Below are 72,089 nucleotides of genomic sequence, written 5' to 3'. Positions count from 1 at the left end.
AAGTCTGGAGAAATAAAACGGTAACTAACACAGGCTGTAAACTGCATGAAAGCATCATCAGAATCAATAGAAGCTGATGTGCATCAATTTTACTAATAATGTCCCAGGGACTGTGTTCTGAGATTCTCAGAGAGTAAAAGTTAATGTGAAGGCATACACATTGAAGTTTATCCTAGCAGTTATGGGACTTCTATTCCAATCTTAAAGATATGAGGCAGGCTGCACTAGCTTCGACGACATTACATTTATCCAAGCGAACACGTACACTGGCACAGACTTTGAAGAAAATGGCTTACTTGCATATTCTGCAAGATTTTTTTTTAAATTTAAACTTTTTGGCTTAAATATTTTTATTTATCTATTTGAGAGAGAGCGAGAGAACATGAGTGAGGTAAGGGGCAGAGGGAAGAGCCGACTTCCCACTGAACAGGGAGCCCGACGACGACGCAGGGCTGGATCCCGAGATGACAAGGATTATGAGCTGAGCCAGTCAGACGATTAACCAACCGAGCCCCCCCAGGTGCCTCTAACCCTTTTGGTTTAATAACTATGTGTTAGCAACTGATTGGAGGTTTATCTTCCACAGCAATGTTGGAAGAAATTCTTCTCAGAAAGCAGCTTCGTTTTGCATATGCCCCAAAGAACAGGGGTATAAACTTCAAATATATGCCATACACGGCAAGTACACCGTCCCTTTGGATACTTTAAACTTTTAAATCATGTTAAAATATACTTACTTCTACATATTTCATTTTTTAAAAAAAATGGCTTTTACTTTTTAGAGGGGTATTACATTCACAACAAAACTAAGTAGGAAGTACAGAGACTTGACATATACTCCCCACCCTCCATATCTAACTTTAATATATTACTTTATTCTGATTAGAGGTAACAAAATGGGTGAAGAAAGAGGATTCTAGAAATGTGGCAGCTAAATTCATCGTACTTTTCTCTTCGTTCTCAGTGTCGAAGTAAATTATCTTTTCTGCATCTGCCAGTCAGACAGGCTGAGGGAGCTGGAGAAAAAGCCATCACAAGGATTTCACCCTCTGAACTGTCAAGAATCATTAGGGAACAATACATGCATCATTCTGGAGGTGGAGTTTAAATCCTAGAGAAAATCTTCTCCCAAAAACAAATCACTAAGATTAACATAAGATGGATCAATTACTGTAAAAATAAATATAAAAATATCTAAAAGGTATCAACATGGATTCACAGCTAAATTTTACTAGCTTTTAAGAGGCAGGCATTAAAATATTATATACATTATGCCATATTATGGAAAAAGTATAAAATTTTATGAGAGGACATAAAAATATGAGCAATAAAATGCCGAGACGTTTGGGAAGGAACTTGTAATTAGAATCACAATGGAGCTTAGTTTTTTGCAGCTAAGACACCTAAGACAAATACACATTTCTCAAGGAAGAATGGCTGTCTAAGAACAGCCAAGTAAAAATAAAAAAGATTACCAGGGTGGAATTTGCTTTAAAAAATAGTCTATATTAAAAAAATAGATCATATAGTTGTGGTATACAGATAAAAAGAGATTGATGAAGCAGAATTGAGATTCTACAAACTGCAGAATATATGAAAATTTAATTTATGACATAGGCAGTATCAATTCAGTGGGGGAAAATGTGGTTTATTTGATAAACATATCTGGGTATTATTTCAGGGTGAAACTAAGTTGAAGACCCAGTTTACATCATATGCAAAATACATTTCAGATGTACTAAGGAAGAGCAGTTTTAGAAGTAAACCTTGGAGACTACGTGCAAAAGCCAAGGATGGAAAAGTCTCTTAAACAAAAACAGAAGTGAGTACACTATTTTAGAAAAAGAGACTTTTGCTACAAAATTTATAGTAAGAATGGTAGTTGAAGGTTAAAAGTCAATAAAAAATTGTTAAATTGACAAGAAGGCAAAATGTAATCAAAATTTGGACTGGAAAAAAACATGGACAATCAGCTCACACTAGAGAAAATCCAAAGGCCAATTAATATAAAAGATACAAAATTCATAATTGGTGAGGGTAATGTGCATGAAAGTTACCATTAAATACCATTTCATACCTATGAGACTGGCAGAAATATTTATAGCTAATGAGGATATTGAGAAAAATATATTCTCAATTCTTGTTCATAGAAATGTACACAGTTTACATTGTATACATTACATTATATAACATATATATGTTATATATATACATATCTGTAAATGTTTGTGTGTGTGTGTGTGTGTGTGTGTGTGTGTGTGTAGGAGAGGAATCTAGCTCTATTTCAATTTAAAAGATCCATATCCTTAGATCTGGCAAAGCCACTCCTGTAAATCTATCCCATAGCAACTGAGGCACCAATTCATTAGGCTCAATGTCCAGGAATATTTACCGTATGATCATAAAAAGAACACCACAGAGGAATAGTTGGATAAATTATGGCACAGCAACAACATGAGTGAATTAGCATAGTTGACTTGGAGAGTCCCATGAAATGGTAAACAATAAAATTAAGATGTAAATAAGCATATATACTATTGTATTTTTAAAAAGCAAATGAAACCCCTTGTAAATATGAATAATTATACAAGTTGATTTTGACTGATTACTATCTGGGAGTAGGAATGGAATACTTGGAGGCTTACAGACCTGAGTGAGACAATGTTAAAAAAGATAGTAATAATAAACCCACTTGACACTTCAGTTTGGCAAAATCATACCTATGTAAATGAGACATGCTTGATGAAATTCAAATAAAAATATGGAATTAGTTTTCTTTGTCAGATGATCATGATATTCTGTTAGATGAAAAAAGAGAATTGGAATTTTGTGTCATTCAAATCAATTTAATAAATATATACCATGAGGCAGACATTTCGCTGTGTTTAGAAAACAGTGGTGAACATTTTAGACCCATGCCTTACTTTAAGAGCTCATAGTCTTGCAGGGAAAACAGATTTTTAAATTATAAATATGTATTGCAGAAAGTACAATAAAAGGATGTTGCAAAAAAAATGGACTAATCAAATGGATGAGGGATGATCACCCTAAAAAAAGTTTTTCAAACTTATTTGGAACTCTCTGGAGGAGGGAGAGGATGACTGGTTTAAATGTGTCTGTGTAATTTAAAGTGCCTCTGTGACTTCTATGTGGAGATGTTAGCAGACAATTACACATATATTTTGAGATCAGAAGAGAGGTCTTAACTAAAAATATTAATGTACTGATCACGAGAATAAAATTTGTTTAAAAGGGAGATGTTAAAGATGATGCTGTCTGGAATTCAGTAAAGTGTCAGGCTAGAAAATCAATGCACAGAAATCAGTTGCATTTCTTTACACCAACAAGACAGAAGAAAGAGAAATTAAGGAGTCAATCCCATTTACAATTGCACCCAAAGCCATAAGATACCTAGGAATAAACCTAACCAAAGAGGCAAAGAATCTGTACTCAGAAAACTATAAAGTACTCATGAAAGAAATTGAGGAAGACACAAAGAAATGGAAAAACGTTCCATGCTCATGGTTGGAAGAACAAATATTGTGAAAATGTCTGTGCTACCTAAAGCAATCTACACTTTTAATGCTATCCCGATCAAAGTACCATCATTTTTTTTCAAAGAAATGGAACAAATAATTCTAAAATTTGTATGGAACCAAAAAAGACCTCAAATAGCCAGAGGAATATGGAAAAAGAAAGCCAAAGTTGGTGGCATCACAATTCTGGACTTCAAGCTCTATTACAAAGCTGTCAACATCAAGACAGTATGGTACTGGCACAAAAACAGACACATAGATCAATGGAACAGAATAGAGAGCCCAGAAATAGACCCTCAACTCTATGGTCAAGTAATCTTCGACAAAGCAGGAAAGAATGTCCAATGGAATAAAGACAGTCTCTTCAACAAATGGTGTTGGGAAAATTGGACAGCCACATGCAGAAAAACGAAACTGGACCATTTCCTTACACCACACATGAAAATAGACTCAAAATGGATAAAGGACCTCAATGTGAGAAAGGAATCTATCAAAATCCTTGAGGAGAACACAGGCAGCAACCTCTTCGACCTCAGCCACAGCAACTTCTTCCTAGGAACATCGCCAAAGGCAAGGGAAGCAAGGGCAAAAATGAACTATTGGGACTTCGTCAAGATCAAAAGCTTTTGCACAGCAAAGGTAACAGTTAACAAAACCAAAAGACAACTGACAGAATGGGAGAAGATATTCACAAATGACATATCAGATAAAGGGCTAGTATCCAAAATCTATAAAGAACTTATCAAACTCAACACCCAAAGAACAAATAATCCAACCAAGAAAAGGGCAGAGGACATGAACAGACATTTCTGCAAAGGAGACATCCAGACGGCCAACAGACACATGAAAAAGTGCTCCACATCACTCGGCATCAGGGAAATACAAATCAAAACCACAATGAGATACCACCTCACACCAGTCAGAATGGCTAAAATTAACAAGTCAGGAAATGACAGATGCTGACGAGGATGCGCAGAAAGGGGAACCCTCCTACACTGTTGGTGGGAATGCAAGCTGGTGCAACCACTCTGGAAAACAGCATGGAAGTTCCCCAAAAAGTTGAAAATAGAGCTACCCTATGACCCAGCAATTGCACTACTGGGTATTTACCCTAAAGATACAAATGTAGTGATCCGAAGGGGCACGTGCACCTGAATGTTTATAGCAGCAATGTCCACAAGAGCCAAACTATGGAAAGAACCTAGATGTCCATCGACAGATGAATGGATAAAGAAGAGGTGGTATATACATACAATGGAATACTATGTAGCCATCAAAAAATGAAATCTTGCCATTGACAATGATGTGGATGGAACTAGAGGGTAGTATGCAAAGTGAAATTAAGTCAATCAGAGAAAGACAATTATCATATGATCCTTGTGATATGAGGAATTTGAGAGGCAGGGCGGGGGGTCATGGGGGCTAGGGAGGGAAAAAATGAAACAAGATGGGATTGGGAAGGAGAAAAACCATAAGAGACCCTTAATCTCATGACACAAACTGAGGGTTGCTTGGCTGGGGGGAGGAGGGATAAGGTGGCTGGGTTATAGACATTGGGGAGGGTATGTGCTATGGTGAGTGCTGTGAAGTGTGTAGCCTGATGATTCACAGACCTGTACCCTTTGGGTAAATAATACATTATACGTTTAAAAAAAATCACTTAATTCCAAAACACAGAAATGCTTAACATCATTTAAAAAATTTTTCTTCTAGGGCACCTGGGTGGCTCAGTTGGTTAAGCAACTGCCTTCGGCTCGGGTCACGGTCCCGGAGTCCCGGGATCGAGTCCCGCATCGGGCTCCCAGCTCCATGGGGAGTCTGCTTCTCCCTCTGACCTTCTCGCCTCTCATGCTCTCTCTCACTGTCTCTCTCTCAAATAAATAAATAAAATCTTAAAAAAAATTTTTTTTTCTTCTAGTATTTTTTCTGTTCTTGTATATAATTCAGTTTATAGACAAAATTTGTATATACCATTTTGCATTTTTAAGGTTTATATATTTTTCTTTATACTTTATGTTTAGTAAAATACTGTGCTTTTGTATCACTAATCTTTGCAAATATTTCTCATACTGATACTTAATTTGATGACTGTATCATAATTTATTGATTTGTTAAAACATTTTCTCATTTTTAAACATTTGGATTATTTGTTTTTGTACTTCCAAACATCTCCTTGTACCTAATATCTGCTTTAAAAAGTCTTAGAGGGTGGTGGGGAAATGGACATTGGGGAGGGTATGTGCTATGATGAGTGCTGTGAAATGTGTAAACCTGGCGATTCACAGACCTGTACCCCTGGGGATAAAAATACATTATATGTTTAATAAAATAAAAAAAATAAAAAAGTCTTCTATATATGTTACTTGAAACTCCAAGTTTCTATAAAGCTTAATAACTTAAAACACTAAAATAAAATAAATTTTATTTCTTTTTTTAAAAGACTTTACTTATTTATTTAAAGGAGGGAGGGCCAGAGGCAGAGAATCTCAAGCAAACTCTCCACTGAGCACAGAGCCTGACACGGGCTTGATCCCATGACCCTGAAATCATGACTTGAGTGGAAACCAAAACAAATGTACCTTAAACAAATGTACCACCCAGGTACCCCAAACACATTTTATTTCTTGAAGATTTCCCAAGAACTTCTGCTCATGCCTCATTCCTGGCTATTTTTCCCCCCCCTTCTCCTAAAATTAGATGTTGATTAGATTGAGAAAGAATCTCTATTCCCATTCAGATTACATGTGTATTCTCTCTTCTCGAAAACAAAGAATCTTTGAATGTTTACTATTCAAAACAAAAAGGACTCAACACATTGCAGTAACTTATGAAACATCTTTGATTTCATATGATTTTTTCCTAAGTATAAATTTCTGGAAGTGGAATTCTTCAGTCCAAACTCTAGGTACTTGATATTTAAGGTACTTGATATTTAAGGTACTTGATACTGTCAAGTAGAACTATAGCAAATTTGTACCAAATCTTTGTTAATTTAAAAACCTAAACCCCAAAATGCATTTCATTAATCTTTAAATTTATATTTCTTTTGAATGAAGTTGTACATTTTCATGATAAATAATCATTTGTATATTTTATTTAATGAATTTTATAGTCATTTTTTCCTCCATTTTGGATTTGGATGTTTGTGTGTATATGTGTTACCTACCTTAGAAAAGAATAATACACTCAGGGTGTTTGGGTGGCTCAGTTATTTAAGCATCCTACTCTTGATTTCGGCTCAGGTGATGATCTCTAGGGTCATGATCTCAGGGTGGTGATATTGAACCATGCACTGGGCTCCATGACGAGCGGGGAGTCTGCTTGAGATTTTCTCTCTCCCTCTGCCTTTCCCCCTTGCTCTCTCTCAAATAAATTAATTTAAAAAAAGGAATAATACACCTATCTGGAAAAAATGGACATTTCTGAATACAATGACCATGTGATTATTTTACTTTCAATTAAAGCAAATTAATGCGGTAATTAGCCACAAAATGACATTTCACTGTCTGCTAGAAAATTCCTATAAGACTCCTATAAAATTAAACCCTAGTGTCAAAAACTTGGAATTTCTATTTCAAAAGTTATAAATTATCTTATGCAGTTAAGATACAATTACATTCTTATCCATGAGGAATTTTTCTTAAATCAGGAAGATTTTCATTCAAACTTTATGCTCAAGAGGAGTCTGTATAGTATCTTCTTCCCAGTTAGAGGTTGGAAGACAGCATTCAGACATGACAATAAAGTCAGATTTATAATTAAAAAACAACCACAAATAGGAGTGCTAACTATGTTGCTATCTAGCTGGGTGATTTGGAAAAGTCATTTAATTTTTCATGAGCCTATTTTTCTCATTTATTAAGTTATAATTTATGAAGGTGGCATTCTCTCTCACTTATCCTGCTTTGTCCTCATCCCAACTTCAGGTAACTCACTGTATGTTTATTTGACTATAGTGATGGTCTGTTTCCTCCCCCGCCTTGGAATGTCAAACCCCAGGAATGAGGGTTTTCAGTTACTGCTTAGCCCAGCACCTAGAAGAGTGCAGGTACACTGTTAGTGCTCCGTCAACAACAGTCAAAACGGGCACCTGGGTGGCTCAGTTGTTTTAAGTGTCTGCCTTTCCCTCTGGTCATGATCCCTCCCCCTCCTTGTGCCTCTCTCTCTGACAAATAAATAAATAAAATCTTAAAAAAAAAAAACCAAAAACTGTCAGAACAACTGGTGCCCTGTTATGTGCTAAGTGCTAGGGAAAACTTGATAATGAATAAAACCCATGCTGGCAAGGAATTTATAATCCAGTGGATGAGTTTGAGTGAAAATGCCGAAATAATGAGAGGAGAATATATTCCATCTCTAAATAAGAAATTAGGACTTAAAAATGGGAAATACATAACATATACAATGTCCAAATCATCTGACAAATATATTCGCTTAAATCAGATAATGAGAACTTGAGGAATGCATGGCAACAGATTTTTTTTTCCTTTTCTCTTTTTTTTTGTAAATAGAACTTATGCCAGGCCTTGCCTTTGTTTGAGAAAGAAAGTCAGATAGGGAAGGGGCAGCAGTAAGCTTATGTGATATCGCTAAATGTATTGCATTTGGTCACAAGGTACTTCAAAGGATACAATGTCAACATCAAACAGACCTATAAAGTACACATGGGAAGAACACAGTTCACATTTAATATTTTAGGATGAAAATATAAAATTTTCGAGAAATAATACCATAAACAGAATCCAGCTAAACATATTAATGAGTTACATATGTAGGTTACCTCAAGAAGTTAAAATAATTTTAGCTGTATTATTGATACCACTAACATAAGCAAAAAGAGGGGCACCTGAGTAGCTCAGTGGGTTAAAGCCTCTGCCTTCGGCTCAGGTCATGATCTCAGGGTCCTGGGACTGAGCCCCAGATGAGGCTCTCTGCTCAGTGGGGAGCCTGCGTCCCTCTCACTCTCTGCCTGCCTCTCTGCCTACTTGTGATCTCTGTCAAATAAATAAATAAACTCTTAAAAAAAAGATTTTACAAGTTATCTTCACTTTTGATTTAATAATACTTTTATTTCTGAGATTGTTCTTGAGTGAATATAAGTAAATCACTACTTGCAGGAAACTTCTGGCATTGTTCCAGATGCACACGTGGAAATACAATCTCAGGGGCTGCAATTATACAGGTCCCCCTGAATAATGGAGTCTGCCAGCCATGCTTCAGAGCTAAAGGGTCATGAAAATTTGTCTGAACTTGGAAACCTTGATCATGACCCTCAGGTTTACTAAGACCCAACTACAGCATCTATACAGCATGTCCTTTCAATCTTGTAGTTGAATGTGTGCCTGTTATTGTATGGTTCTTAGAGGAATATTTTGGCTTTTAAAAATTACTTGACTATGGTCTCTGGTAGAGGGAAATAAAAACTTTAGAGCCATCACATATACAGTAATATTTCATTACGATTTCTCTGAATTTAATAACATAGATGTTGCCATTATTTTACAGTTTATTTCCAGGAAACTATTTTACTGATACAAAATCCTAGGTATTTGAAATTCTGTTATAGCTCAAATGATGTTTTATAACTCATTTCAATGTATTGGGTCTCTTTATAAAAGTTATTGTTTTGGGGGCACCTGGTCAGCTCAGTGGGTTAAGCCTCTGCCTTCAGCTCAGGTCATGGTCTCAGGGTTCTGGGATTGAGCTCCGCATTGGGCTCTCTGCTCAGCGGGGAGCCTGCCTTCCCCCCTCCCCCCACTTATGATCTCTCTATCTCTGTCAAATAAATAAAATCTTAAAAAAAAAAGTTATTGTTTTGGATTGTTGAGTTGTTAATATTAAAATATTCTTTGACTTCCAGAAGAGTGAGTATATAAGGTAATCTTAGTAGTAATGAAGAGATGCTTTTATAATCCAATCAAATTTTAATTTTTAAAAGGAGAAAAAAAAAAAAGTGACCAGGAGTGAGGTATGAGCAGCAGTCCTTGGGAAATCTTCAAAACATGAAATTTATTTCATTTTAGTTTTTTAGGTTATTGAGTTTCATAGAAGTCCAGAATTCCAAATAATATAGAAAAAATCATTTCCTTTAAATTAGTGGTTATACTCACCTGAGTTCTCAACTCCCCTTGTATTCTCATGTATTTGTTATAACAGTTAATGGAATAGTGGATTAATATTTTAGTTCATCTCTGCCCCCCTTTCAAAAAATGCAATTATAAGTGAAGAAGAGTTTTCATTGCCAGTATAATCAAAAGGATTGATTAATGATGGGGATTTCAAGGACTAAGGCAAACCTAGAGAAATATCCTATTTTTAATTTTATTTATTTATTTATCACGGAAGGACGCTTTCAAACCCACTCAGATTTTAGCATGCATCAGGTCAGTTACTCTACTTTAGACACAGGCTAGGTCCTTTCTAGAATTTCTCATTGAAGAGACTCTTGGATTTTAAAAGTGTGGAGTTGTCCCAATTGTTTCCTTTTTTTTTTTTTTTTTTTAAGATTTTATTTATTTGAGAGAGAAAAAGAGAGAGCACACCAGCAGGGGGAGCAGCAGAGGCAGAGGTGGAAGCAGGATCCCCACTGAACAGGGAGCTCAAGACAGTGATCCCAATAGCGATCATGACCTAAGTGGAAGGCAGCCGCTTAACTGACTGAGTCACCTGGTGTCTCTGTTTCCTCTTCTTATATATTATTTCCATAATGTGTGTGTATAGTTCAAATTGTTCTCATTTCAGTCCATTATTGAGTGATATTGCAACAATTTAACCTAAAACTCTTCAACTACACAATACCAAAAGGCAATCACAGCAATAAAAAGGAATAACCAATTGAAATACAGTAATATGAATGATCTCAAGACATTATGTTGAGTGAATAAAGCCAATCTTAAAACTTCACATACTACCTGAGTCCATTTATAGAACCTTTTCAAAATGACAAGATTATAGAGATGGAAAACATACTAGTGGTGATCAGGAGCTAGGAATTGTGGGAGAATGTGGGGGTAGTATGAGGGGAAAACTCTGGTGTTGGAACAGTTCTGTATCCTGTTTGTTACGGTGGTTACACAAATCTACACATTCGATAAAATGGCATAGAAATTTGTAAATGTATTTTACCAAAACTAGTTTCCTGATTTTGATAATGTATTTTAGTTATGTAAAATGTAGGGTGAAGTGTACCAGGGACCCCCTTTGTTCTATTTGGCAACTGCTTGTGACTTTACTGCTGATTTCAAAATAAATTTTTAAGGACCATGGTTATTAGCAAATAAGGTCTTTTAATCAATTGAAACTTTTATATTTTTAAGATCATAGATTATATTGAAACTTATATATTTTTAAGATCAGTTTCATAATATCCTGTCATATATTACAGATACCAAATAAACCCAAATTTGAAGTCTTGAAGTCTGTCTTTCATATAACAAAAAAGTCTTCTGTGTTCAATTACCTCCCCTGCATATTATATTTTAGTAACATATTAAAACTTTCAAAATGTAAAGGCAAGAATCAAAACTCAAAAATACTGGTTCTAATAAATGTACCAGCCAAAATTGTGTGGGAAGTCTCAGAGTGAGCCGGGACAAAAGATTACAAAGTAGTTTTATGGATTTTTACTAGGTTTTTATGCACGAACTTCTAAAAATTTCCTTGGTATCAATAAAAAGGGCCACAGCTATTTATCTTCTGTATTAAATTCCCTATATAGATTGAGAATTTAAATGATGCATGTGACATTACACCTTCTACAGAGTAATGTGATAGAAACAGTGTGGGTTTGGGACCAGCAGAAACTGTGTTCAACTTCTGGCTGTGTGATTTGCTAGCTTGGTTATTTCACTGGTTAGAATAAAGGGATAGGGAAAAGTCACTTTGAAGTGGGTTCAGTGGTAAATGGAAAAAAAAAAAAAAAAAAAAGAACGGAGTCAGAGGGATAGTTAAACGCTTGTTTATTGGGCAGGGGTGAAAAGGATTCAAGAATAACTGGGTAGTCAATCTAAAGAGCCAAACATCAGTCTCCAGCCAAACCACTTTGAACACACCCAATCTTGTCTGAAGAGCCAAACATCTAATGAGTTCAAACAGTATGAAGATCAGAGCATCTGATGCTCAGAGGCAGATGCTTGCCCACGGCAACTGTGATAAAAGCAGTTTGAGTTTAGTGCTAATAATAGTTGAGGAATAAATAAAAGATGAAAAAATGGAAAATATCACATGAAATCAATCTCAGGACTAGAGATGCCAAGGAAAGGAGAGAGATGGGCAGTAATTAGAAACAAATATGCCATGGACACAAAGTGAGCGGAATCATACGCGTGAGAAAGGATCATGGAGAGAGATTGAAGATAGAGGGACATGGCGGGTAGAGAACTAGACAGAGAGACACTTCAGGTCTCTGAAGTTGTGGGGAGGTATGGAATACAGAAGAAAGGGAAAATATTTATCCTGGCTCTTACAGGGTTCCCCTTCCATTGAGAGGAGATAGAAAATTATAGGTTTGGTGTTTTGATTAGTAGTGGGGGTTTCCTCATCCCCAGCTAACCCCCATCCGTAACATCTCTCTTCCTGAATGGGTCAGTTCCCATCAGGAATTATTATATTATTAAGTTTCTTTTTGAGTGGGCTTTTTTGGAGGCTCCAATCTGGTTTCTTTCCAGAGATCTCAAAATAAATACCTTTGCTTTCTGAAAGAAATCAACAATCACAGTTATTATTTCCAGATAGTATTCTCACAGATAAAATGAATTCTAGAAAAATATGAAGCAAATAGAAATATGGCACAGTTGTTTTTGATAAAAGATAAAAAGATTCTTCAACCACGACATAGTAATAACAACATTTTATCTGCCTTAACTCAAGGGAGGAGGTGAACACATTCAATGTAACTTAATCCAGGGTAATTGGTTAAGTACCATTTATTTAAAAAATATGTTGTATTACCAAAAGAGAGTATGAGGTAAGAATTTAGAAAATTGTGAGCCAATGTATAATATGCTTTCAAATAATCTAATAATTATTTATTAAGATGCATTTGAAGTCTTTAAGATTCATTTTTAACACTTTTAAGATACATTTATTATTTTTCTGACCAAAGTGCAATGTTTTTTAAATATCCTTAAACAAGTCACTGAAAAAAAGTATTCAAGAAACACAGATGGGAAATTTAACTTTTAGATTTCTTTATTTCATACCCGCCCTGTATTTAGTCTAAGGAAAAAAAAAAAAACCTCTTAATAAAGTGTTATTAAAACACTCACCAAATCATTTTAAAATAAACCCAGTACATGCATTACAAGATTCCACCGCTAGAAATTTTGTTAAGATTTGTTTAATAATTAGTAACACTATGGAAGACAGCACAGGAACGCATGTCATTAGATGTGATCCTTGCCTCTTACCCTCAGATTTATGTCAGAATAAAGCTGACAGTTCTCCTAGGCTCTGAACCCCCAGTGATTGCATCCCAATCCCCAGAAGCAAGGAAGATGTTCTGTCACACAACTTAGTATAAGTTGTAATAAAACAAAGCCCAAGTTTTCTTACCTTTCTATAGGAAATGGTCAGTTATTTGATAAATACTAGAACACATTTTTTTTTTAAACATTTACTTATTTATTTATTTGAGAGAAAGCGAGAGCACAAGCAGGGGGAGGGGCAGAGGGAGAGGGAGATGCAGACTGTCCATTGAGCAGGGAGTGGGAGGCAGGGGCTTGATCCCAGGACCCGGAGATCATGACCTGAGCTGAAGGCAGCCACTTAACCCACTGAGTCACCCAGAAGCCCCTGTATTAACACACTTCTAGGAATTCACTTTATGACTTTGTTTACCAAATGCATTTTTTAAGAACTGACTACACAAAAGGTTCCTTTGGTATTTGGTCCACAAATTCACTTCACAGGCTGGAAACTTAAAACCTACAAGAAAATGAGGAAGTAGGGAATCCCTAATCCTAATGTGCTGTAATTACTAAAGGGATATACACACATGCTAGAATTTTGCTCACAGAATGCACAAACTATAAAAGAATACGCTTTTTGAGTAAAAGCAAAGAACTAGCTGATCTCTTTGCTTTGTCTACATCATAGCTAAGATTAAGTTAGACTTGAACTCGCTGTCTACAACTGTGACCAAAAAAAAATTGAAGATAAAAATTTTAATTTGTCTTACTATATAATTTCCAGCCATTAACTGAGGTGTAATTACGAAAGGTTAAAATTGCCTTAAAAAGGGGTTGTCATAGAAGCTATCAAGGCAATATTCAAGCATGATTTCAAGGATGCTTTCAGGTTTAGAGTTTATCTTCTTTGTAAAAAAATCTTTGCAACTTCAAAAACTTCAATGACAGATTTAGAGGCATCTATTTTCTTGACTTTCCCCATTTCTTCATATAAGCCAATAATTGGCTATATTGACTGAAGATACATTCAAATTCTCTTTTCCAAGCCCTCTTTGTTGTTATCCCTCTTATTTTACTTTTTCCCCCTTAAGACATAGTTCAATACAGATCTCATTATTACAGTCAAAAAACAGAATGAAAGATAAATCTGCCTTTCCATCCATGGTCTTGTTCCAACCTTGAAGGTTGTCTTGATTTCTTGGAAACCCATCCATGAAGAATTCATCCTTTTGAGCTTTGGGAGCCATTGTCTGATCCATTTCCCTCTTTATTTTTAAGATTTTATGCATTTATTTGAGAGAGAAAGCATGAGCAAGAGAACACAAGCAGGGGGAGCAGAGAGAGAGAGGGAGAAGCAGAATCCCCACTGAGCAGGGAGCCTGATATAGGGTTTCATCACAGGATCCTGGGATCATGACCTGAGCTGAAGACAGCTGCTTAACCACCTGGGCCACCCAGGTGCCCCTAATCCATTTCCCTCTTTAACTAACTGATGGTTTTCTCAACTGGCACAATCTTTGCACATCTTTAATGTATTTTTCAATGATTCATCATACTATGAGTCTGGATTGCTCCTTTCATCATGAAGAACTTCTCTTGCAGATAGGTGTGCGTGTCATATTTTAGATCACCAGTTTACAATGAAGAGAATGTAACTCAGGAACATTCAACTAGATGCATAGCATGAGGGTACAGGGCTTCTATGCCCTCTCCAGGCAAGTGTCTTCCCTCGAATCTCTCATCTATTTCTACTATTAAATCATGGAGAATGTTCCCTATTTTTCTCTATGGAGAATTCATTATCCTCACTTCCAGGAAGAACACCTGATTTTCTTTAGGGAACTATTCCTCTTTACTCCGGCAAGGCTAGACATATATTCTTAGCTTCTAGACTGTGAACATGCCTCACATTGGCTAATCAAAAAATTGCAATGATGGTCAATCTCAGTACTTTTGCTGGAACTCCCGGGAAACAGGTTTTCTATTCTGTTGGTATTGCTAGGCTAACAAACGATAAACCTAGAATTACTATGACTATTTCTATAAAGACAATGAAGGTTTGTTAATGAAGCTACCAGAGGAAAGCAGAATTGAGAATATGGAGAAAAACCGAGCCTTTTTTGTGTGTGACCTTGAACCTACAGTCTGTTAAGTCGTGTGGGTCAAATTATTTTTTTTAAGATTTATTTATTTGAGAGAGAGAGCAAGTGAGGGAGAACAAGCAGAGGGAGAAGGGAGGGAGAGGGAGAAGCAGGTTCTCTGCTGAGCAGGGAGTCTGATACAGGACTCAATCCCAGGACCTTGATATCAAGACCTGAGCTAAAGGCAGATGCTTAACCGAAGGAGCCACCCAGGTGTCCCAGTCAATTTTTTTTTTATTAACAAATTCTTTATCAACAGAAGACAGTTTGATTGGATTGCTAATATTGCAACTAAAAAAAGGTGCTAAAATAAAAAATACAAGAAACAGCAAGTGTTGATGAGGATGTGGAGAAAAAGGAATCCTCATACATTGTTGGGAATGCAAATTGGAGTAGCCACTGTGGAAAACACTACGGATGCTCTTCAAAAACTTAACAATAGAATTACCATAAGATCCAGTAATGCCACCACTGGGTAATTACCCAAAGAAAACAAAAGCACTAATTCGAAAAGATATATTCATCCCTATGCTTACTGTAGCATTATTTACAACAGCTAAGATATGGAAGCAACGCAGGTATCCATCAGTAGACAAATAAAGAGGTGCTATATTTGTACACACATACGATGGAATATTACTCAGGCATAAAAAATAAAATCTTACCATTTGAGACAGCATGCATTGAACTAGAGGGCACAATGCTAAGTGAAATAAGTCAGTCAGGGTGCCTGGGTGTCTCAGTGAGTTAAAGCCTCTGCCTTCAGCTCAGATCATGATCCCAGGGTCCTGGGATTGAGTCCCGCATTAGGCTCCCTGCTTGGCAGGAAGCCTGCTTTTCCCTCTCCCACTCCCCCTGATTGTGTTCCCTCTCTCACTGTGTCTCTCGCTCTCAAATAAATAAATGAAATCTTAGAAAAAAAAAGAAATAACTCAGAGAAAGACAAACGCCATATGATTTCACCCATATGTGAAATTCAAGGAAAAAAATGCAAACTAACAAAAAGGAGAAAAAAATAAGACACTAAAAAACCCAGACTCTTAAATATAAACAAACTTGTGGTTACCAGAGGGGAGGTAGGTGGGGAATGGGTGAAATAGATAAAGGGGTTTAAGAATACACTTCTCTTGTTGAGGAATGTATAGAATTGTTGAATCATTATATTGTATGCTGAAACTAATATAACACTCTATGTTAATTACACTTTAGGTAAAAAAAAATTGTCTAAAGAGTAAAAAAAAAAGGTGCTATTTATGCATTGATATTAATTGTATGAAATGCTTTCCCTATAATCTATCAAGTATTATTTTGTTGTAATGATACTATATTAATAATTCAAAGTTAAACATCATCAACAATAATTTATAATTATAGAACTAAGGGTAGGAATGAGTAGATACTGGAGTTCAAAATGATCATGAATTACTTGTATACAGTACTGTTAGCTTCTCAGAGATGGGGGCATTACAAATACAATTTGGAATTATAATTTGATAGGCTATATTATCATACCAATAAATATCAGTCCTTAATAAGTTGGAAACTTATTAAATTTAAAGTATTAAGGAATTCTGAAAAAAAATAAAGCATTAGGGAATTCTGTAACTTCATCTTAATTTGACACTTACTGAATATTTCTATTATCCAAAACAAATGACTCGTTTGGAGAAAAAATATACCACTTGTGGATACCAAAATTTTTTTCCAAATAAAAGTTGAATGACTTAATATGAAAAACAAATAAAATCTTCTGAGAAACTGTTATTTACTAGGACACACTGTTGTGTGAGTCAGCACAAAAAATCCCCCAAAACTAAAAGAGGAAATGGCCTTCCTCCTATTAAAATCATCTCAATGGGATAGACAATCTTTTTGCTAATGCTACTTTTATGAGTGCATTGAGTGAACTCACAATCTTAGTTCTCTGTGGTAACAACAGAATTACTGCAATTACTGCTTTCTTCCTGAAGATGTGAGCCGGTTGCACAGAACCACAAGGATTTCCAAAAGAAGCTAAGCACTAGTATGGAATCCATCTGACCCAGTGGGCAGTATATCCACTGGTGGACAATGAATGTGGACTGCTCTGCTGATAGTGAGGGGAATGAAAGACTTTCCTTTTCTGCTGGGTAGAATCCTGGAGAACAATCAGGACAAGCAGTGACGGTGTTCATTTGGTAAACTTAGCATTTGTGACCATAAAACTATCAAGCTAGGATTCTTTGCACTGGAATACTACAACTAATGCAAAGGTCTGAAAGTGCCCTAAGGAATGTTTCTCATTTGTTTTAGAAGGTGCATTCCCAAAGGGGACAGACAGCTTAATAAATGCTTTGGGAATGATTTAATCACAAGGAATCAAAATGGATCCAACTAATGGTTCAATTTACTTCTAATTTGGACATCTCTTTAGGAGAATGTAAGATCCAGTCATAGATGAAGTTCATGGTAGGAAGGAATTTGGTTTCAACTTAAGGACTGGGAAATGACATTTAGTCTTTTATTATGGGAATAATACTTCTTGAATCAGTCCTGGAAGGAAGAAAATTGAAAAATAAATAGCCGAGAATATTGCTAATTGCTTTATAACCACGGTCTACAGACTTCCTAACTTTTTGAGATAGATACCAAATACTGCATTACTGTATAAATTGGGCACAGATAGATTGTTTAACTTGGGAAAGCATCATATCTGGTTATATGGTAGAGTAACAGTGTATTGTGTGTGTGTGTGTTTGTGTGTGTGCTCATGTATGGACACATATATACATTCTTATGCATACCTGTATGTGTGTATATACGTATACATCAATCTACACACACACACACACACACACACACAGACATCTTACAGTTCCAATTTAGAAATTCAATCACATGTCACATGTAGTTTACTGGTTAGAGGACTCCCACTTTGGGTTTTATAACCAAATACACTATCTCTGTTCCAGTAATACAACCACTGAATTATGAACATGATTATCAGCTAATTTGCAACAGCTAGGACATCAATCTTACTATGCAGTTTCTTGCCATACATAAAACAAAATGTCCTCCTGAGTTAAGTATCCAATCTATGTATATTTTGCAGATGGAACAAAATAACTTTATTTTATTTTATTTTTTTTAACTTTCATTTATAGTTAATTAGAATTTAGCATGTGAACTCTGATTCCTAAGTTACTTATTTAAAATGTAAGTACATGTTTTTTTTCAGAGTAAAAAGTTAAGAATCTGTGTACATGTCCAAGTTGTAGAAAAATATATAGAGGGCTTTTTAAAAAAGTGCTTTATAGAGTGCAAGGGTTATCTGTTTGCTTATTGAAATACTGTCTCCTTGTTCCCAGCTCAGAGGTTCTGATCCAGTAGGTCAGGAACAAGGCCAAGAAATATACTTTTTTTTTTTTTTAACAGATAGATTAGGTGGTTTTTGATATAGTCAGCTCAGGGGCAACATTTGGGAAATGGCATTAAGTGGCAAACAGTGAAGGCTTGTAATTTTATTTTTCCTAGTTTCAGTTTGGGAACATTCTAGGGACTTAAAAGAGGCAGAAGTCTGTTCATGCTGTATACTTTGACTTAAAAACGATTCTCAAGGAAGCAGAGTCCACTAGTGGAAACAATGGCAATTTTCAAAGCAGTTTATAACCAGGATGAGTAACAGAGCAGACAAAGACAAACTGAGTGCTACCCTTTGCAACTTCAGTCTAAACGAGATGCAAAAATCTCTCATACGTGGCCTTTCCTTAACAGCCAAAGAAAAGGTGTTGTTGACTCAGACTCTCACACCCTAAAGAAGAAACTTCAGGTAAGAAAATGGTGACTTCAAGACACTTAAACCCTGTTATACAAGTCTGAAGTTTGCCAATTTGAAGACAAAAACAAACAAAAGAGCAAAGAAAGAACACAAAACCTTGAAAATATTTTCTCTATTCTTCCACCATCCAAAGGCTTCTAATTTCTGAGATTTTGATACAAGTTTTGAATACCTCAAATATAACTTCAAATATCATTATTTTGCTATAATATGAATTCTTGAGAACATCAAATGTGAAATCCTGGGGTGATCTGAAAATGGTTTAGCTTGACTCGGTGAAAGAGACAAAGATTTTTGCCTCTGTTATGACTTCAATTGCAAAATATGCACCATGATGATCATTTCTTATAAGAAAGAATATTTCTGTGCATTTATGTGCCAGCATGTATATATCATACATATTATACATTATATATAATTAATTATATCTATCATCGCATTTGCTTAATGAAGGAAGTACTTTCATAAATTCACTTTGCCTTTAACAACGCTTTTCAGATTCACGTAAGACATGGCTTTTAGCTTGTTTATTCAGTGTGAGCTTTCTTCTAGCCTCTAGACAGGTGTCACAGTGTAGTGGTTAAGAGCACAGGCTTGTGGCATTAGAGTATGCAATCCTTACTGACTGTGTGACCTTGGGCAAGCCACTTAACCTCCATAATTCTCAGTTTCCCTACAGGGGTGATAGTAGTACCTATCATATTATTAGTAATAACAGTGCATGGGGATGATTTTAGTATCTACTTCATGGGGTGGTGAAGAGTACAATAATCCATAGTATAAGTACAATTTTCAAAAAGTTAACAATATGGCTTATTTATAAATATAAGTTAAATATGGGTCAAAGATTTTATTCAACCCCAATGGATAAACCAATCAGATAGCAAGGCAGACTCACAGCATTTTGAGGATCTGGGCATTTATAAGCATTTTGAAACATTATTAGTAACAAGATCTAGGTAAGATTCAACATAATTATCTATAATACTTGGGTTTATTATTCTTCAGGACGGAAATTATTTTTGTGTTAGAAAATCATCTACAAGTTAAGATGTCACTGAGTCTGGACTTTTCATCAACAGCAGTGAATTTAACAAATCCCATTCTCTAGATTATTAAATAATTTGGAGTGTACCGGTTAGATATTAAAAGCACGCTCCTTTGTTTTGTTTATATAATTTTCTTAATATCCTTTAATGTATGAGGACTTATAAAACTTAGTTACTAATATTTTTATCACTATTGTGTATTTTGTAAGCCAAAATGTTTGTGCACTCCGACTAGATTATCACTTTTCTGTACCATGATGTTTGTCCATCGTAATAGCAAATTCCTCTCATATATACAAAAACATCTAGCTATTCCAGTTATTCTTCAGTCACAAGATGCACCTACTACTTGCAGGAATCAGAAGAATAACTATTTTTTTTTTTTTAAGATTTTATTTATTTCTTTGACAGAGAGAGAGAGATCACAAGTAGGCAGAGAGGCAGGCAGAGTGAGAGAGGGAAGCAGGCTCCTGCCGAGCAGAGAGCCCGATGTGGGACTCGATCCCAGGACCCCGAGATCATGACCCGGGCCGAAGGCAGCGGCTTAAACCACTGAGCCACCCAGGCGCCCAGAAGAATAACTATTGATTTACTGTATATACTGTCCAAATAATTGTCTCTTCACTTGTCAATTATTGATTGAATGTCAGACTCTGAGAATACTGCATTGGGTGAGACAGTCCTTTCTTTTGTGGAACTGTATCTTATATTTATATGCAATATTTAAGAACCATTTCTACTTCAAATGTGCCATAAGCATTGATCTGAAAAAAGAACTATGGAAAAGCATTCTTGTTAAGTGATGGCCATTTTTGGCCCCAGACTTCTTCACACAAATTATCTGGAGAAAGTCCATCAGTCTCCTAGTTCAAGACATAGGTGGCAAGGTAATGCAGGGGCTCACGTTCGTAGCTCTCCACTGCACATTCACTTTTTAAACATCCAAAATGTTTTTCTGTATTTTAAAATAAAGCAACCAAAATGTCATGAGAGATCACAAATACTCATTAAATAGGTCCTCTCAAATCTATTTTGCTATTATTAATTTCAAGATATTTGGTTCCTCAAAAAAAATTCTTTCCATAAAGTGAACAAAAGAAGGCATGAGAAATTATTATCTTTATGAAGATAAACCAGAGCATAATAAAATGAGCTAATGAATAATAAAGTTTTATCATTGTAAAACATATCATTTATCTTATGACCAAGAGTATTCCTGTTGCTCTGAAAATATATCTATGGGCATATGCTGAGGGACTCTTTGATATTCTTATATATTTCAGTGAGTCCATACATGTCGATATTTTTTACTATTTAAAAACCTGCACACATAGAGGAAATTACACATAATAAATGGATTTTATCTTATGCTATGGTTCTGAAGTAAGAAATTTTATCTTTTCCTCAAAAATATTATATGCAGACATGTACATTTCTGCACATGATTTCAAGGGGCTTATAATCCCTCTAGAATAGTATTCTAGAGTAACAAATACACTACAAAAAATTTGTATCCATATTAAATATTTAAATGACCAGGGAGATTTTTTTAAAGTATGCTCTGCCAAATTATTTTCACTTTAAAATTTAAAACTCATTTTCAAATCTTATAATGTGACCCAATTTGTTTTGTAAATAAGACTAAAAGTTAAGTGTACTTAAACTAGGGGAATGCCAGTATATATGTAGACTAAATACTATTTTGGAGTTACAAATTTGAAGCAAGGAATAGTTTATCTTCTCACTGAGATCATATTTATACTTCTGTCAAAAATGTTTATTATTGGGTGTAAGTGAGGATATTAGTAATTTCCGAAGTATTCACAAATTGCATACACCTTGGATTAAAAAGCACAGTCTCCAACACTGTTTTCACAGTTTAAGTAAATGATTCTCTTTTCAAAGGAGGACTTGAGTATTTTCTCTGTGAGAATAATGGTGTATCTTACAAGAGGCGCTGGCTTCCTTGAAGCAACACGCAGTAGTAACTACATGTTTGGAGAATGGAAGGCAAGTGTGCAAACCTTGATGCACTGCTTAGTTCCACTCAAGCCAGTGTGGATGTGGAAATGGAATCAAGAGTTCTCTAAAGAAACGGGAAGGCCCAGGAGCAAGACTGTGAAGGGTATGGGTCTGCATGCCTTCTCATGAGAGCAAGATTCCTCTATCTCCATGCCAGCTTTGGAGGCTTTGGATTTTAGGTTATTAAGGAAGATGATTATTTTTTTAGGTACATTTAACATGTCACTTATGCTTCATTTGATAATTTCAGTGCGGGATTTCAGATTCTGCATATTACATACAGATACAGAATATGACTTATCCTCAAATGATAGTACGTGAAAACAAATATCCCTTCAGAAATTTGTGGCTAATTCTCATGAAATCACCCAACCAAATTGTCAGAGTTTGGAGACCAAACTAAAAATGTCCAATAGGCCGTAGGAAGTGGTGGTGAGTCTCCGGAGGAAACTCTCTGTGGTTGGGACTTTGTTGGAGGGTATTGACTGGCTGGGCGGTGAGGCTTTTTAAAGGGAGGGCCAGAACCAAAGATACCATCTGTACAGATCTTACTTTTTATTTATTTTTTCTTTTGCATGCTGACTTTACACCACAAATAAAAAACTACTTCGGAATGGAACCCCATCTACAATGGTTTTCTGTTGATGAAAAGCACTTGGAAAATTGAGAAGGGAAGCAGAGAAAGTTTCTTTTTCTTTTTCTCTGTTTTGTTGCTCAGGAAGGAATGGACTTGAGACAGTAGGAAATAGTTATTTCACTGTTTGATTCAGAAAGTTGAATCAAAGATATTAATCTATACCTTTGAATGATAAGAGGTAATCTTTTCTAGAAAATCCACACACTCAAAATGTTTTGTATTTAGTTCTCAGAATGTCCACTGTTACAATAAAACCAAAACAAAGATGTATTTTATTTTAAAGTTTTAAGGGCTAGATATGAATTCTGTGGTTGACTTAAGTCCTTTGGTTTCTGATTTCAATCTTTTCTGGCTACTATCTACTGAGTGCCTAATTTACTACCTATTAACCTATCCTTCATGGGTGAGGTGTCAAATACAAAAAGGCGGAATCCACACTAATTAATTCTCAACTCTGAGCAATGTTAAGAAGCTCATTGGGGGGGCACCTGGGTGGCTCAGTGGGTTAAGCTGCTGCCTTTGGCTCAGGTCATGATCTCGGGGTCCTGGGATCGAGCCCCGCATCGGGCTCTCTGCTCAGCAGGGAGCCTGCTTCCTCCTCTCTCTCTCTCTGCCTGCCTCTCTGCCTGCTTGTGATCTCTGTGTCTGTCAAAGAAATAAATAAAATCTTTAAAAAAAAAAAAAAGAAGCTCATTGGGAATAAAGGTTTAATGTGCTCTTTAAAATAAAATTTTGGATTATCTATAGGTTTCAATTTTCCATTCCCCATTGTTATAGACAATTAAGAGTTGTATTTTTGGGGCCCTTGGGTGGCTCAGTCCATTAAGCACCTCCCTTCAGCTCGGGTCATGGTCCCGGGGTCCTGGAATGGAGCCTTGCATCGAGCCCAGAGCCCGGCATCAGGATCCCTGCTCTGTGGGGATCTGCTTCTCCTGCTGCCTCTGCTCCTCCCCTCTATTCCTGTTCTTTCTCTCTCTCAAATAAATGAATAAAATCTTTTAAAAAGGTTGTATTTATACATAAATTGGATTTGTTAGAAAATTCCTTTTAAAGTAATGAAAAGGGGCTAATGATATTATTTTTCCCTAGGCATGAAACTAATATTTTTTGATGCTTAACTAATCAAACTTGAAAGACACTCTCAACTCATGATCTGTCAGGAAGTACAAGTTCCCCACTTCGTCAGCTATTTTCCAAAGTGGGTTCTTGAAAAATTCTCATATGCAAACAAAGAATGTAAAGACATAGATAACCTACCAGATTTCTTAGGAGATGGGAAATAATCTATAAAAATATCTTAAAATAATGCAAATAATATAAACACATGGCATACATAGGAAGAGACAGTACAATTACCCTCCACATCCCCAGATAAAATTATAGAAATCTTCAAAACTTCTGGTCTAGGTCTACAGTAGGGTAGACTTGCTGGCTAGATGTTCAAATGCTCTGCTCTCTCTGACCTCTCCCTTAGTGATGAAGACCCAGGGCAGGGAAGCATAGAAGTTCATTACCTTATCCTAGGAGAGAAAGATAGAGATTGTGGATGTAGATGTGGATGTGGTTGCTTTTGGCCTAGCTGTATTGATCCTAAATGCAGTACAATAGCTGGATGCTGGTTATTCCCACATCTCCTCATCCTTCTCCAAGGAAGAAGTTTCTCTCAAGGCTATCATGGTAGATATATTTTTTGGCACCGATTTCTAATGTGAAAGAAATTTGGGGATAAACGGTGAGAGCTTATTTTGAAGGTTGGTGAAATTACGCTCCATTATTTTCCAATTTATTTAAATAAACTGGCTAAAATATGAACAATTTTTACTAAGGACTTGGATTTTTTTTGAAACAGGGCTTTGAAATTTCTGAACTTAAAATCTCAATTGCAGAACATGATTTTCATGCAAATGAGAAAAGCACACATACTAGAGAATTTGTTTAGGTTTTTAAATCTTGATGTCAGAATTACATGAAAATAGCTTTAATAAAAATCGTATTTGTCTATGATATAGAGTACAAGACAGTAGTGTAGTCTGATAAATAAAATCTTGGAAATAAATTTTTAAATAGAGTAATAAGAATAATGATAATAACACCCTCTATTAGCCATTCATTATTTATGGACCTTCAAGCATATTGTAGGTGCTGTGGCACTGTCGTCCATTCAAGGAATTGATTTGATAGTGGGTAAGACAAATAGCACATACACAGTACTGATATGACATGATACATGCTTATAGACACATATCCAAGTGCAAGGGGAATACCAAGCTGAGAAAAATGGATCAAGATGAGACCAAGGCTGACAAAGCTTTATAAGGGACTTTATCTAAAACGATCAGACATCCACTGGACATATAAGCAGCAAGTGGAGAGAGGCATTCTAACTGGAGAGACTGGTCATGTGGTTACAAAGGAGTGAACAAAGGTGAACTTTATGAGAAAGCCAAGCAGCTGAAAAGAACAAGTGTCAGAACTGAGTTTGGAAAAATTTGCAAGGGTAGGGAGAGAAACCTAAAAAAATCTGTATTTTTGTTTCTCACCTGGAGAGGGCCATTGATGCATATCAAAGCAAGAAAACAGCATGAAGGGAAATAGGTTCCAGCTTTCTATAATAAAGATTTTCAGAAGCATAGAAGGAAACAGGTTCCCTGAGACAGAATAGGGTCTTTTTCAAGTTCCTTTATCCTGGTATAGAGAAAAAAGGAAATCCTTGCTATTCCAAAGACATCAATACAAGAAGCCTAGGAAAGCAAGCAGGGTTTCTGCAAGTGTGTCCTGGGTAACAGACAATGGTGCCGAGAGTGGTAGGAGAATGCAAGAAGAGAACTAACATCTGGTGAGCATCCAACACATGTCAGGAAATACCTTTTAGTAATATGATCTTATGTGATTTTTCACAATAACCCTATGAAGTGTTAATTATTATCTCAAAGTTAAATATGGTTAAATTAAGTTCCAGAGAGGAACCTGCCTGAGATGATACCACTGGTAGAGGCAGAGGCAGGATCTGAAACCCTGGCTGTCTGGTATCATGGTAGAGGCAGAGGCAGGATCTGAAACCCTGGCTGTCTGGTATCATCACTTATACTCTTTTTGTAGATGCTCAACATAGCAACTCTCCAACCCACCATTCCCAAACCTCACTGCCTTTCAGGGACATGATTCTGAGTTGACCCCTCTATGGCTTGATAGGGAAGGTGTGGTGCAGTCAGAAACCAGGTCAGTACACCTCCATGAGACTAGAATGGGTCAATCTTTCAAAGAAGTCACAGTGTTGGAGAAAAAGGGATAGATGCCAGAGATATTTTGTAAGCATAACCGAGAGGATATGGTAACCCAATAGATATTTGAAATGAAGGAAAGCTGGGCATTTAGAAATGTATCTTCTAGCTTGAGAGACTGGATAAAAAAGGTACAATCAACCAACATCGAATATGGGAGGAGGTACAAGCTCCATGATTAGGAGATTAAATTTGATCTGAAAACAATGGGACCTACTTTAGTAATTGCTCAAATAAATTCAGAAGAGAGGAACCAGAGATTTTACCATACCACATTTCATACATTTACTGATCATTAATTTATTGCAAGCCCAAGCAAATGAACACCATAGTATACTATAAAACTCATTATCAGTCAGGTCCAGACAACTCTGAAGGTTATTATTTGGGTTCATTTAAATATTTCAAATACAACTTGAAGATCTGAAGCAGTCACTACTTTTCTGGTAAGAAATATGTAAATCCACCCTGCAAAGTTAATCTATTATGGCTATGGTCTGAAAGACTATTAGGGGAAACAAGAGATGTGAAGAGTAGGAAAACAGATTTACCACCATGACATTTTTTCCACACCATGACGCATTTTTATGTGCTTTAGCTACCACACAGTTTGAAAGGATTTGGCATAATATTACTTCTGATGGTCACTATCACTAAATCTAAACACCATTTTTGACTATGAGGGGAAAGACGAAGAATGTTCCTAAGTATAAGCCTTCAGGAGCTAGGGATGGAAGTTGGAGAGATGAATAATTCAAACAAAAACAAAAATGACTTCCCTTTTCTCAGTTTTTGAGAGCTTCCTTTCTTATAGAATTACCTGGAGTTGAAAACAGGTAGAATTATATCTTTGAATCAATATGATATTTTTGGCTCTCTGTATTCAAAAGGAATGCCAAGAATGTACTTCGTGAACAAAGAATGCATTTATGAAATCACGCTTAGCACACTGATGTTCATGTGCAGCTGTTAAACTGATTCCCGTGGATCCCAAGCCTGTTTCCACTGATAGATACATATAATGCCTATGAATTAATTCATTCTCAAGAATTAAAGTGCCAGACAGCATTGTAGGTATGGACCTGAGAATAAAACTGGACAAGTCCTTTCCTAATAGGGGAGAGAGACAATTAAAAGACCCCACATATATAGAAATATCATTTCCAAGGGGGCTTTGTGCTGTGAAGAGTGACAAGTAAAAAGGCCTCTTTTACATAGATGAGTTTAAAATAGTGGCCAGGGATCCAATCAGATAGCATTTTATAGGGCATGATAGGGATATACATTACAGTAGAATCAGTAGAACTTGCTGACGGATTGAATGAGGATGAGAGGGAAAGGAAAGGATCAGGAATGACACCCATATTTTTGACTTAAGCAACCAAGGGTTTAGTGGCACCATTGGAAAAATAGGGAAAACCTGGAGAGAAACAATTTTGGATAGAACCCTGAGAAGTTGATCTGGAGATAGAGACTGGATATGCAACGACGGTGCAGAGCCATTTGGTGTCTAAGTCTAGAGGTCACAGGAAATTCAGGACTGGGGGTCTAAATCTGGAAAACTGCATATGCAAATTTTTAAAGCCACGTGAACTGTTGAAGCAATATCAGTGTGGATGAAGAACGGAAGAGGGCTGAGATTCCCAAAGCATTCCTACATCTCGAGGTCCCAAAAAGGGCAATGAACTGTAAAGGAGACTGCATGGGTAAGAGCTCTTGAAACAGAATACCTCTGCTCTCTACATTACTTTTCTGTAACTCAAACTGGCAACCCACTGCAGCTTATAAATTGGTGGTATTCTCTATCATAACTGAGAATCAATGCACTGGGAAAATAAAAACCTTTTAAAAAAGAGTATTAAGGAGACTGGGGACCACTGGGATTTTAAAATCTAATATATAGAATTATAAATCAGTAAAAATTTAAAAGTATTTTTCGTAGACAGTAACATTCTGTCTATCCAATTAACAAAAAAATAGTTTAATTATTAAACAAATACTTCTAGCTTGGAATTGTTGCTTACATGAGCAGTATGCCAGACTGTTCTTAAAAACTATTAAAAACCATGTATACTGCAACAGAATTATCTTATGTTTGCATTAATATCCTAAATAATAATACACATTTCTATAAAACTTGAAATTTTACAAAATATTCTTTGATTAACTCAGACAACTGTGTAAGGTTTGCAAGGTAAATATTATTATCACCATTTTGCTACTAAGCAAATGGGATTCAGAGAGGCTGACTGATTTGAATAATGTCATCCAGCTAGGTATATATGACCTGAACGAGAATCTTATGACTCTTAATCCATTGCTTTTCCCAAGATCACTCCATTTATTATGTGGTTTGATTTCCTTTTTTTTTTTTTTTAAAGATTTTATTTATTTATTTGACAGAGAGAGACACAGCGAGAGAGAGAACACAAGCAGGGGGATTTGGAGATGGAGAGAAGCAGGCTCTCTGCAGAAGAGGGAGCCCCATGGGGGGCTCAATCCCAGGACTCTGGGATCATGACCTGAACGGAAGGCAAAGCTGAGCCACCCAGGAGCCCCTGTGGTTTGACATCTTATTTACATTTAGAATCTGAGAGGCATGCGCAGACTGTGTATTTCATGGGTAAGGGATAAGTGGTCCCGTCGCAGTAAGCAGCCTAAGCAAGCTAAGCAGTAGCTGCGATTAAAATACTTTACTTTGGCCATTACGTTTAAAAATCACAGAAACAGGGAGAGAGTAAGAGCTAAAACAGATTTGTCATTCTATGTGAGATAACTATCATCCCTCCAAATAACAAAAATGTAAAACTGGATCTTCCAAGAGATGATGATGATGATTAAAATTCTTTGCTAAATCTGAAATTCTGCAGGCTTTCTTTCTGATACAGTATTTTATATCTATTTTTCATTTTCTAGAAGCATTTCTCTAATTCACTTTTTCTTTGATCCATGTTCACTCACTGAAATGTTCTCTTAGCAATGTTTCAGGTTTCTACCGTATCTTCTTCCAGCAGGTTCTCAGGCCTATCCTCCTTATGCCTTTAAACACTACCGGCCATTACTGAACCAGTTAGTCAATGGTGGTGGTCTTTCTTGGAAACAGTACTCATGACTTTCATTCTCTCAGAGTCACGTCTGCTTTTAGTTCCTTGATTTACCACATTGTTTTCACAACTAGTCACAATTTATTTTTCTTCAACATGTAAATCTGAGAATGCTCACCATATTGTGACAGATTGAATTATAGGTTTTCATCACCACTCTGCCTCCTCATGTCCCTGCTCTTGGGAGAAGTCAGCGAGAGGATCACAGTCCACTTTAATCTCACCCTCTCTTAACTCCTCCTTTAAAAAAAAAAAAAAGTGAAGCATATTATTTCCTTTTGATTTTCTCAAAACTTTTCCAGCCAAAATATACCCTGGCTCTGATGTATTGACGTAGCTGTAGCCCTTCCTCTTCCATTCCCACCAACAGCCACTTTTAAAAAATGAAACATCAGGTTTAGAAGTCAAAGAAGAGAAAAAGATATGCGTGTGTGTGTGTGTGTGTGTGAATATAAACCATAATATCTATGTTATACAATGCATACTAAATAAGGATATTTTGCTATTCTTTTTGTAATTAACGTTTATCAATATCTACCAGACACTGGATTAGAGAATCAATTAGAGAACCGAGAGCAAATTTAATTATGACACTTGGGAGAATAAGTTCATTGACCTGCTCCTTATGAAATCATTTATTTGGGTCACCTAGGTCATTCAGTTAGTTAAGTGTCTGCCTTTGGCTCAGGTCATGAGCCCTGCTCACTGGCGAGTCTGGTCCTTCCTCTGCCTCTGCCTCTCCCCCTGGTTTGAGCAATCTCCTCTCTTTCAAAAAAAAAGAAAAAATAGGATACTATTTGTTCCATATAGGGGAGCAGGACTAGTATTATCAATAACGGAAAGGCAATCACAAATATTTTGAGATTTAAGGGGCTATGGGAAGGCTCTTTTCTAGCAGATGTGGGACATCAAATTGTTAACATATAATACAGAATAAGCTAGTAGCATACTACATTTCATACTTTGTGGGATTAAGGGGAGAATACCATAAGATTGCTGGCTATGTCAGCTGGGGTCAATTTCTCATGGAAAAAAGAAAAGAAACCAATAATTTTGGTCTTTCCTAATTCATGGAGTTGATAAGAAAATCAGAGAAGATAATGTACTTGGAAGTAATTTGGAAAACATAAGGATTGTATAAATGTAGCTTATTTTAAGGCTTTGTTTTAAAATTGGCAATCCTAGGGCACCTGGGTGGCTCAGTGGGTTAAAGCCTCTGCCTTCCGCTCAGGTCATTATCTCAGGGTCCCAGGATCAAGCCCTGCATCAGGTTCTCTGCTCAATGGGGAGCCTGTTCCCTGCACCCCCCCACCCCCGCCTGTCTCTCTGCCTACTTGTGATCTCTGCCAAACAAATAAATAAAATCTTTAAAAAAAAATAAAATTGGCAAACTTATTACTTCTTGTCTTAGCCAGGAAATCAATGGATGTAACCTTCAATTAAAAAAAAAAAAAGTTTTATTTGGTATGTTCCAGAGTGCTTACACTGGCTTTGATTTGGTCATATTTAATATCATTCAAGATAAATTTAAAATTTGATTTACATGAGTTACTATTCAAATGGTCAAGCAAAACTTACAAAACATAAATAGGGTAATAAATACTACTGCTGGTCAAATTTGTAAATCTTAGCCACTTTATTTTAGGTTTATCCTTTTGTCTTTAAGATAGAAAACTAGTAACATCAAATAGTAACAAAAAAAAAACCAACCCAACACATTTATGAGGTTGATTTTAACTAAGTGTGCCAGTATCAACTCTCAAACTTATTATTTGAAATTTGCCCCTTAAATTGAAAGGATGTAAAAATATGGTCCATCTTTTTATGAAGTGTTATTCAGTAATTATTCTAAAACAACGTGTTACTATATTTCCAAATATCGCATCTTTGATGGTATGTGACCATCTTTTGCATACTTCTCAATATCTTGGAGATGGCAGTAAACAATACATTCCATTCTCTAAATATAAGTATAAATCATGATAAAGTGGTTCATAATTCTAGGAAACTAATGTTATTGAAATATTTACTCATGTCTCTCAATTTTGCTTATTAGATTCTAAGATTTAGACTTGCTAATTATTATTACTTCCCAAAGTTGGGTTGAAGTATTTCTACTGCTCAAAAAGGAATTAAAATATCCACACAGAAAAACAAAAAAGCAGAATATGAAGGTTAAAAAATTAAAATTATCAGTGCAATGTCCTTGAAAAGAGTCCAATAAATTTGAATTAACTTTTTCACATTCAATATTAAATTTTTTCCTAATTTTATTAAAGTCTGTAGTTTGTCATTATTAAGCATGGATTTTGGTTGAAATACTAATTAATACTGAATCTCATTTTAGGGGACTTATAAAATATAAAAACATTTTACTTCATATAGCTAATGTTCTTTTATTATCTTATCACAAACATTAAAAGTTTATGATCTTATATTTTGGTGTAATGGAGATACTGGTTAATTATAAAGTTTTTTATTAATAAATATAAATTAATTAATTTTCCAATTTTATTTCTTTCTACAACTTGCCATACCCAGCATCAACAAGTGAAAACAAAACAAAACCAAACCAGAAGATATTTTGAAAAGGAATAGCTCTGTAATGGTGATGTCAAAAAAAGAAGAGAAAAAATAATAAAGGAGGGTCTAGTTAATGAGGTAATTTACTAAAATTCTAATATTTCTTCTCTGAACTTAAAAGATCCAAACTCATAAACTAGATGAAAAATAAAACTGCCCTATAAAAATAAGCCAAAAGATGAACAAATTGATACAAATATATAAAAATATTCAAGGGCGCCTGGGTGGCTCAGTTAAGTTAAAGCCTCTGCCTTCAGCTCAGGTCATGATCCCAGGGCCTAGGGATCAAGCTGCATCGGGCTATCTGCTCAGCAGGGAGCCTGCTTCCTCCTCTCTCTGCCAGCTTCTCTGCCTACTTGTGATCCCTGTCTGTCAAATAAATAAATAAAATCTTAAAAAAAAAAATTCAAGGGTTGGGAATAAAATCTTATTATCTTGTGCCAATTGGCTCAGCAATTAAAATACTTAAATGTGCATCAGGTTTGGAGAAATGAATACAACCATACAAATTTATAGTGATAACTGGTAAAATTCTTTTCAGAAGAACCTTGGCAATAAGCAACATGTCCCAATAATGTTCATATCATTTGACTAGTAATCTTACTGCTGGGTATTTGTCATGCAGAAATATTTAAGTAAAAGAGTATGCATATGAAGCAATTCTTTGAACTGTTTATTAACAGTGAAAAACATGAAGTAAAACTCTCTTCGTTGTTCTACGGATAACAAGAAGTTAAAGGATATTTTTCTTGTTCCCTAGAATTTAGCCCAAAGCTGAAACCAGAAAGCAACAAGAACCAATACATAAGTTTATAAATCTAACGATAAGGCTCTATAAGTTTCAATAAGTTGTTAAAGCGAGTCACACTCCTGCAGAGCATACAGAGAAGATCCCAAAGTTAACCCTGTGCTAAAGACTGAATGTTTTTGTCTCCACCAAATTCTTTATGTTGAAACCTGATCCCCAATGTGATGGTGTTAGGAGATGGGGCTTTTGGGAAGTGATTAGGTCATGAGGGTAGAACCCTCATGAATGGGTTTAGTACCCTTAAAAAAAGACACCCTCCCCCCCAAAAAAAAGACACCCCGGAGAGCTCCCTCTTCCCCTCCTCCATGGGAGGATTAGAAGAAGGGAAAATATGGCCATCTGTAAACCAGCAAACAAGCTCTCTAGACGCCGGATCTGTGAATACTTTGATCTGTGACTTCCTAGCCTCCAGAACTGTGAGAAATAAATTTCTGTTGTTTGTAGGCCACTCAGTCTGTGGTACTTTGTTATAGCTTCTTCAACTAAGACGCCTCATTATACCCTCCCCTCACATTTACAATTGAGAGGAAACAAGTAAAGTTTCCTAGTGAGCAAAACTGAAGGAAGTACAGACACAGCCCTGAGAGTAAATGCTTCCTTACATATTTTGCTCTACATTTCTTTACTAGTTGGATATTGGTTTGGCCTATAGACTCAATGCTACGTCTGTGGGATACACAAATGGGGAAAGCATAAATAGAGAGAGGAAGGGATAGGGTGGTACGGAAGAGGTGGGTGAAGAAGGGGTGGCAGTAGGGGAGCCCGAAAGCCCATAATTTGGCAAGCTAGGGTTGCAGAGTTCCTGTGGATCAAGTGGAGGTCTGGGATGACATTTAGGTCTATGCTGTCATCTTCCACCATTCCTGTTCCACAGATCCTTCTGCTTCTGGAGTTGGCTTACTCTATGAGCAGACTTCATGGTGCAGTATTGGCAGGATGTCTCACATACAGAATTGTCCAGATTTTCCTTCTGACCTATAGGAAATATGCAACCTCACTATGCTAAACAGTGGGTTGGAGTCTCCACTGTCACGGCACCATCAGTCCCATTGCCTTGCACATAGATTATTTTTAAAGTTCTTATCACAAACTTTCCGAACTCTGTGTCAGTTGATATCAGTACTGTCAATACCCGGGAAAAAAATCTAAAGATGTGTGTCTTATGTATGCATGTACCTAGTACAACATTTACTCTGACTCATTCAGAGGGTTGCTTTACATCTAAGCTAAGGTCTCTCTGTTGAAAGCTCTTCAAACATGAAGCAAATAAATTTGTGAAGAAATCCCAGAGTTACACAGTGTCTGTATAATTCTTTAAAACAACCAAATATAAAGCACAAGAACTCTTGTCTTCCTTCCTGATAAAGGTGTTTCCTTGGGATCCTCTAAAAGCAGAGCACCATTCTGTTATCAGACAGTTTCCACAGAATATGTGCTTGTCAATTCCATGTCTGATAAAGAATATCCTTCTATTAGCTCTCTGGGATTTGACAGAGCTGTGCTTTGTATAGTATGGCTTGCTTCATCAGCAACATGAGCCGTAGCACTGAGCGACATCTGCTAAAGCAGTGAATGATGACAAATTTGACGTATGTTTTGAAACACCTTAGTAATCTCACCCTTTGTCTTCTTTAACTTTCTAGATTAAAACTTCCTTTATGTCACTCCTTTATGTCACTCGGAGTGAAGGCATCTGAAAGATTGCCAGAAGCAGAGGTCAAGTCACACTCCAGCTGGGCATCTCCTTTGTAAAGTTTCACAGTTTGCAGGAATGCTGAAAGCATTGCTTAGTTCATACACAACAGAATGATAATAAAAAGCTGGAGAGCTCAGCAGTTCAACAAGTGTAGCACCCCAACTGGTAGAGTTTCAAGGACTTGGAAAGAATGTTTTGCTAGCTAAATGGGGATGGGTGATAAGGACCCATTCAGAAAGTCATTATCACTATCAAAGATACTTTTAAATTGATGATTTGTATATAATGATATATATTATATAAAGATGCACTTGTCATATTTCAAGAACTTAAAATCTAAGAGAACAGTAACGATGCAGTACAAGACAATTCAGAAAGCTGTGTTGAATGAAGTTAATACCTCTTCTTTGGTAGCTTTCAGTTGCAGGGCTACCAAATCAGCAAAACTGATACTTTTTCTGTACACTGGGAAGTGTAGGAATTAGTAAGGGTGATAATCTGGCAGCATTTAATTTCACTTGTATGTACGCGTGCATGTGCCTGCGTGCATGTGAGTAGCTATTTAGAACTTCAGAAAAACTATGGACTCATTAACATTCAGGTTGGTCTACTTGTGCCTATAATATCTTTTGTTTATAAAACATTTGTGGGGGCACCTGGGTGGCTCAGTGGGTTAAAGACTCTGCCTTTGGCTCGGGTCATGATCCCAAGGTCCTGGGATCGAGCCCTGCATCGGGCTCTCTGCTCGGCAGGAAGCCTGCTTTCCCCTCTCTCTCTCTCTGCCTGCCTCTCTGCCTACTTGTGATCTCTGTCTGTCAAATAAATAAAAAAATCTAGAAAAAAAATTAAAAAAACATTTGTGTAATTCATTTTCTTATTTTGATACAACAACTTTGCTATTTTAAGGAAGTCAAGGATTATCTTAACTCTTTTGTGGTAAATGAAACAGGGATACAAAGATGTTTGCAGACTTTACCAAGATGATACTATTAATAAGAGGCTCAGGGAGTATTAATTCATTGAACTTTCATTTGCTTATTAAATATGCATTTGTTGATTTTTTTAAACCTTATTTTAGTTAGCAGTCACTGAATACACCATAATTAAAGAAATGTTCCTTGCCATTCAGAAGCTCATGGAATAGTGAAGGTGGAGGAGATATTTTTATACATAATCTACACATAAATGTAATAAATTCAACTGTAAGATATATAGAGATAAGAGCTGTGAGAGACCAGTAAATTGCATAACAATTTGTAGAGAGACTGTAGGAAGATTTTGTTGAGGATGTAATTGCTAAGTGATTCTCAGTTGAGAAATTCAGAATGCCAGGTTATTTTGGTTTAGAGATGAAGTTGAAAATGTAGACAGAGGCTATATTGTGAAGAATCTTTACACCAGGTTAAAGGTACTTGATTTTATCATTCTTCTACCTCCTTGCTTTTACCAAACCTATTGTCTCTCAAGTACTACCCCCCCAAATTAAACAATTAAATAAATTATATAAAATACAGAAAGAACAGTTGAAAGTCAGAAAATCAGGAAAATGTTGTAGAAATTAATTAAAGAGAGAGTTTTAATAAATAGTTTCTGGAAATGAAAGTGTTAAGAATGACTATAACCACAAAAATTTAATTAAAGATATACAATATAATATAATACAATAATAATAGGAAACTTCAGTACTCCACTATCAGTAATGGAGGCAATCAGTAAGGTAATACATCATTTGAACAACACTAGAATAAATGGAACTAATGGACATATACAGAATGTTTCACCCAACAGCAGAATATACATTCTTCTTAAGTGCATGTAGATCATTTTCCAGGATAGATTACATACTAGGTCACAAAACAAATCTCAACAAATTTAAGAAGACTGAAATCATTCTGGGTATCTTTTCCACTACAATGGCATAAAACTATAATAAAAAAAGGAAAAGGAGAAAACCCCAAAATGCATGGAAATTAAACAATGCACTCTTGAACAACCACTGGGTCAGAAAAGAAATCAAAAGGGAACTTAGAAACTATCTTGAAACAAATGAAAATAAAACACAACATACCAAAACTTACAGAATACAGCAAAGCAGTATGAAGAGGGAATTTTATAGTGATAAATGTCTATATTAAAAAATAAGAATGGGGGGAGGAGCCAAGATGGCGGAAAAGTAGCAGGCTGAGGCGACATCGGGTAGCAGGAGATCAGCTAGATAGCTTATCTAACCATTGTGAACACCTACAAACCCAACGGGAAATCGAAGAGAAGAAGAGCAACAATTCTAGAAACAGAGAATGGATCACTTTCTGAAAGGTAGGACCTGCGGAGAAGTGAATCCAAAGCGACGGGAAGATAGACCCCGGGAGGAGGGGCTGGCTCCCGACAAGCAGCGGGGCAACGGAGCACAAAATCGGGACTTTTAAAAGTCTGCTCCACTGGGAGACATCGCTCCAGGGGCTAAACTGGGGGGAAACCCAGGCGGGGTGAGCATAACCCCAGGTCCCGCGGGGTCACAGAAGGCCCAGGGGTGTCTGAGGGCCGAGGACCTCGCAGGTATTGGAGCGGGGAAGCCGGCTACAGCGACAGAGCCGAGGACTGAGCTCTCAGCCCGGAGTTACCTTGTGCCGGTTGCAGGCTGGGTGGGCTCGGAGCGCGGCCGGAGGCCACGGAGATGGAAGTGACCGGGCGCTTTTCTCCAGGTTCCAGCAATTGACTGCTTTCCTCAAGGCGCGACCTCAGGCCAGGGAGGCGGGGCGGTTGGGCGCTTTTCTCTGAGGGCGCACTGAGGAGCGGAACCCCAAGCTCTCCGCTCCTCCAGGCCAAGAGAATTGGGAGGCCGCCATCTTCATTCCCGTCCTCCAGAACTCTAAAGAAAGCGCTCAGGGAACAAAAGCTCCCGAAAGCAAACCCAAGCGGATTACTCAGCCCGGCCCCTGGCAAGCGCGGTGCAATTCCGCCTGAGGCAAAGACACTTGAGAAACACTACAACAGGCCCCTCCCCCAGAAGATCAACAAGAAACCCATCCAAAACCAACTTCACTCACCAAGAACAGCGGAATTCCACAGCAGGAGAAAGCAAAGGCATAGAAGATATTAGAGAAACCCTCTCCGGAGAGATAAAAGCCCTTTCTGGAGAAATAAAAGAAATAAAATCTAACCAAGTTGAAATCAAAAAAGCTATTAATGAGGTGCAATAAAAAATGGAAGCTCTCACTGCTAGGATAATTGAGGCAGAAGAAAGAATTAGTGACATAGAAGACCAAATGACAGAGAATAAAGAAGCTGAGCAAAAGAGAGACAAACAAATACTGGACCATGAGGAGAGAATTTGAGAGATAAGCGACACCATAAGACGACACAACATTAGAATAATTGGGATTCCAGAAGAAGAAGAAAGAGAGAGGGGAGCAGAAGGTATATTGGAGACAATTATTGGAGAGAATTTCCCTAATATGGCAAAGGGAACAAACATCAAAATCCAGGAGATGCTAAGAACGCCCCTCAAAATCAATAAAAATAGGTCCACACCTCGTCACCTGATAGTAAAATTTACAAGTCTTAGCAACAAAGAGAAAATCCTGAAAGCAGCCCGGGAAAAGAAGTCTGTAACATACAAGGGTAAAAACATTAGATTGGCAGCGGACCTATCCACAGAGACCTGGCAGGCCAGAAAGAACTGGCATGATATATTCAGAGCACTAAACGAGAAAAACATGCAGCCAAGAATACTATATCCGGCTAGGCTATCATTGAAAATAGAAGGAGAGATAAAGAGCTTCCAGGACAAACAAAAGCTGAAAGAATTTGCAAACACCAAACCAGCTCTACAGGAAATATTGAAAGGGGTCCTCTAAGCAAAGAGAGACCCTAAAAGTAGTAGATCAGAAAGAAACAGAGACAATATACAGTATCAGTCACCTTACAGGCAATACAATGGCACTAAATTCATATCTCTCAATAGTTACCCTGAATGTTAATGGGCTAAATGCCCCAATCAAAAGACACAGGGTATCAGAATGGATAAAAAAACAAAACCCATCCATATGCTGCCTACAAGAAACTCATTTTAGACCCAAAGACACCTCCAGATTTAAAGTGAGGGGGTGGAAAACAATGTACCATGCTAATGGACATCAGAAGAAAGCTGGGGTGGCAATCCTTATATCAGATCAATTAGATTTTAAGCCAAAGACTATAATAAGAGATGAGGAAGGACACTATATCATCCTCAAAGGGTCTGCCCAACAAGAAGACCTAACAATCTTAAATATCTATGCCCCTAACATGGGAGCAGCCAACTATATAAACCAATTAATAACAAAATCAAAGAAATACATCGACAGTAATACAATAATAGCAGGGGACTTTAACACTCCCCTCACTGAAATGGACAGATCATCTAAGCAAAAGATCAACAAGGAAATAAAGGCCTTAAATGACACACTGGACCAGATGGACATCGCAGATATATTCAGAACATTCCATCCCAAAGCAACAGAATATACATTCTTCTCTAGTGCACATGGAACATTCTCCAGAATAGACCACATCCTGGGTCATAAATCAGGTCTCAATCGGTACCAAAAGATTGAGATCATTCCCTGCATATTTACAGACCACAATGCTCTGAAGCTAGAACTCAATCACAAGAGGAAATTTGGAAAGAACGCAAATACATGGAGACTAAACAGCATCCTTCTAAAAAATGAATGGGTCAACCAAGGAATTAAAGAAGAATTGAAAAAATTCATGGAAACAAATGATAATGAAAACACAACGGTTCAAAATCTGTGGGACACAACAAAGGCAGTCCTGAGAGGAAAATATATAGTGGTGCAAGCTTTTCTCAAGAAACAAGAAAGGTCTCAAATACACAACCTAACCCTACACCTAAAGGAGCTGGAGAGAGAGCAACAAAGAAAGCCTAAACCCAGCAGGAGAAGAGAAATCATAAAGATCAGAGCAGAAATGAATGAAATAGAAACTAAAAAAACAATAGAACAAATCAACAAAACTAGGAGCTGGTTCTTTGAAAGAATCAATAAGATTGACAAACCCCTGGCCAGACTTACCCAAAAGAAAAGAGAAAGGATGCAAATAAATAAAATCATGAATGAAAGAGGAGAGATCACAACCAACACCAAAGAAATACAAACAATTATAAGAACATACTACGAGCAACTCTACACCAACAAATTTGACAATCTGGAAGAAATGGATACATTTCTAGAGACATATAAACTACCACAACATAACCAGGAAGAAATAGATAACCTGAACAGACCCATAACCAGTAAGGAGATTGAAACAGTCATCAAAAATCTCCAAACAAAAGTTCAGGACCAGACGGCTTCCCAGGGGAATTCTATCAAACATTTAAAGAAGAATTAATTCCTATTCTCCTGAAACTGTTTCAAAAAATAGAAATGGAAGGAAAACTTCCAAACTCATTCTATGAGGCCAGCATCACCTTGATCCCAAAACCAGACAAGGATCCCACCAAAAAAGAGAATTACAGACCCATATCCTTGATGAACACAGATGCGAAAATTCTCACCAAAATACTGGCCAATAGGATCCAACAGTACATTAAAAGGATTATTCACCACGACCAAGTGGGATTTATTCCAGGGCTGCAAGGTTGGTTCAACATCCGCAAATCCATCAATGTGATACAATACATTAATAAAAGAAAGAGTAAGAATCATACGATACTCTCAATAGATGCTGAAAAAGCATTTGACAAAGTGCAGCATCCCTTCCTGATTAAAACTCTTCAAAGTGTATGGATAGAAGGCACATAGCTCAATATTATCAAAGCCATCTATGAAAAACCCACCGCAAGTATCATTCTCAATGGAGAAAAACTGAAAGCTTTTCTGCTAAGGTCAGGAACACGGCAAGGATGTTATCACCACTGTTATCCGTTATCCGTTATCACCACTGCTGTTCAACATAGTACTAGAAGTCCTAGCCTCAGCAATCAGATAACAAAAAGAAATTAAAGGCATCCAAATTGGCAAAGAAGAAGTCAAACTATCACTCTTTGCAGATGATATGATACTATATGTGGAAAACCCAAAAGGTTCCACTCCAAAACTGCTAGAACTTATACAGGAATTCAGTAAAGTGTCAGGATATAAAGTCAATGCACAGAAATCAGTCGCATTTCTTTACACTAACAACAAGACAGAAGAAAGAGAAATTGAGGAGTCAGTCCCATTTACAATTGCACCCAAAACCATAAGATACCTAGGAATAAATCTAACCAAAGAGGCAAAGAATCTATCCTCAGAAAACTATAAAGTCCTCATGAAAGAAATTGAGGAAGACACAAAGAAATGGAAAAATATTCCATGCTCATGAATTGGAAGAACAAATATTGTGAAAATGTCTATTCTACCTAAAGCAATATACACATTTAAAGCAATCCCTATCAAAATCCCATCCATTTTTTTTAAAGAAATAGAACAAATAATCCTAAAATTTATATGGAACCAGAAAAGACCTCAAATAGCCAAAGGAATATTGAAAAAGAAAGCCAAAGTCAGTGGCATCACAATTCCAGACTTCAAGCTCTATTACAAAGCTGTCATCATCAAGACAGTATGGTACTGGCACAAAAACAGACATATAGACCAATGGAACAGAATAGAGAGCCCAAAATAGACCCTCAACTCTATGGTCAACTAATCTTCGACAAAGCAGCAAAGAATATCCAATGGAAAAAAGACAGCCTCTTCAACAAATGGTGCTGGGAAAATTGGACGGCCACATGGAGAAAAATGAAATTGGACTATTTCCTTACACCACACATGAAAATAGACTCAAAATGAATGAAGGACCTCAGTGTGAGAAAGAAATCTATCAAAATCCTTGAGGACAATGCAGGCAGCAACCTCTTTGACCTCAACCGCAGCAACTTCTTCCTAGGAACATCACCAAAGGCAACAGAAGCAAGGGCAAAAATGAACTATTGGGACTTCATCAAGATCAAAAGCTTTTGCACAGCAAAGGAAACAGTTAACAAAACCAAAAGACAACTGACAGAATAGGAGAAGATATTTGCAAATGACATATCAGATAAAGGGCTAGTATCCAAAATCTATAAAGAGCTTAGCAAACTCAATACCCAAAGAACAAATAATCCAGTCAAGAAATGGGCAGAGGACATGAACAGACATTTCTGCAAAGGAGACATCCAGATGGCCAACAGACACATGAAAAAATGCTCCACATCACTCGGCATCAGGGAAATACAAATCAAAACCACAATGAGATACCACCTCACACCAGTCAGAATGGCTAAAATTAACAAGTCAAGAAATGACAGATGCTGATGAGGATGTGGAGAAAGGGGAACCCTCCCACACTGTTGGTGGGAATGCAAGCTGGTGCAACCACTCTGGAAAACAGTGTGGAGGTTCCTCAAAAAACTGAAAATAGAGCTATCCTATGACCCAGCAATTGCACCACTGGGTATATATCCTAAAGATACAAACGTGGTGCTCCGAAGGGGCACGTGCACCCGAATGTTTATAGCAGCAATGTCCACAATAGCCAAACTGTGGAAAGAACCTAGATGTCCATCAACAGATGAATGGATAAAGAAGATGTGGTATATATACACAATGGAATACTATGTAGCCGTCAAAAGACATGAAATTTTGCCATTTGCGACGACGTGGATGGAACTATAGGGTATCATGCTTAGCGAAATAAGTCAATCGGAGAAAGACAACTGTCATATGATCTCTGATATGAGGAAGTGGAGATGCAAGGCGGGGGGGGGTTGGGGGGAGGTAGGAAAAGAAAAAATGAAAAGATGGGATTGGGAGGGAGACAAACCATAAAAGACTCGATCTCCAAAAACAGACTGAGGTTTGCTGGGGGGAGGGGGGACGGTAGAGGGTGGTGGGGATATGGACATTGGGGAGGGTATGGGCTACGATGAGTGCTGTGAAAGGTGTAAATCTGGCGATTCACAGACCTGTACCCCTGGGGATAAAAATACATTATATGTTTATTAAAATAAAAAAATTAAAAAAAAATAAGAATGAGGGGTGCCTGGGTGGCTCAGTGGGTTAAAGCCTCTGCCTTCGGCTCGGGTCATGATCCCAGGGTCCTGGGATCGAGCCCCGCATCGGGCTCTCTGCTCAGCGGGGAGCCTGCTTCCTCCCTTCTCTCTCTCTCTGCCTGCCTCTCTGCCTACTTGTGATCTGTCTGTCAAATAAATAAATAAAATCTTTTTTAAAAAAAATAAGAATGATCTTAATTAAACAATCTAACTTTACTCCTCATGGAATTAAGAAAGGAAGAATAAACTAAGCCAAAAGTTAGCAGAAAGAAAGAAATAATAAAGATTAGGGCAGAAATAAATGAAATAAATAATAGAAAAACAAGAGAAAAAAATAAGCGATTTGGTTTTTTGAAAAGAGCAATAAAATTGACAAATCTTTAGTTAGATTAATCAAGAAAAAAGAGAGAAGTCTCAAATAAATAATATAAAAAATTAAAGAGACATTATTAGTGATGCCCCAGAAATAAAAAAATATCATAAGAGATTACTATAAATAATTATAGACCAGTGAATTGGAAATGTAAAATAAATGGATAAATTCCTAGTGACATGCAATAGAATAAGACTGAATCAAGAAGAAATAGCATGAACAGATGAATAACACATAAGGAAATTGAATCAGAAATAAAAGATATCCTATCAAAGGAAAAGCCCAGGCCTGATGACTTCACAAGTTAATGCTACTAAACATTAAAAAAATGAATACCAATTCTTCTTAAACTCACCCAAAAACAGAAGAGGGAACACTTCCAAAATCATTTTATGAGGCCAACATTATACCCAATAAAGATACCATAAGGAAAGAAAACTAGAGGCCAATTTCTCTGATAAATATAGATGCAAAAATCTTCAATATAATATTAGCAAACCAAATTCAACAGCACACTGCAAGGACCATACACAAGGACCAATTGGAGTTTGTCTCTGGGATGCAAAGATGGTTCAACATATACCAATGAATCAGTATGATACTATATTAGAAGAATGAATGATAAAAATTACATAATCATCTCAACACAGATGCAGAAAAAGCATTTGAGAAAATCAACACCCTTCCATGATAAAAAACTTTCAACAAATTAGGTATAAAAGGAATTTACCTCAACACAGTAAAGGTCTTATACAAAAAACCCACAGTTAACATCACACTCAGTAGTGAAAAACTGAAGGCTTTTCCTCTAATATCTGGAGCAAGGTCAGGATGCCTGCTCTCATCATTCCTATTCACCACAGTACTAGAAGTCCTAGCTGGGACAATCAGGCAAAAAAAATAAATAAATAAAAATAAAAAAATAAATAAAAATAAAAGGAATCCAAAGCAGAGAGGAACAAGTAAAATTATCTCTGTTTGCAGATGACATGATCTTATATTAGAAAATTCTAAGGATTCCACACATACACACACATACAAACCCCATTAGAAGTAAAAAATGAATTCAGCAAAGTTGTGGGATACAAAATCAGCATATAAAAATTACATGTTTTCTATATACCAACAATGTGCTATTTGACAAGGAAATTACAAAAACAATCTCATTGAAAATAGAATCAAAAAGAACAAAATATTTAGAAATACACTTAACTAGGGGTATCTGGGTGGCTCAGTCAGTTAAGTGGCTGGCTTTCGATTTCAGCTCAGGTCATGATCTCCGGGTCATGGGACTGAGCCCTGCATCAGGCTCTGAGCTCAGTGGGGACTCTGCCTGAGGATTCTCTCTGTCTCCCCCTGCCCTTCCCTGCACTCAGACTCTCTTTCTCTCCCTCAAATAAATGGATAAATCTTGAAAGAAAGAAAGAAAGAAAGAAAGAAGGAAAGAAAGAGAAAGAAAGAAATTAATTTAACCAAGGTAGTGGAGGATACATACACTGAAAACTATAAAATACTGATTAAAGAAAAAGCAGACACAAATAACTGCAAAGACATTCTGTGTTCATGGATTGGAAGAGTTAATATTAAAATGTCCATACCACCCAAAGCAATCTACAGATTCAGTGCAATCCCTATCAAAAGCCCAAAGTCATTTTTCAGAGAAACAGGAAAAACAATCCTAAATATTCATATGGCCCACAAGAGGTCCTGTGTAGCCAAAGCAATTCTGAGTGAGAAGAACAAAGATGGGGGTATTTTTACTCTTAAATTGCAAAATTTGTGACAAAGGTACAATAATCAAAACAGTACGGTACTGGCATAAAAACAGACATACAGACCAACGGAACAGAAGAGAGAGCCCAGAAATAAATCCACATATATGTGGTCAACTGATCTTTGAGAAAGGTGCCAAGAAAACACAATGTTGAAAATGCAGTCTCTTCCACAAATGGTGTTGTGAAAACTGAGTGAGTATACATATGTATGAGTGAAACTGGGCCCCTATCTTATATCGTACAAAAAAATTAGCTAAAACCAGATTAAAGACTTCAACATAAGACCTGAAACACTACAACTTCTAGAAGAAAACATAAGGAAAAATCTTTTTGACATTGATCTTAGTGATAATCTTTGATATGCTACCCAAAGTATAAGCAACAAAAGCAAAAAAATAGGCATATAGGACTTATCAAACTAAAAAGATTTCATAGCAAAGAAAACAATCAAGAGAATGAAAAGGCAACCTAAGGGATGGGAGAAAATATTTGCAAGTCATCTATCTGATAAAGGGTTTATATACAAAATACGTAGGGAACTCCTATAACTCAGTAGCAAAAACAAACAAAACAAACAAAAAAGTTTCTAAAAAGTGGGCAAAGGAACTGAATAGACATTTCTCCAAATAAGGCATACAAAGAGCTGACAGGTATATTAAAAAGTGCTCAACATTATTAATCATCAGGGAAATGAAAATAAAAACCACTGTGATACCAATTCACATCTGCTGGAATGGCTATTATCAAGAAGACAAGAGATAAATTTGTTGATGTGGAGAAAAGAGAACCCTAGTGCACTGTCATGGGAATGTAAATGTTACTGCCACTATGGAAAATGTATGAAGCGTACCTGAAAAATAAAAAATAGAACTACCATATAATTCAGTAATCTCATTTCTGGGTATATATCCATAGGAATTAAAATCATAATATTGTCCACGTTCATTGCTGCACTATTCACAAAACCAAGATCACAAAACAACCCAATCAACAGAGGAATGAATAAAGAACGTGATTTTATACACACACATACATATACATACACTCACACACACAAATATATACATACATGTACATAACACACATATACATCTATGTATATACACATTCTTTATTCATTCCTCTGTCAATGGATGTTGGGTTGTTTCCTGATCTTGGTTTTATGAATAGTGCTTTAATTCATTTGCTTTATTTCCTTTGGATATATAAATGTATATACATATACATTTATGCATATACACACAATGGAATACTATTCAGCCTTATAAAGAAGGAAATCCTGCCATTCACGGCAACATGAATAGATCTGTAGGACATTATCTTAAGGGAAAAAAGTCAGTCAGAAAAGGACAACTACCATGTGATCCTTTTTATGTGGAGAATCTAAAACAGTCAAACTCATAAGCAGAGAGTAGAATGGTGATTGCCAGGACCTAACGAGGAAGGGTAAATGGGAAGAATTACCCAAAGGGTACAAAGTTTCAGTTATGGGAGATGGCTATGTCCTAGAGATGTGCTGAACAGCATCGCACCTATTTTAATAATACTGTATTGTATACTTTAAAATCTGTTAAGAGGATAGATCATATGTTAAATGTCCTTGTTACTAAAAAATAATGAAGAGGGCAAGATAAAAGTTTTGGTGGCTACACTTATGGCACAGATTGTGGCGATGGTTTCACAGATATGTACTTATCTTCAAATACGTCAAATTGTATACATTAAGTATTTATTGCTTTTTATATGCTAATTATACCTCAATAAAGTGGTTTTTTAAAAAAAGAGAAGTAGGGGCACCTGGGTGGCTCAGTGGGTTAATGCCTCTGCCTTCAGCTCAGGTCATGATCCCAGGGTCCTGGGATCGAGCCCCATGGAGCCCCGCATCGGGCTGTCTGCTTGGCAGGGAGCCTGCTTCCTCCTCTCTCTCTGCCTGCCTCTCTGCCTACTTGTAATCTCTCTGTGAAATAAATAAATAAATAAAATCTTAAAAAAAAAAAAAAGAGAGAAGTAACTTCTGTAAGTTATAGCAAATGAGATTATGTTTTCTTTTTAGTATTGATTTCGGAATTAAACAAAAATGTATATAAAGCAGCTAATACAGTGTATGCATCTTCAAAGATGTTATATACAAAATAGAAAATCTCACATAGTCTCATTTGTTGATTAGGTACCAAGCTATTTTTGTGTCATATCTCCTGATGCTACCCTGGGTCTAGTTTGCATTTGAAATCCATTAGGTTACTCACTTTTTCATTAAAAAAATCTCTTCTGCTTCTGTGCCAATTCACTTTTTGTTAGAGTCACCGAAAATGCTCCAAATCTGACAATTTCTATTCATCAAAATCCTGCAAATATTATTTTAAATGTCAGGCTTTTAAGCCTTTCTTGTTTATTACAGCCAGAAGTTTTGTTTTGTTTTGTTCTTTTAGGTTTTATTTATTTGACAGAGAGAGACACAGAGAGAGAGAGAGAACACAAGGAGGGGGAGTGGGAGAGGAAGAAGCAGGCTCCCCACAGAGCAGGGAGCCAGATGCAGGGCTTGATCCCAGGACCCTGGGATCAAGACCTGAGCCCAAGGCGACCCCAGAAGTTATTTTCTTCCATGCATTCCCATGACATATTATCTCTACCTTTTGCAGAATTGTATTTTTGTGGCAAATACCACCCATAGGTTGATCCACTTGATACCCTCTTCACCTTCTTTGTCTTCCTCTTCCTTTACCATAGAGGCTGCAAAAATGATGAGCAATGCCATCCAGTCAAAGATTATCCAAGTGCCATTGCCCCCTAGCTTCTTCAAAGTTTTGTGCTTATTTTATTTTGACACTGCAAAGTTGGAATAGAAAACAAATGTAGGTAATTCTTCTTGAAGTCTTCCTGTAGTGTCTGCATTTCTCAGGATTTCTCCCTATATAAAAGCCATTTTTTAAAAGATTTATTTATTTATTTGAAAGAAAGAGAGAATTTGTTCAGGATGGGCAGGGGATGGAGCAGAGGGACAGGGAGAGAGTGTCTCAGATTGACTCCCCACTGAGCTCGGAGCCTGACATGGGGCTCAATCTCACAACCCTGTGATCCTGACCTGAGCAGAAACCAAGAGTCAGGCACTTAACTGACTGTACCATCCAGCTGTCCCTAAAAGCCATTTTTTCAGGTTGCTACATAGGTGTGCCAACACTGGAGGCTTGACCATTCCTTACTAATTACACTGCATCAATTCCGACCTCATTTTTCTGCTTTCTAAAGAGTAAGGACAGGAAGAAGGAAATGAATAGTACAGAAGATGGAGAAGAAATAATTATTTATTAACTACTTATATGTCAGCTATATTCTTATTTATGGTATCTTTTCGTCACAGATGCTTGTGAAATAGCTTTCATTATTCAGAATTTTACAGATGAATAGATCAAGACTTAGCTAAATTAGGCAGTTTTGCTAAAATCACCCACTAAGCGATGGTGCTGGGATTGAAGCCCATCAGCTTCTGATCCTAATCGTCTCAGTCGCTTTGAATTGTGCCACACTGCCTTGTTCATTACTTTAAATATGAAAGTATATACTACCAGGTTAAAAAAAAATCCTTTACTTTTACCAGTTAGATCTTATATAGCCTGGTAATCATTTTTTAAAAATGTTACTAAGATTATACCAAAGGTATACTAAAGTATACTGGAGTTGCCTACCACTGGCTAAATGTCATTGGGCACATTTCTTCCCACTGAACTGTGTTCGGTGACTTCACGCTGGTAGTTTGGAACTGATTATTTCAGGTGCATTTATATTGTTTGCACTGTGAAGATCGGCAAACTCTACAAATCTGGGCTCTTGCTCTCCCTCCCCCTGTTGGATGATAAATATTTACCAGAACACCACTAGTCAAAATATTTTCATCAAAAATCATGAAAAGCATTTAAAAAATAATTTTAACATTAATCTCTTTTACAATTATATATCTTTCAGAGGTTGAGTGTTCATGTGTTGACATTTGAAACATTATTGTCATGTCCTTTATGCTTCAAAAACTTCCCACTATCACAAAATAAAACCAGTCAATTTCCTTTTTCCCCCTTATTTATTCATAGCCCTACCTTGACCCTTTTTAAAATTGCAACTTTCATGTAGTTGTGCTGCAGGTACTGAATCAAGTAGTTTGAGCTCTTGTCTGGAGTGCTTATTTTCACAACAGAACTCTACTGAATGTCCTGAAAATAACGGAAACATTTGTTCCCCTCACTTCCCATCAAGCTACACAATCTTGGAAATGGTAAGAAATTTAAACAATGACCTGTATCAATTTCTAACAGAATACATGTCAACTCCACTTGGCTATACTATCAAAAAGAATAAACAAATCAAGAAATTATCCATCAATATCAAAAGATAGTGACAAAAGAAAAAAGAAAAAAACACTGAAAAATTTTTGGTCCAGGTATAATGGAATGATGTTTAAAGTAGCTAATTAAAAATGTAAGGTGAGCTGATATATTAAAAGGGAATAATATCCAGATCGAGTATCCAGCTTAGGTAAAAATAAAAGCTAGTAATACTTTGCTTGTAAGAAAAATTCAAATATGATTCAGGCCAACAGACTTGAGGCAAACCTAAAAGAAAAGAAGGACAATAAGGCTACTATTAAACAAGATGAACTCAATGAAAAAAAAAAGAGAGAAAGTAAATTTCAAATAGGAAAACTAGACAATCACATATCTTTAAATGCCCAATAATCAAGCATCACAATATTAAAAAAAAAACAAAACAGTAAGTTGCATATCCTCTGGGAAATAGACAAATACGATTACAGAGGGAAACTTTAATGGACCTCTATAAATAAGTAAGCAGATTAATCATATAAAATAACAAGAATATAGAAGTGATGAATATAATGCTAAATTTTAGTGCCATACATAGCACATAACTCACTCTTTCAAGTGTGCAGTGATATTTTACACAAATTAAACATATATAAACCAAAAAGAAAGCTTTACGTAAGCATCTCAAATAGAAATCATGCTGGCCACATTTTCTAGATACAATATAATAATAAAAATAAGCATCAACTGAAAATATTTAAACACAAAAACCTAAAACTTTGTCACTCATAATGACTCCTTCAAAATAACTTTTAAAGAAGAACATTAGGGTTCAATGGTACACTATTTGGTTTGTACTATTGAGAATGATATTAAATGACACTGAATAATTCCTTATAGACATAATTATATTCTATTGTTTTTGCTTAAAATATGAAACAGACAAAATTTTTGGATTCAGAATATATTATAGTCTATTTTAAATAACCAAGGAAATAAAAAAAAAACTATTTACATTAACAAGAATTTAGCAAATCAAATTATTAAATAAATTAAATAGAATAAAGGTAAATTAATAAAAATAAGTGACTTTTCTGTGAACTAGCCATAACCACAAGAAGATGTGATAAGAAATAATCATAAGTCATACTAATATTCCATAACATAAAATACCCAGGAAAAACCCAAAGAAGAGATGTAAAGAACCCATGAGAAGTCAATTATGAAACTTTATTCACAATATGAAACAAAGTCCTAAATAAATTGAGAGATATCATATTTCTCCGTGGGAAATCCAGTCAGTCCTTTCACATTAAATGTACTCAAGATGCTTATTTCAATAAAAATCTTAACTTTTTTGATATCTCAGGAAATTGCTCACACTCATTAAAGGGGAACAAGCAGGAAAGATACACAAAATTTTGGAGAAGAATGATAGAAAACCCTTGCCAAAAACAGTTGCTTAAATAATACACAATTTGCAATAACTAAACGTAGTTCAGGTACTACAACAATCGAGAGACAGCAATGAAATAGAACTGATCACTGCAAACAGAAACATCTAAAAGATGAGAGATTTAATACTTCATATCAGTGAAGATAGAGTGACTTTTCAAAACATGGTATTAAGACAATAGGGCATCTCTTCAGAAAAAAAGGTCATACATGATATATAAAAATGAACTGAAGTTTGATCAAAGAGTTAAACAGAAAATAAGATAATAAATATTGGAAAATATCAACATATATCCCACTGATCTTGGGATGGAAAGTTGTAGATGGAAAGTTGGGATGGAAACTTTTGGTTTCATGAGACTAAAACTAAAGTAAAAAATTGAAATGTTGGGGAGCCTGGGTGGCTCAGTGGGTTAAAGCCTCTGCCTTCGGTTCGGGTCACGATCCCAGGGTCCTCCGATCGAGCCCCGCATTGGGCTCTTCTGCTCCGCGGGGAGCCTGCTTCTTCCTCCCTCTCTGCCTGCCTCTCTGCCTACTTGTGATCTCTGTCTGTCAAATAAATAAATAAAATCTTTAAAAAAAAAATTGAAATGTCAAACCACATAAAATTTCACCTTAAGTGTCAAGAGTAATTACCATGGGACCAGGTCAAAGGTATCAATCAACAAAGGGGAAAATTTGCAGCATGTAACAAACAAGGTTTTGGAAAAACACAAATATGTCCATACTAAAAGCAGAAAAAGCACAGATAGATAATTCAGAAAGAAGAAATTCAAATGACCATAAAAATAAAAAAAAAATTGTATTCAACTTTACAAGTCATCAAAGGAAAAATAGACCAGGATCAACAAGAGTTGAGATATATAATTTTGGGTATCAATTCAGCAAAAGTTTGTTAAAAACTAAGATATAATACCCAATTCTTGCGAGAACGTGGTGATAGAATTATGGAGACTTTTTTTCTCTTTAAATAGTTTTATACATTCATGTTTTCAATAACGAGGAAAATGTTATTAGAATAAAATCACATTTTTGTATATGGAAGCAGCTATAAAGTAATATGAGAGAAAATACTTTTCAGTTTAAGTGTAAATTTTGCAATTCATTTTTGTTTTAAACCTAACAATGACAATGATAAAATACACCTTAAAAAGAATCCAGAGGAGGATGTAGTTTTTTCTCAAATACTTCAGGGTAAAAAGGCAACATATTCTATAGCTGGGAGATGAATGGGCCAAGGTGAAATGTGGATTTGTGTCCCCAGTTCCCTGCCCCACCCCCATGCCAGTCTCACCATTTAGGATAAACCATTTAAGTCTCTGGGCATCACATCCTTCTTCCATAAAATGGGGATAATCATTCTTGTCCGGATATGAAGATAAAATATAATAATACATTGGAAAGCAACATTAAAAGCTATCAAACAGTTCATTCTCAAGCCATTCTGATTGCAATCATGGAATTATGTATAGTTCTAATTTTGTCAATTTTTCTTCTACTCAGTTAATTTGTGTCCGGGGCAGGAGCATTCCTTTTACTTTCCATTTTCATTTTGTGAGTCCAATACCTCTTTTCGTATGCTATAGTTAATCATACATTTATTCATTCACGAAATGCTTCCTTACTTTTTCACTGTGAATTCTACATATTTGTATCTGACATTCAATGAGATGATTTTCCAAAAAATCTAATGTTTCAACATGTGATATTGGTTTTAATGTAACCTTCTTCAGCCAATGCAGAATTACTGTCTGTCTACAATTTTACAATGGTGGAAACACTTCTAAACTTTTTAGAAAGTGCAACAATCGACAGATTTTCTCCACTTAGGTCCTGAGGTAGGAATGATATTTAATGAAAGGTTGCAAATGTTTTACGTGACAGAGTATATAGAGAGGATATGCATAGAAAGGAAGCGTGCAGAGGTTTTTGCTAAATCTTGGTAACCTTCTTTAGGACAAAACTGAAGTTTGTCACAACTTTAACCTATTCACTTGAAAGCCCTTCCCAGGATTATGCCTAGGAAGGGAAGAATGTGAGTTTCTCTCTTCCGGTATGTCTCAGGACTAATAATGGTGGTTAACTGAACTTAGTCAGGAAAGAGGGGAAAGAAAGGTCCATAGATGGATTTGAGAGAAAATGGTTCTTTGAGCATTTAAAATTCAAGCTATTTCTCTCAAAACACGAAGGGTCAAAATTGCACAGTCTAGACTTTAGTTATGCAAGTAAGAAGAGAGAGATCCATTGCTTTTACTTCAACTAGAGTTATAAAGATTGAGGGGTCCTTGCCTTGTCAAGCGCAGCTGCCAAGATACCAAAGAACAGCTAAAAGACGCCTCGAATTATTAGTGCTGTGTTGCAGAGGCGGCACTGGGTAATACGCAGACAGAATGTTGAAATGACCACTTTCCAAATCGGGAACTCATTATTTCAAACATTATTTAATAAGAAGTTATGACAATATGCAGCTAACCTATTCATTATTACTGATACCACCTCACTAAACCACCTCATGCTCATGAGCCAAATCAGTCTTTTCCTGATACTGTTTCAGCTATTGATGCAGTAGGCAGGAGACTTGCTTGCTCTGGCAACTGGAAAACAAAATCATACTTTATCAACTTCTTAAGATATGACAAATGCCTCAAAATGTGAAGTGTTGCAAGATTAAAAAAACACAATTCTAAAATTAGGGCTTTTGATGGCTAGGTATTTGCACATAACTTTGAGTGCTTTAGTGTATATACTGGTTTCTACTTTGATAAAACCTCCATCTCAAAGGCGATTTTATTCCATCAGTTTTCACCGTGTGTGAATACTCTGATATATACTAATTATAAGACAAAGAAATAAAAAAGAGAGGCAAGATGCAAGGTGAACTGGAAATAAAGGTCTCTTGAATAGCTAAGAGGCAGAAAGTTGCAAAAGATGAGTGAGTATCAATAATTCCTGGTTTAATTGAGATAGTTTCATTCAATGTTGGCTGATACTGTTTTGAAATAGATGAAAAATTGATATAATGTAACCACATATTGCCCACTTTATAAAAAAATAGAGCGACTACAGCAATGTCAATTTATATTGTATAAAAAAGTGAAGGTAGTTGAACACTAAAATGGGTTATTGAGGGAAGTTACATAATATTCTTTCCTTGAGGTTTCATTATATAAGAAAACAACCATCTGTCTTGGAGATCGTGGGTATAGAAGATTACGTTAGGAAGGTTCTCTGAATTTTTAGCTATTTAATTTTGTGAAGTAGTTCGAAAGAGTGAAATGCCATAGAGAGAGACACCATTGAATAGAGAAAGACGTTTTTGAGATGATTTTTCAAAAATCAGTTCTACCCAAGGGTATTTGTGAGGTATTCAGGGCCATGTTTTCTTTCTTTCTTTTTTTTTTTTAAAGATATTATTTATTCATTTGACAGGCAGAGATCAGAAGTAGGCAGAGAGGCAGGCAGAGAGAGAGGGGGAAGCAGGCTCCCCGCTGAGCAGAGAGCCCGATGTGGGGCTCGATCCCAGGACCCTGGGACCATGACCTGAGCCGAAGGCAGAGGCTTAACCCACTGAGCCACCCAGGCGCCCCTCAGGGCCATGTTTTCTTTATGGGAGCTTTCACCATGAGCAACTGGGGAGTCAGAGAAGTCCCCTTTGATGCCCTTGGTGCCAAACACTATGGTTTATTCAGTTAGGGGAAATAGAGACGAAAAAGCCTCAATTCTGGCATCCAAGGACTCACTGGTCTAATTGGAGAGAAGACATAAAAATAAATAAACTACAAATAGCTTGGTGAGTTCAGCACAAAAGCTTGCAAAAGGTTCATAACCACGGATCAGGAGTGAGTTGTTTTCTGGCTAAAGGAAGGGTCTGGAAAGGAAAGCAAATAAATCTGAATTTTGGCAAATGACTAAGAATCTCCCAGGTAGAGAAGACATCCAGAGCTAAGTGAAGAACAGAGAGGAAAGCCTCATGTGTGAGCTGAATGTGATGTGGGAAGTTCCCTACCGCTGAAGCATAGCTCACCGCAGGTGGGCAACGTGGAGCGGTGGGAAGGAAGCTGGAGCAGAAATCCAGATGAACCAGGGCTAGAAGTGGGAGCTAAATAGCTTGGCTTGATGCCAGAAGGAATGGGAAGCCATCAAAGTATTTTAAGCATAGGACAGAACTAATCTTTAAAATTAATTTGTTGACAGTATGGGACAAACAACTCATGGGGGCAAGGCTTGGTCCAGGGATATGAGGTTAAAAGTATTTAAAAAGGCCCAGACCAGGCATACTGAGTTAAACTAAGCTTGGGGATGATAAGGAAAGTAGATTCAAGGGACCCATCAGACTGATTGAGTTTGGCTGGCATGCAGAAAAATTTTACAAAAGGAATCTGGGAGTTTCTTCAATAGGATATGGAATATAAGAGACTTCTACATTTAGGGGAGAAAAAAGATGTGTTTAATTGTGAACCTGTTGACTGGACCTAGAGGTCATCTCTCTGTCCATATGGTGATCTCCAGGTGTATAGCTTAGTGAGTAGGTTTGGGCTGGATATGTTCAAGAGAGGGAAATTTTCCCAAGTCCACGTCCCACTGGGGCTATACAACATGACTTCACTTGCACTAGTAATGGCATTAAATAACACTGTATCACAAACTGAGGAATTCCCTTTTTAATGCTCTTTCCCTTTGGATGAAGCTCTTGAGAGAGTTGCAGTTTGTTGAAGATTTCTTTTTAACTTTTGCTATCTCCCTTATAAGCAGAGGGGAAGTTGGCCTCAGGCTCAAGGCTTTTAGCTGGCAATAAACACCTGATTAAAATTTAATAAGATTGCTACCTCTTTTGTTGTTGTATTACATTTCTTAATCATTGCCTATTAGTTGTGAAGTAATAATTGATTTTACACTAACTACAGTGATATAATAATTTATTTTTATTTTAAGATGTGATTCAAATTAAAGAGAAATTATGTAAAGAAGAAATAATGTAGTGTGAAAGTATGGAAAACTCATGAATGTAGTATGTATTGGGACTTGGATACAGCAAAAGAGAACCATTAATAAGCAATGTTAGAACTGAGATTCATCCTCACTTTTGAAATAACTAGGACCATTATCTCATTTGGAGGTAACTGAAAACATAGTAGGTAATAGTATTATTTTATAAGAATGTGTAGGAAGGATTCCTGATACTTATGGATGCACTTCAGTGAGTCTCTTAATTGACAAAAATTATCTGCAAATATTTCTACCTAAGTGCATTAGTTTTCTGGGAAGAAATACCATAGTTGTTTGTTCCTTTTTGTTTTTAGATCCTCAAAGGGATCTTTGACCAAAGGAGAATAAGAAAAATGAATGCAGAAGAGAGCCAAGGATAGACAGTGGAAGAGGATCACCAAATGAATGGAGAAGTAAAATTCAAAAACAAATAAACTGGACCAAGAGAGTGCTGTCACTAACTTTCTTCAAGAGCAGGAAAGTTATCTTTGAGTCTAATGGAAGAGAAGGCATGGATGGTTAATCGTTAACTTTGTCAATTACTCCTACATAGTTTAGCAAGCTAAGGTTTCAGTGATCAGTAGCCTCTGGTTTAAAGGTATGATGACATCGCTTCTTGGCCTTTTGGCTAAGATCAAGTGTAAAGGTATGATGACAGTGGCTACAGGGGTTTCAGGGGGTGATAGGGGTGGAAGTCAGGCTACGGTGGGAAAGGAGTTAATGGGAGGGGAAGAGATGGTGAAGAGAAAAATTGGTTTTATTCTAGAAGCTGGCTAAGAAAAGGAATTATTAGGACTCGATATAAGGGTTGTTCAGGATCATGACAGTCTTTTCTGTTTGCTTAAGGATGAGAGTGATATGATCTTAATAAATTTATTCGATGGAGTCATTAAATAAAGAAGTTAAAGTTGAAGGTTATAAAAAGAATGAACAATGAAGTAAGGTTCAGATTGGAAGGGGGCAATTGTAGGATCCAGAGCAGCGGTGGAGATCAGCTTGACTGTAGGATTGGATCGGAGGAGAGTAGCTGAGCAGTTTAATACACAAGAGTCATAAGAGGGGAGGGAGCTTCATTCCTGGGGGTGTCTGAATTCCTAGTAAAGAAGAATCATCCTGAGAGCACAGGGGGCAGGGACAGAGACAGAGTTATGAAAAGGGTGGCAAGCTATTCTCAGGCTACTTTGGAAAAGTAGAGAGAATGCCAACCACTGGTAAAAAAAAAAAATGCCAAGCAATGGTAAGAAAAGCTTTGATGAGAGGTTAAGTGTTCAAATGACATTAGAACTAAGACTTTACAGTAGTATCAATTAGAAAAGCTTATACAAATGTCCGAGGCAGCACTTAGCTCTAGGAACATAGGAGACTGACCAAAGGACTGATACAGGTCTGGCGCTTTGTAGGAGAAGGCACTGTCCTCATTCCTAGTGTTGCTAGTTCTCTCCCTCACTAGGTTCTGGAATGCTATCCTCTACCAACTATCAAAATTACTTTGCTTAGTTTTCTCTCTCTCTCTCTTTTTTTTCAAAGATTTTATTTATTAGACAGACAGAGAAACAGCAAGAGAGGGAACACAAGCAGGAAGAGTGGGAGAGGGAGAAGCAGACTCCCCACTGAGCAGGGACCCCCCCCCCCCATGTGGGACTCACTTCCAGGACCAGGGACCAGGGACCAGGACCCTGGGTTCAGGATTTGAGCCTAAGGCAGACACTTAATGACTGAGCCACCCAGGCACTCAGTTCTCTCTCTCTTTTTTAAAATCAGCTCTTCTGGGGTGCCTGGGTGGCTCAGTCGTTAAGCAGCTGCCTTCGTCTCAGGTCATGATCCCAGGATCCTGGGATCGAGCCCCACAAGGGACTCCCTGCTCAGTGGGGAGTCTGCTTCTCTCTCTCTCCCACTCCCCCTGCTCATATTCCCTCTCTTGCTGTCTCTCTCTCTGTCAAATAAATAAATAGAATATTAAATAAATAAATAAATAAATCAGCTCTTCCTTCTGCTGGTTCATTCTCATTGGTCTAATTCCATTAAAGTCCCTATTTTAAAAACAAATCTCCATGGCCTGCTCTAGCTACTTTTAATCCTCTTCCTGAAAGAGCCATTTTCTACAGAGTTTTCACTTCCTCACTTCCCATTCTTTCTTTTATCCTCATTATTATTTTATATTACATTTTTTTCAGATTCGTGTATAAAATTTTGTTTAGTATTTTGAATAACTATGTGCACATAACTTAGAGATATTAAAGTATATAGAAGACTTTATCTCCCTCCTATTATTGTACCCTACTTCAGTTTTCCTCCCTGTAGGCAACCACTATTATCTATTTTTTTTTTAATATATGACTTCGTACATAGGTTCATTTTTCTTTGTTTTTTAATAAATGATAATATACCATGCACACCGCATTGCAACTTTTTCTCTTTAATATACCTTGAAAATCTTTTCACGTTAGTACATAGAAAGCTGCCTTAATAATTTTAACAGCTGGATAGTAATCCATTGAATGAATGTACATAGTTTATTTGGCTTGTTTTCTATTCACAGGTATTTATTGCGTTCAATTGTTTACCTGTATAAAAAGCTGCAGGGAGTAACTTGGAACATTAATGATCTTTCCTAAGTCAAATATATCTGTAAGATAAATCCCTTGGACTGGAATCACAAGGTCAACAGTCTTTGTTCAATCTTTATCGGTCAATCTTTTATCACCACCATTTCAACTGAAATAGCTCTTATCAAGGCCAAATAAAATCTCAAGGTAATTCTGTGTCTTCATATAACTTAACTCTTCTACAGCATTGGACATGGCTGATTCTTACTTCTTCCTTCTTAAAAATACTTTCTTCCTCTGGCTTCCATGACTTTACATCCTTCTGCATTTTCCTCTATTTCACTGACTGCTCCTTCTCAGTTTTTTTTCTGGCTCCTACTCTGCTCCTACTCTGCTCCTACTCTGTTTCTTTTTCTTGGTCCTACTCTGTTTCCTACTGGAAACAGTGTCCATGTTTTGGATTGTTCTAGAGCTCTTTTCTCAGTATGATGCTTTAAATACATTTTCTCCTTAAATCATTTCATAAAGCCCCATTGTTCTAAATATCATTTACACAGTAGTGACTTACACATTTTTATCTACAGCTCCGACTTTTCCCCTGAGCTCTATCCCAACTACTCTTGTGATGCTTGCCTCTGAAGATCGAATCGGCTGCTCAAAACTTAACTGCTTTTCCTTATTCTTCCCATGTCAGTTGGTGACAGCTGCACTCTTTCAGCTGCTCTGATCAATATCCAGGCACGAATCTTGATCCCTTTCCTTCCGTCAGCAACCACATCTCATACGTCATGAAGTCTTGTCACCTTTGCCTCTAAATATATCCAGGGTTTGGCATATCCACTGCTATCACTCTAGTCAACCATGAGGCTAGGCAACTAGTAGCTTCCTAATAGTCTCCTTTCTTTTCCTCTTATCTTTAAAAATTTATTTCAATACAATAGCAAGAGGATCCTGCTAAAACTGTTTCCCAATAGAAATGCTTTAATGGGGGCGCCTGGGTGGCTCAGTGGGTTAAAGCCTATGCCTTCGGCTCAGGTCATGATCCCAGGGTCCTGGGATAGAGCCCCACATTGAGCTCTCTGCTCAGCGGGGAGCCTGCTTCCTCCCTTCTCTCTCTGCCTGCCTCTCTGCCTACTTGTGATCTGTCAAATAAATAAATAAAATCTTTAAAAAAAAAAAAAAGAAATGCTTTAATGGCCTCCTATAGTACATACAAGAAAAGAGAAACTCCATACCATGGGTTAAAAGGCCTCCTATTACTTCTGAGAGAAGGAAACACCATCAGGAAGTTGGAGAAATTATCAGGTCCATACAGTCCCCTCGCATTAATACTTATGTGCACTCATTGATATAATTTTTGCTTATTTATGTTCGGTCCTAGGCTCTGACATTTCTCTTTGCACTTTTCAAGTGGAAGTAATAATTTCTCTCTTTTTTTCCTCCTTTTAAAAGATTTACTTATTTATGTGTGTGTGAGAGAGAGAGCAGGGGTGGGAGGGAGGGACAAAGGGAGAGGAGAAGAGAATCTCAAGCAGACTCCCTACTGAGCATGGAGCCTCGTGCAGGGCTCGATCTTACCCTTGAGAGCAAACCCAGGCTGAAACCAAGACCTGGGCTGTTAATGGACTGCACCACCCAGGCACTACTCAAGTGGAAGTAATGACTTCTGTTACAGATGCCAATTCTGAGTTTCCCTACTGCACTTCGAGAGTTCATCACTTTTAGAGAAGAAGTGAGTATTTCTTGTCTGTCTAATTTAAGGCTGAGGGAACAGAAAAGCAAGGTTTCTCACTGGGGGGTACTGGGCTATGGTTCTATATCAGATCACTACATATATTTCCCTATGGGTCTCAGGACTCCACCACCTAAGGATTATTAGTGCTTTCAGTTAATAGCAATCAGGAAGCAACACACTACATCTTGTTTACTCTGCCGCAAACGGTATCTCTCCCACTTCTTAAATTCATATTGAAAAAAAAAAGAGAGAATCCTGCCATGACCTTTCAAATATTACCATATCCATGTTGTTTTACACTAGCTATTTATTACTAATATACTAGAAAGTGCCCTTTAAAAATCTTTGGAGTGATTTCAGTAATAAATAAAAAGACACCATACTTAGTAGATAAGAAAATTCAAACTATCATTCCTCTCATTTCCAGTTAAGAATTATGTTGTAATTTTGCAAGTCTTTTAAAGGAGATATGCACCCAAATCTAGACTAACCCCCCAAAATTTTGCTAAGAAAGTTGTGTATTATTTTTATTAGCAGCTTTATGAGTCTTTATAAGAACAATATGCTTAAGAACTTTATAAAATGAGTTAAGTAATACATTTATTTATTTAAAACTGAAAAGACTGCTTTTACAAATGTGCTTTTGCTCAATCCCAGACATCTATAAAACTTGCCTAATGAGATGAACTCTCAAAACTTGAATTATTCTTTAAATCTTCCTTCCAACAGAGCTCTTTATATATTGTTGAAAGGGAACACACCCTTGATATAACTTAGCTCTGTAATAAGCCTCAGAGGACCAGGCTTGACAAAAGATTCATACTGACCAAAGGAGGTGTAGGAAAATATATTAAAATATCTTGGACAAAATAAATTGCTTTTCACATCTGGAAACTCCAAAGCTGATATCAGGCAAGCAGAACATTTGTTCTAGAAACATCTGAGTTTAATGAACAAGCTACCTAAATTATCGAAAAATACTTCTGATTGGAAAGAGTGAATAACTACTTTCATTACTAAGACCAACTGACACACAGATTTGAATGGAGTGGAGAGGAGCACGAACACTTGCCTTGGAGGAGACACACCGTGATGAAGCTCAAACCTGCCTAGGAGTTAATCTGGAGAGGGGGAAAGGCAAAGAGAAGGAGGAACAGCTATTGTAACCCCAGAGGGATGGAGAGGCTTCCTCAGGTTTGCTCTGGCTCTTGATTGACAGTCCAACTCCCCAGTGAAAACCAGCTGAGAGTCCAGTTCTCCTTCGTCAGCAAATACATGGACAAAGGGGGCAACTCAAACCTAATGATTTAGATTTTTGATCACCAAATCAAATTTCAAAGATTTGTATATAAATGGAACCAGAGTGAAACCCATCTCGAACTTGGTTCATTTTCCTGGCGTTTGGTGTAGCACACCCACTAAAATTTAGTCAAACGGCAGTGATTACGTAGATATTCCAGAAAAAAATGATGTGAGTGGCTGATGCCTCTTCCTCCTTCTGTGGTCTTAAATGTACACTGAACTAATCAGCTTAACTATATTACAATCGTCAACGTGTCAGGGAAATACTTCACAGGCAGAAAACGAAGTCTTCTCAAGGTTTCTTCCAAAGTGCGTGGAAGTGCATCCTCAGCTCTCATCCAGTGCGCTACGGGGACGCCTCTTTCGTGCAAGTGGAAATAACCCAAAAGCCCATTCAGCATTTGAGGCACCCCAAATGCTCCTCTCCGCATAGATCGTCTCTTCATCTCCTGCGTTTCATTTCCTAACTTTCCGGGCGCACAGATGCGGCTTTCCAAGCCCCTTCGGGGACTGGAACCCTATCAACCCCCACCCAGACCCCCTTTCTCTTTTGCTCAACCGCCCCCTGAACCCGGCGCCTTCCTCATCGGACAAGACCTGCCTCCGCCCAGACACCGTGCGGCCGCGAGGTGGAAGCTCTCTCCTGCCCTTTACCTCACTGGTTCGCACCCGCGGGAAAACAAGTTAGAAAACTGCAACCCTTTCCCTCCGATCTACGCCTCCTCCCGGCTCCTCACATTGCTCTAACCATTCTCCCCAGAATCATCCCAGCGGAGGAAGGATTCGAAGACTCTACTGTCCTTCCAGGGCTGAATTCTGGCCGGTTCCCGGTCTCCACCCTACCGGCTCCTCAAGGTAGGAGCGCCGGAAGCCTGCACGCCGAGTGGGGTGTCGCAGACTCCGACCGCCACCCCTCGCCCTCGGGCCTAGGTCGGGCCCCTCCCTGCCAGCCCCGAGCACCTGCTTGGCCCAGGACCACTCCTGCTCCCCGCAACTTAGCCCCCAGAGAGCAAAGGTTGCGGGCTGAGTGGGAAAGGGCAATTCTTGAATTCCAGCGCTGCTCGTTCACCCCAAAGAACTGTCGGAAAGGAATCAGGCTCCAGCCCCGCAGGGCTTCCTGGCCCTCCCGCCGAGGACGGACACTGCCCCGGGCTCCCCCGCGCCGCTTCCCCACTTGCGCGCCAGGCTTCGGCGCGACCCGCACACTCACCGGGAGCGCTGCCCCGCAGCAGTCCGGAGCCAGGAAGGCGGCGCTCCGGGTCCGGGGGAGCGAGGGGGACTGCTACCGTGCGGGGCGACGGCCGCGGCCGGGCGGAGAGTGGCGCGTCCGGGCTGCTCTCTGCGCCGCGGGCTGGCTGCGCGCTGCGGGACTCGGGCGCGGCGCCCGGCTGGGTCCGGAGCGCGGGCGGGCCGTCGCCAGACGCTCGCCACCACCCCTAACACTCCTTTCTTCTTGCCTTCATCTCTTCCTTCAACACCCCTTTCTCATTTTGCTTCTCTCACTTTTCCCCCTTCCTCCCTCTTCTCTCAGCCGTCTCCTCCCTCGTCTTGCACTGGTGCGTGGTGAAGGGCGGGGGAGGGAAAAAGTCCCGTCTCTTTAACTTGAGTGATACCTTGGAGATTGTCTCTTCACGGAATCTGGAAATGACGTGAACACCTTTCCGAAAACATCTACAATAAAACGACTTTAGTCTCCTTTTCCTTTTGGTTCTCTCTGGCGCGCGCTGCTCTCTCTTTTGATTGAGGGGCTAGGAAGGAGGTGAGGTCAGATAAGGAAAGCGAAGAGGGGGTTAGAGGCAGCAGTCTTCACAAGTGGGATTGAGAACCACCCTTTGAGCGGGCCCAGAGATCTGTTTATCCACAGTTTCGCAGTTTCACAATTTCACATTTCCTCAAAAAATGAGGTGGGGCGAAGGATGACAAAGGAGATAGGCAGGGTAATGGGACCTGAGTTTATTCAAGGCTTTATTCTAAGGCATCCATTGTGGTTTATTCTCCACTTTCTTAGAATACATCTCTAGTGTTTTGATCCGGATGTGACCTTGAGAAAATACTTGGCTTTTTCTGTTGCTGGCTTAAAATCATGTTTCCAGACTAATGTTTCATAGCCCAGGAGACAGTCCCTTCAGCTGTAGCCTACCAGGAATTCCCCTAGAAACCTGAGTGCTTCTTGGATGGTGGCAGTTCTCCAGCCGTGGAACAGGTCTCTAAAGCGGAGAAGAGTAGGACAAACTTTTTTACAGAGCACCAACCCCACAGTTCACAGATTGCCCCTCCCAGGACTGTTTCACCCTGGGCCTGCCTTTTATATTCTTTTCCCCAGAAACTGAACTCCTGTTACTGAAGATCCTTTCTGCTCTCCCACTTCTCAAAACTTTCTGCCTTCCAAAGGACCATCTTCTTTATAGCTAAAACCTGTGTTTTCCAGCCCATCTTTCTTCTGTTGGTGAGGTCATCTTTGTTCTTTGGAATCATGAATTTAAATGAGATATTGTATAAAAACACTATACATGATGCTTGGCACTTAGTTGCCAAGAAATGTTAGCCAAATCATTACGGGTAATGATTTCAGATTATCATTGACATTTATTTCATGTTTTTATTCTTTCACATAATTCTGAAACAAGGGAACTTGACTCTCTGCCATGATTTGCACAGTTTCAGCCCTTGTCTCTTATAAATGTATGACTATGTGGTAAAGGTTACTCATTTTGGAAAGCATAGTGAAAATAATCATAGAGGAAGCCAAAATTTATAGCTTTCCTAATAGAACACAGTAATTTCCCCCAGAAGATATAATATTGACCACCTTGATTTTACACTTGTATCCAGAGTAATTTGTAACAAATCTTGTAGATAACAGCCAAGGGAAGAGTCCAAGGTTATGGCACCTCAACAAACAGAGGGGGAATATATCTACCTTCTACACAGAGGGATGTTCCGAGATGCCGTGTGTGGACTTGGGCAACTGGAGTTACCAATTCTCAAGTACACCCGGGGAGTAAATTACGTGTATTAAGTGAAGATATGGGAAAGACCTTATCCATAATACAAGGGCGGCGGCGGGGGTGGGGGGCGGCAGATCTAAGGTTTCAGTTGTTTCTGCTGTTGCAGCTGCAGCAAAGAAATTTGCTTAGGTATCAGTGATGAAAAGATACCTTGCATGTTACAACAGGATGTTGTACCCCAGAGCTATTCCATTTGCTATTCAGTTAACAGATACTAAACCCAGTAGCAAGACACAATCACAGCACTCAGTGAGGGTTATTCTGAGTAACTAGAGGATGAGTAAGTAGGGTGCTTTCTTAGCTATCCTACTATATCTTAGAAGCCTGAGTCTCAGTGAGAAAAAGACCAGAAGCTCAGTCAGTTATTAATTTCACTGCATTTAGGTCGTTTAAGATGAATTAAATCATCACAGACAAGTTCTTTTCAAAAACTTAGAGGAAAGATCCAGAAAGTGTCAGTGCTTATAAAGATCTTGTTTGTTTTTAATCTTAAATATTCAGGGACATGTATTAATAGGCAAGATGCCAATAGTCTATTTCTTGAGATTTTGCCAGAAAAGAGATTTTCATTAAGGACAAATTGCACTATTTTGATACTATTGACTGGTCTCAGTTAAGACTAAGTTGAAGCTCCCTTTTTCCTTCCAATTAAGCTGACTGTACTGTTCCAATAACTACAAAAGCCAGACATAAAGTGTAAAATTAAGGACAAAGTTGAGAATTTGTAAGAAGATGTAAGTAGTGTAGACAGAATCGACACAAATAGTGCAGGGTTACATAATCCTGCAGGTATTAAAGGTAACCTGCCTTTAATGGCTTATATTTTCCTTAAGTTATTTGCTTACCTACAGAAGATAAACCTGGCCTTATAAACCTCACAAGTAAGATCCACTGACTCATTCCATCACATCAAAAGTCACTTTTTAGGAGCACTATTTTTTTTTTAATTTATTTATTTGTTAGAGAGAGAGAGCGAGCGAGCGAGCACAGGCACAGAGTGGTAGGCAGAGGCAGAAGGAGAAGCACGCTCCCCGCCGAGCAAGGAGCCCGATGTGGGACTCGATCCCAGGACGCTGGGATCATGACCTGAGCTGAAGGCAGCCGCTTAACCGACTGAGCCACCCAGGAATCCCTAGGAGCACTATTTTAAGTACTGCTTTTTCTATTTTGGAAAAAGTACTGCAGAGTAAAATGAAAACTCATAATGCAAATTAAAGCAATCAAATAAACAACGTCTCCCTAAGTTTATGGGAAAAATGTTATATTTTTTGCATAATAATTTATATTGACTTCATTCATTCATTAAATTGATAATTGCTCAGTTCTTTTGGAAAGAAGTCATATGAAAAAGGTATTTACCACAGAGGTTGAATACATATAATCGAATAATTCCATAACATGCAGGGGAAGACTAGATTGGAAAATAATCCCATTATAAAATAATGCTTATTTTCTTGTAAGTAGAAAATATGTCGAGGCAACTCTCAGGAGAATACTGTAATACTTAGAACACCAACAGAAAAACTGGGTTCATAGTTTAGATTGGTTCTTTTATATATAAATCATTAAAATTCTCATTCTATTTAGCTAAATTCATGAGTTATTTTCCAAACAAGTGATAGGGCAGAAAGATAACTAGAAGGTTGCTGATCTGTCTCTCTGGAAGAATCTTTTTTTTTTTTTTTTTTAAAGATTTTATTTTATTTTATTTATTTATTTATTTATTTATTTGACAGAGAGAAATCACAAGTAGGCAGAGATGCAGGCAGAGAGAGAGGGAGAAGAAGGCTCCCCCCTGAGCAGAGAACCCGATGCGGGGCTCAATGTGGGGCTTGATGTGGGGCTCAATCCCAGGACCCTGAGATCATGACCTGTGCTGAAGGGAGAGGCTTAACCCATTGAGCCACCCAGATGCCCCCTCTCTCTGGAACAATGTTACGGTAAGTAAACTGGGCACAGTTAGTTTATTGGGCAGAAAAGTAGTGAACAAGATAAACACAAACACTTAAATGATATTCTTTTGTGTTGCCAAGTTATTCTTTGGTTCCACAACTGAAAGAATGGCAGCATGATGTTTTGCACACTAGATGTAATATGAATGGGCAAAAAAGTTGAAGACTATATGAGTATAAAAACAAGTAGTTATTCAGTCTACTACGATGGTATGATGGAAGACTAATTGTCGATCACCTTTAGTTAAAAAGATATGAACAACATGAAACTGCTATATATTCTAACCCTTCAAGTAAGAGATAGTCAGTACCAATACCATTTTTTAATAATTTTGATGCTGTTCTCAGTTATTTTATCATTGTGTCTTACCTTTAGCCATTATTTATATTAGCCTTAATATTTTCAATACCACTTCACAATTTCTCATTTAGTCTGCATTTCTTAAGGCAACAGGAAAATGGCAGTTCTCTCTCTGTATTCATGAGAAAATTATGCATAAGGCTCATAAAGGAGACTTGCATTAGAGCTGAACTAACTTGACTCAATTTCTTCTGGCCATTAACCAGTTTAGTGACCTAAAGACGATATTTAATTTCTTCCAGTTTCAGCTTCCTAAGAATCCAGGTGGGATTAATGCTAAATCTATTTCTAGAAGTTATCCTGAGTATACTGGGATATACTATATAAACTTTCATAGAAAGAGTAAAGTATTACACAACAGAAGATCAAATTTATATAAAGAAAATTAGCAAAGAAATCAGAATAAAACCATCAGATTTTGACACTTTATGAAATATCATCAAAATTTCTAGTCTTTAGCTCAGAATGTTATCATGTCAACACATAAACCAAATTTTAAAGGGAAGATACTTCACAAAAGCTTAGCCTGAGAGGGTGCTTTGCATGCATGTATAGCAGTGAGGACTCAGTCAATTGGAATACTGAATGGCAACATTGAGAAAAAACAGTATGTACTTAAGATAAACATGGCTTTCGCTCTTGTCCCCACAATGTCCTGCTGGTTATTTCTACATAGATGTAGTGATAGAGATGATGCTGGTAAAAACAAGGATCTTTTGAAAAATCAAAGTAAAACCCTATGCTGGATCATTGCCAGGTCTTTTTTTCCCTGCCCCCTCCCCGCTTTTTAAGATTTATTTATTTATTTGAGAGAGAGAGATTACAAGCAGGAGGCAGAGGGAGAGGAAGAGAGAATCCCAAGCAGACTCTGTGCTGGGCATGGAACCCCACACGGGGCTCAATCTCAGGACCATGAGACCATGACCTGAGCTGAAACCAAGAGTCAGACACTTAACTGACTTCAACATACAGATGCCCTTGATGAGATATGTAAAACAGGCTCTACTGTAATTAATGTCTATTACTGGAAATTTAGTAAGACAAAAAAAAAGTAGACTTTGCATGTTTAAAATGGAACAAAATTACCCCAGAACTTTAGTATTTAAGAGATTGATATGTGTCATTGATGGAGAACAAATTGTGATTACTAAAAATTAATATGTTTATTATGTTTTTGTATAAGGCTTCTTCTTATGAATGTGAAATAAGACTAACCAGCTAACAGCTTGGTAAAGCTGTTGATAAATTGTTATTGCTTGATTAAGTACAACTCTCAAAGGATTTTAATACCATTTGTTCAAAGCCCCATGTTAATTCTGTAACCATTTAAAGTGCCTTGATAGTAATAGCCAAAGGTGAAAATAGTCCAATGCAGCAGTTGATTACTACGAGTAAGCCTGCTTTTATAACTAGAGTTCTACTAAGACTATCTGATGAAGTAGCTAAGTTTCTTTGAAATTAGGTTCACCCAGAAAGCTTTTAATTTTCCAAGAGAGAAAAAACTTTTAATCATTTTTAATTATAAATACTTCCTTATATTACCTTAAAAAGCACATATTAACATATGTAATGGTATTTGTGAATTCATTTTACATATGTGTTTATACTGCTTTGGGACGGAGACTCCCATTTAATTGTTTTTCTTGTATGATACCTGAAACAGTGTCTATCTCGTTACTTCATCATTTATTACACTTTGTTGTAATTTGGGGAGGCGTTGCATATTTGTCTCTTTTCTTCTAGACTCTGAGCTATTTTAAAGAGAAACTTTCATTCTTCTTTGCTTACTCTTAACAATTTGCCTAATGCCTAGAAATTGGAAAATGCTCAGGAATCTTTTAAATGTATGCATGGATATATCAGGTACATATCTTTAATTTTATAATAAATTAAGCCTAGTAATTTCTGTTTTTCAAAAATGGTATTTATTGAATGGTATAAGTTACTCAGTTCCTTTTATAGAGCTATCCAATGATGCTATATAAAATATCCCTCCTTTCTCTTTTCCCACTGTCCCTCTGGCTTTCCATGTAGGAGGTATTTTCAATGTCTGGTGTTCTTTGGATGTGCATTAATAATTAAACCTGGGACACAGAGGCTCTGTGTGCCAGGTTGTGCCTACCCAAGAATGGGCTTCATTAACATTGATGGGTACGTGAGTCATATATGCCATGGAAAGAGAATCTGTTTTCTGGGGCTGTCCAATTCCTACCGAAAAGAATCTTCCAGTCTATTTCAGAAGGCATTCTAGAAACAGTAGGGGGTAAGGGAATTGGGGATTCCAGGTTTTATTATGGAAATTTTCACTTAATCTTCCTGCATCCTGTCTTACATGTCTTGTTTTCCATACAGAACATCTCTGGTGCAATTTTCCTGGAGAATAAATCTCCAGTCTCTGTCCTGGAGTGAAGATAGAGAAATTATTGCCTGGCTACAATGTACCATCATGGGACCTAGACATAGCTTTCAGCTATGCTTACAAGACTTACCAACCAACACAACTGTTTTCAGTACTATGCTTTGCCCACCTCTAAGATGCCTTGTGCTCTCCAGCTCTGAGCCTTTCATGGGTGTGGAGGCACAAGCCTCACTCATCTATCTGCTTTCAGATTTCTCATCGCCCAGTAAAATATGGAAATTTCATGTATGTTCTCCTGTTGTTTTATTCCTTATGGCTCATCTCCATTTAATTCTTTCTTTCTTCTTCTTCTTCTTTTTTTTTTTTTTTAATTCATTTGACAGACAGAGATCACAAGTTGGCAGAGAGGCAGGCAGAGAGAGGGGAAGGGAGGCAGGCTCCCCACTGAGCAGAGAGCCCCATGAAGGGCTCCATTCCAAGACCCTGGGATCATGACCTGAGCAGAAGGCAGAGGCTTTAACCCCCTGAGCCACTCAGGCGCCCCCTCCATTTTATTTCTTAACTGCCATTTTATAAGGGATGTTATGGATAAATGCACAAATATATGTGTGTAATGAACCTCTCAGCATTAAAGGAGCATCCCTCTATGAAATAGGTAGGCAAATGTTTGGCACCAAGTACTATCTATTATTATATACTACGCTTTTTTACGACATAGTATTACAATATACAAAACTTACATGTCATTTTGCCCTTTTTATTGTTATATTTTATTGCCTATTTGTCATAACTGAAACTGTCTATTTTTTAAGTTGATGGTATAATAATGGAGAATTATTTGTCTACAGTTGCCTAAATTTTTCTTGTTCTTCTGCTTTGGGAGCAGAATTGGAGACTCCAATTTCTATTTGTCTCCTATTTTCTGTACCTCTACCTCTGTTTTTCCTTTCACTTTAACTTTCTTTTCCGAATGGTGATACCTCAATGAGAGAGTTATATTATTTTGTAATAATATACAGTTGGGTCTTAGATCAGTTGCTTTTGATTATTCTCTTTTTCCCTATGTTTTCTTCTATATGATGAAAAGTGTTTCCTATTCTATAACTGTTTGATATGTAACAGAAAAGAAAAGCTTCTTTTTGCCGACATCCTCCTGTAGAACCTAGAAACGATATTCTATTAAGTAACAACTTTGGACTATCCTATTGCTATAGTAGATAAATACAATAGAAATTTCAGCAGAATACAGCAAATTGGTAGTAATTGTCACTGAAGGATAATGATTATACTACTTCCTCTATTAAAAGCTACCATGTATGGAATCTAATACCATGCGAAGCAGAAGCACACTACCCGTACTGTATTGTAGTATCAGGAGAATGTATCATTGTACCTATTTCACTTATAGGGAAACTGAGGCTTGGAGAAGCTAAGTAACTTTCATAGGGTTAATCAGCGAGTAAGTGGCATATACTGGATTGAATCCATCTTATGACTAATCCCAAAGAATGTTTTTCCTCTCGAAACACTATTATTAAAACACAGTTGTGGGGTGCCTGGGTGGCTCAGTCATTAAGCATCTGCCTTCAGCTCAGGTCATGATCCCAGGGTTCTGGGATCGAGCCCCTCATCAGGTTCCCTGCTCAGTGGGAAGCCTGCCTCTCCTTCTCTAACTCCCCCTCCCCGCCCCACTTGTGTTCCTTCTCTCATTGTGTCTCTCTCTGTCAAATAAATAAACAAAACCTTAAAAAAACCCCACAGCTGTGTATATTAATTTTAAAGTCAAAGGTATTAAGAATGGTTTTGTGTTGCTATACAGTAAGTTTTTTAAGGTCTGAGTTTTTGTTATACTATTATGTTTTGGTTATTATGTTATTTGTTCTTATATATAATGGCTATATTATAACACTCTTTATATTATTATAAAGTATGTGTTATTACTATTATTTGATTATCTCTGTCCTACCAGTTTCAACTCCAGCCCTTATCTTGTTGTTCAGCCCTGTCCCTAGGCCTCTTCTCTTCCTTTTATCCCTTCTCTGCTCCTTTGCTATCACCAACACAAGCTCACACCCTATAGTCTTGTTTAACATTTTTATTGAGATGCAATTCATATACCATAAAATTTACCCATATAAAGTCTACATTCAATGGTTTTCAGTATATTTAGAGTTGTACAACCATCACTCTAATCAATCTTAGAACGTATTCATTACCTCCAAAAGAAATGCGATATCTGGGGTTCCTGGGTGGATCAGTTGGTTAAGTGTCAGACTCCTGGTTTAGGCCAGGCCATGATCTCAGGGTCATGGGATTGAACCCTGTCAGGCTCTGTGCTCAGCTGAGAGTCTGATTGAGATTCTCTTTTTCTTTCTACCTCTCCCTCTGCTCTCTTCATTCTCTCTCTCTTTCTCTCTAAGATAAATAAAAAATTCTTTGAGGAAAATGCCACATCCATGAGCCCTTACTCCATATTTCCCCCATTCCATTCCCTTGTCCGAGGTGACCACTAATCTACTTTCTATTTCTATAGATTTGCCTATTCCAATCATTCAGTGTAAGTAGAATATACAATATGCGCTCTTTTGTGACTGACTTCTTTCATTCAATATTTTTCCAAAGTTCATCGATGTTGCAACATGTATCAGTACTTCATTCCTTTGGATTGCTGAACAGTATTCCAGTATGTGAGTTTACTACATTTATCTATTCAGGAGGTGAAGACGTCTGAGTTGTTTCCAGTCTTTAACTGTTACAAATAATGATGCTATAAACACTCGTGTACAAGTATTTGCATAGTCATATGTTTTCCTTTCATTTCTTTCTAGATGTAAGAGCAGAATTGCTGGCCACATGGTAATTCTATAGCAACATTTTCAGGACCTTCCAGATGCCTTTTCAAAGCATCTGCAGCATTTTCATTCAATATGAGGCTACTAATTTCTCCATATCCTTGTCAACCCTAGTTATTATCTGACTTTTTTATTATAACCAACATACTGGGTACAATGTGGTACTTCATTGGAATTTTGATTTGCATTTTCCTAATGATTTAATGGTGTTGAGCATATTTTCATATGCTTATTAGCCATTTGTATGTCTTTGGAGAAGTATTCATTCAAATCCTTTGCCAATTTTTAGGTGTATTTATTTGGTCTTTTATTTTGAGTTGTAAGAGTTTTTATATATTTATATACATTATATATGTTTATATATTTTATATATTATCAAATAAGGGTGTATGACTTCTGAATATTTTCTTCCCATTCTTTGGGTTGTTTTTTAACTTCCTTTGTTGGTATTCCCTAAAGTTTTAAATTTTGATAAAGTCCAAATTAAAAGGTCATGTGACACTGACCCAAATAAGCAATTTAACTCTCCAATAAATTGTGTATTGTAATAAAACAAACAAACAAAAAACTGCTGCTTTTGGTGTCATATCTAAGAAGGCTTTATCTAATCCATGGCCAATGATAGTACTCCTCTATTTTCTTCCAAGAGTTTTAGGTTTGTAGCTCTTATATTTAGGCATTTAATCCATTTTGATTAGTCTTTGTATATGGTATGAGAAGAGAGCACACTTTCCTGTCTCCTCATTCAAAATGAATATTTAATTTCTGAAGCAGAAAATGATTTAAAATAAGTATGTTATTGTTGTTAAATATTATTACTTAAGAAATTTTAGGACAGGATACAAGAGAATATAAAAGTATCTAATGTTGAATTTTTAGAAAACATGATCATAACTTCACAAACGAAATAACTA

The 72,089-nt window shown here is 37.2% G+C and overlaps 1 pseudogene across 1 annotated transcript; it reads right to left on the bottom strand.

Moving 5' to 3' along the window:
- Positions 1 to 13,841: 13,841 nt before the first annotated feature.
- LOC308338401 (UMP-CMP kinase-like) lies at positions 13,842 to 61,074 on the bottom strand (annotated as a pseudogene). Its single transcript has 3 exons — positions 60,886 to 61,074; positions 14,430 to 14,546; positions 13,842 to 14,215 (listed from the first exon to the last, which is right to left on the bottom strand). The product of its transcript is annotated as a UMP-CMP kinase-like (transcript).
- Positions 61,075 to 72,089: the final 11,015 nt, after the last annotated feature.

The sequence above is a fragment of the Martes martes genome (assembly GCF_963455335.1).
Source record: "Martes martes genome assembly, chromosome: 1".
Lineage (NCBI taxonomy): Eukaryota > Metazoa > Chordata > Mammalia > Carnivora > Mustelidae > Martes > Martes martes.
This window is presented reverse-complemented; position numbering and strand designations above follow the sequence as displayed.